General features: G+C 36.7%; 3 protein-coding genes across 5 annotated transcripts; 1 reads left to right on the top strand and 2 right to left on the bottom strand.

The window, feature by feature from the left end:
- Window positions 1-16,145: 16,145 nt before the first annotated feature.
- LOC121878746 (transmembrane protein 68-like) lies at window positions 16,146-30,636 on the bottom strand. 3 transcript variants are annotated; one of them, XM_042385105.1, is made up of 8 exons: window positions 30,520-30,635; window positions 28,365-28,467; window positions 25,007-25,145; window positions 23,709-23,818; window positions 22,246-22,413; window positions 21,735-21,928; window positions 20,517-20,651; window positions 16,146-16,931 (listed from the first exon to the last, which is right to left on the bottom strand). In XM_042385105.1, exons 1-8 carry the CDS (start codon window positions 30,535-30,537, stop codon window positions 16,758-16,760), a joined length of 1,041 nt encoding a protein of 346 aa, XP_042241039.1. In that variant the 5' UTR covers window positions 30,538-30,635; the 3' UTR covers window positions 16,146-16,757. The 3 variants fall into 3 exon arrangements, with proteins under 3 accessions (XP_042241039.1, XP_042241040.1, XP_042241041.1); XM_042385106.1 differs by having other exon boundaries at window positions 30,516-30,558; XM_042385107.1 differs by lacking the exon at window positions 16,146-16,931 and adding an exon at window positions 18,965-20,317 and having other exon boundaries at window positions 30,520-30,636.
- A 369-nt stretch (window positions 30,637-31,005) lies between these two features.
- On the top strand, window positions 31,006-46,434 carry LOC121878747 (dephospho-CoA kinase-like). The gene is made up of 6 exons (XM_042385108.1): window positions 31,006-31,329; window positions 33,891-33,962; window positions 40,393-40,524; window positions 41,863-41,950; window positions 42,362-42,514; window positions 44,230-46,434. The coding sequence occupies exons 1-6, from the start codon at window positions 31,218-31,220 to the stop codon at window positions 44,369-44,371; spliced, it is 699 nt and encodes a 232-aa protein (XP_042241042.1). The 5' UTR covers window positions 31,006-31,217; the 3' UTR covers window positions 44,372-46,434.
- Window positions 46,435-60,860: 14,426 nt separating this feature from the next.
- On the bottom strand, window positions 60,861-69,807 carry LOC121878745 (anamorsin homolog). Its single transcript, XM_042385104.1, has 3 exons — window positions 69,671-69,807; window positions 66,830-66,939; window positions 60,861-61,938 (listed from the first exon to the last, which is right to left on the bottom strand). Exons 2-3 carry the CDS (start codon window positions 66,920-66,922, stop codon window positions 61,195-61,197), a joined length of 837 nt encoding a protein of 278 aa, XP_042241038.1. The 5' UTR covers window positions 66,923-66,939; window positions 69,671-69,807; the 3' UTR covers window positions 60,861-61,194.
- Window positions 69,808-72,089: the final 2,282 nt, after the last annotated feature.

Raw genomic sequence — 72,089 nt, 5'->3', positions numbered from 1 at the left:
TTGGGGGGGGTTAGTCTATTCTTTAATACTTTGTTAAGATCTTTATTGTTAAATATTAGTACAAGAGGAAGCCAAAGTATACAGTTAAAACTTGCAATATTTGGTAGGGTCACACTAACACCCTTCTCACATTTGTTCTGGCCAGGGATTGAACCCAGGATTCAGAACACAGCAGTGAGAGATACTCTATGAATGAGAATTAATTATGTTTTGTGGTCTCATTGGAAAAGTTTAATAGTATAATTATCCTTAGCCTTTAACTCTGAGCACACACTTATGATAACATTGCACCTTATGTGTACTCTTTCTATCAGTGTTCATTAATGTCATTTATTCTTTTCACAATTTGTGTGTAAACAAAAAATAAACAATATGTTCATGAAGTGTTCTCTGTCTCGTAATTGTCAGTTTCATACTTGATATTCATTCTGTGTTTGAGAAACTCCTTGACGGTTGTAGAACTAATAATTGGAATGTCTTTTTGATACAATAAAGGGGCCTTGACAGTAGTCATGAAAATTATCCATACATGAGTATGGTACATGTAATATGAAAGAGTTTGGGTAAAACAGCTACAGTATTAGCTATATGCATGTTGTACACATCAATCCCTAAACTGATGAAAATTTTCCAATTTTTAAATGACAGTTTAAACAACTTTTGTATACAGCCCTTTTGGAAATCAATGTACTAAAAGTTTATTTTTTAGTTTATAGCAGAACTATTTCTAAGTATTTACAGCACTATGATGTTCTTTATATCTGGAGTTTCTTTATAGTCTGAGAATATTGTATCACCAGACTCTTTCTATTTTTGTCTTGCACTTTTGAATGCCAGCCAGCAGGGAAGCTTTTGCACTGTTATAAATAATAGTTGGGTCAAAGCATTTATGGTAATTAAAACAACACATTTCATGTCATCTGAAGTTTGGGAATAATGTGCAGTAGCTACACCACACAAATTAAGTCTGTTGGTATAAATTCTTTCTACAGTAAAATATAAGGATAACAATATGAGTTCATTATTGTAATGTGAAGATCTTTCTCTTCAAAGTCCTAAGTATAGGACAGGTGCTAAACATAGTGATTTTAGATTTTTGAACATGGAGTGCAGTAGTTGAATGTGTCACCGAATAGAGTTGAATACTAGTAGTAACAACATGCATACTGGATAGCTGTCAATTTTATCACAAAACAATAAACTTTGTATCAAATCAGCCATATAATATTACATTAAGATATTTGTTCATTTATCAGTATTTTTGTCAGGAAATGAAATAATTTGTGCATTTCATTCTTCCTAAAGTGCAAGTAAATTCATGTTCCTGGGTTACTAAACCATCAAAGAACCAACTTGATTGGCTAAAAGTGTCCCATTTCAGTACTGTACATTTCCATGTTTTTTTTTGCACTCCTCAAATCTGATCAGAGGAAAGACAACATTCCATTCATTTTGGTACTTGCATTTTAGTGTGTAAAATTTCTGTGCTTGCACTGAAAACATATATAACCCTTCATATTAAAGAATACTACGGTATACAGTTTGACAGAAAGGACTATATATTTTGACTTCCTATACAATAATGATATATCTGGTAGACCAAACTCCAAGAGGCATTGAAATCACAGAAGCATGGTGGCTGATTTCATGGGGTGTAATGTTGAAATATAAAAATGAAAGTGAATCTATAAAAAATAAAAAATTAGACCCAGTGAGGTGCTGTATACATTTTCATAACCAGAGAAGCCGGTGGTGATATGATTATGAAATTGTAAAACTCCTCCATCAATGGCAGAAGATCCAAATGCTGTACTGTATAATGTTTCGACATCAGTGATTATGTCTTTCTGAAATTCAAGAGAGAGAGCCAGATTAGCCTCATTCACACACACTACCCTAGCATTCACACAACCACACATATGCACCCTATTATACTCACACACCTACACACATGCACTCTATCACTCACACAGCAAGATATTTACCATCATGGCATACCTCTAATGTCAAGTGCCACACATCCTCCTCCACTTCTGAGTCACATAAGCTTCCAGGCTGGCTTGGGAAAAATTAGCTAATTTTCCTTCTTATAAAGCCCAGTTGTTGATAACTTGTAAAATTGATGTTGGTGCTTGCCGAGGCTCTTGGTGAGAAAAATATATGCTTAATGAATATATTTATGTATGTGAATAATTCATGTAATGTTTATTAAACATGTATGAGTATAGGAATTATCTTCCAAAACGTAGCAGATCCGCACTTATAGTTTGTTACATGTGATGTAGAGCAAATGGCAATAAATTATCCTGGAATAGAACAATTGTTATTAACCTTATTAGAACTTTTATTTCCTTATAAAGGTAATTGGGAATTACTGTACTGCAAAAGAAAGTATTTTCCACTACTGTAGCACAAATCCTATTTGAGCTCAGTCTTAAATACTACCCAATACTTATCCATTCATCTCTTGTGTGTCAACACATTTGTAAACCTACTCAGGTAAGCTGTTCAATACAGTGAAAAAAAGTTTTGTCCCTTGTTCTTGCGGATCGTATTCCGGGGTAATGGTTAGCCAGTGCAGTTGGCGAGTTGTCCGGTCTTCTCGGATTATTCCTTGACACTGGGTCGTGCAGCTCGTTAACTTAGTGTGTGGTTGTTGTGTTGGCGACAGCTTCTACACCTTAAACAAATTCACACCTAGGTGGCCCTTGGGCCGGCCATCCTCGTTACATGAGGGGCTTCCATTATTTATTATTATCTTACAGTACAACAACTTAAAACTGTGGCCTCTGGTATTGCCATTATGCAGTCTCAGTCTCAGGCAAATTGTGTGATTTATTTCTTGTACTGTATCATCATAATTAACTCATTATATCTTCATATATTATGTGTTACATCATTGATGAATTCCTTTATTTTCTCAGATGGTCTTCATTTATCAAATTTCTCAGCTATAGTACAGTACCATCTTTGTTGTCAATCTATAAAGTATTTTGTAGTCAAATGTGTTAATTTCCCAACTACATTATTCATCATTTACATAAAACTATACATTTAGTTTAATAAACTTCCAAAATCATGTAAAAAAAAAGTTTTTCATGGGTGTTTATTATTGTCTACATTTTTTCCAAAGATTTATGACTTAATCAGTACTCAGTCTCCAAAGGACCCAAATTTTTATTGAATCTGACAATAGATGCAGAAGCTTGGAATGAAAGAAGGTCATGGTATTTTTTGTCTCGTGCAGTATACAGTATAGTCTGCATTTAAGTGGTCAATTGAACCCGTGGAGACCAGCGTAAAACGGGAAACGCGTAAATGAAATAATAGAACATATGGGATTAATTAAATCGAGACTGGGCCGACCCTCAAACTCCACTTTTTCCGACACAATACGTATGTTGTAGTAAAAATAACATCTTAATTTTATGATGGTATGCACACACAATTAATAATTAAGATAAATATCAATATATTAGGTTTTTTCACACTTACGTTAGTAGAAAAGCTGGGTCGGCACACATGGATGGCGGCTGGTGCCGAGGCAGAGGGCAGATTAGTTGCCCTCCGGTGAATCACTTTCGCTTTCACTACTCGCAGAGGTTTGCAGGGCCTCCCAGACAAACCTCTCAAAGTCCATATCCTCACTGTCAATATCACTATCACTGATTTGGGCTGGCTGTGGTTGTGGTGGGTTGCGGGCGAGGAAGTCCTCAACACTACGTTGACGACTAGCATTGATGTTGTCGAGATAGATCTGGATATACGGCTCCATAACTTTCGTCAGATGGTTATTAGACACTTCATACCAATGCTTGTCTGGGTCGTTGTCAAGGATGAGCTTAAGTTTCTTCCCCAACTCGATGATTTCCTTCACATTATCGTGGCTTGGTCCAGGTAATTCAATGTTTTACTCTGGTGGTGGGGGTCCCGCGGAAGCCATTGTGAGTTGTGTGGGGAATAGCGGGCACAAGAGAGAACTGTATACGCGGACTGAGAACAATGAGACAGGCCCTGCTAGGTCAGCGACTTTTACCCTCTGTTGGCAGGGCACGTCATGTTACATTAGAGCAATCACAGCTAGCGGTGGAGGGAGGTAAGGGTGCGTGGCCCAATCACAGTCCGATACATCATATGACGTCAGCGATAACATAAGAGCGGCCTAATGCGCACCACTCATCGCTCTGCTTCCCGTGTATGGTCAAGAATGGACCGCGTGGGTAAAAAGTGGCGCAGCGGTCTGGACCTCTCCAGCCGCTCGCCGCATAAATGACCAAATTTACCGCGTAATTGAAGCATTTTCATTCTGGCGAGGCACCGCGTAAATGACCAAACGCGTAAACAAAACCTGCGTAAATGCAGACTATACTGTACAGTATTTATTTCAGTACATGCCCATTTTAAACATTATTCAAGCAGCTGCTGGACACTGTATTAAAATTAGAACATATTCCTTAAGCAAAAAATTAATGTCTTAGCCTCATAAGCAATTTTTTTTTGCCTGATCTAGGTCTTGATTATTGTACAGTATGGGAATTACACTTATTTCCAGGGATAAACAGTTTCAGGTGGTTATAAGCAGACATAGACCAATTTGTTTCCAAACATAAGTGCCATAAAAATTAAGTACAGCCACTCCTCGACTTACGACGGGGTTAGGGACCCAAATCCAGGTCGTAAGTCGAATTGGTCGTAAGTCAAAAATGCGAAGATAATACATAGAAAATCTAAAATGGGTCTCTTTTTCTTCTCAGCACCACAAAAGTCTCACTTTTAAGCATGCCAGCCATTTTATAGGGATTTACAAACGAAAATTTTGTCCGTACTCAGCGCAATCACTAACGTCGGGACTCGAAAATACGAAATTTGAAAAAAAAATTGGTACGACTGGGACGGTCGTATCTCCGAGTGGTCGTAAGTAGAGGAGTACCGGTAGCTGTAGTACCCTGTACACAAGTACAGAAGGGTATGGTATATGTTATACGAATTTATACTGTATACAGGGTAGTATCTTAAAGGCTTTTATTTCCTGTGTTAAGGATATTTTGATGCTATGATTCAAATACTGTTTTTATATTTAAGGTATTTATCTCCCCCCTCAGTTACCCAGTACTGTACAGTACAGTTTTCAGAATTTATGATGTTCAACTGTGACAGTATAAAATATTATCTGATACATTTAAAACTTTTCTATCTTCTTGGGTTTCTTTTTTCCACCCATTAATCTCCCTCAAGCAATAGTCTCCCTCCTTCTTTGATCTTTACAAGCATTACTAATGTCTGTTTTGCAGAACCAAATAATATTTTGCATCTCACTATACCTTGAAAGTTATATGCTATGTGACTAAAATTTTCCCCCAAAATAATATAAGGTTGTATGACATACTTCAGTACTGAAAATTATCTTTATTATCACATTGTCATTGTACAGAATTTCTTTTTCCAACTCACATCTACACCTGGTCCGGGTGATTACCTGTACATAGCCCAACACAAGGTACCAGTATATACCCAAAACCTTCCTTAATCAGGAATCAGTCATGTTTCACATGAGTTACCTCAGGTATTGTATTGTATGTTTACACTTCATTATTACTGGTACTTGTAAACATTTTCCAACATGCATCAGTACAAATAGAGGTAAACGTAAATATTCCTATCTATCGATTTCTTCGTCGTAAATAGTAAGCTACTTTCAAAGAAATAAAAAAAATATATTAAACATTACTGTACATAAAAATAATTCACAGAATAACAATTTCATTTGATAACGGCAGGTAAGTGGGAAACACTCTTTGTGGATCCCGTTAAAGCTACACTTGACAACAGTTAATAATAACATGATTAGCTTAATATACAAATTCTTACACAAAGCATCAGAGTTGAATAAGTCTTAAGAACATCATATTACTTGAAATATTAGAACATTCACAGCATAGTTTGAGTAAATTCCTCAATATAATGCATACATACAATACTGTACTATACATATTAAATGATTGTTTTATCCCAGACCACAGATAACAGGCTTGTGTCATGGCCTTCACATGTAGAGTGCAGTACAGTAACATAAAGGAACTGATGTCTTAACAGATTCAGAATTATGTCCTTGAAGTAATATTTTCAAATGCATTATTTATCATAACATTAAAAACAAATATTTAAACAATCTTATAAATTTAGAGATGCCATTCCTATACTGTACCTGTATTGTATATGTATGGCCATTGTTTTACCATTTTTCAATAAAAAAGGCAAAACAAATTAAATGTACAGTCTCTTTCAGTTAACGAACGCCTCGGTTAACGATTACCTTCCATAAGATTCTTAACTTCGGTTAACGGGCAATCCCTCGATTAACGAGTTTTTTACGAGCCGACTTCAACATGTTTTCGCTTGCATTTGGCGGTCCACCAGCTGTAGTATTAGTCTGCCAATACAGTAATCGGTTTTAGGGCTTAAATTCCTTACTATTTTAGTAAATATCAAGAAGTTTATACTATTCAATAATTTAAAAAGTTTAATATTAACTTTTTTAGTCATTTTAACAATTATTGAACATAATTGAAGGTAAAGAAACTGGTTTCTGGCGTGCCATCCAGCCTGTTAACACACCAGACAGGCGTTAGTCTCTCTCTCTTTTCAGTGGAGGTAACATCTTGCTTGAGACTCTCTTACACTAAATGCTTTTTTTCTGTGTTTCCAAGCAAATTATTGGTCATTTTGAAATTTATTTTACATATTGACAATATATAATGCAGTGCAGTGTTGATTTAAAGAAAATAATCTTGAATTACACCAAGAGAACTAAAATTTTATGGGTGAAATGGTGCCATGGGGTGACTTCTCTTCCACCCCAATGCCTTCTCTTCTCCCTTCTCCTCCACCCCCATTCTAATTCCCATCATCATCATCATCATCATCCAGGAGCCTTCTACATACACACCTCAAAGTAAGTGTACTTTTCTACCTTTTTTGTTGAATTTAGGCAATTTTCGGTGAGCTGGAACCAATTACCCAAAAACCCATTGAAACAATGGTTTCGGTTAATGAGCAACCTGCTGGAACGGATTATGCTAGGTTAACCGAGGGACCACTGTACAGGAATACCCCGGTTATTGCAAAGTAAGTGTTCCTAAAAGTCATTGCGAATATTGGGCCAATTTTCTCCATACGAAATAATGCAAATAGGAGGGGATGCATTCCCAGCCAGCAACTTTCACCACATATTTTTTATACACACTCCTCATTATCCAAGGCTATTAAGGACCAGGGTTGTGTGTATAATGTAGCATCAGTAAATGTGAAGTATAAATAAAAATTATACTAATGAATGAAATAAAAGAAAAATACCGCATTGCCAGTTGGCAATAGTTTTACTACACGTTGGAGACTGGAGCAGGTGAGATCTCCAACACAACTTCCTCCTCCAACAATCTGGGCAGAAACTACCATGCACATAAGAAATGTTTTTGGGGGGCACTTTCTGTATGAATGAACGTGTGTGCATGTAACAGTAAAAAAAGAAAAAAAAGAAAATTATGTATATCTACCCAAAAATACGAGTTGAAAAATAACAATAACACAACTTGGATTGGTAGGCCAAGAACTAGGGAGATGGGAGATGTAGCTACAGGGATAGTCATTGGCGACATACCAAGTCCACACATACGTTCAAATCACACACATATACACCTATTCTTTCCATATTTCTTATTTTATAGCAACAAAATTTTTTATATGCAGGTACACTCCATATACCTTAAAAACAATATAAAAGAACACTGTGTGTGAATGAGTAAGTGAGTGTGCATGAGTGAGAATGTGTGTATACATTTGTATAAATGAGTGTAACATTTAAACTAGCAATTACCATAGCCATATGAAGGATTCTAGAATGCTCAGTGTGTTTTTTCACGCCGTGATTTGGAAGTACGTACAGGTAAAACGTGGGGTGAGCATCTTCTGCGTGTGAATTTTCCTGCACATGATTCATGTGAATAGTCCCATTAAACTTCATTAATTTCTAAATCGTGCAGGTCCTCATGCGCGTAGAAAAACACGCTTGTGTGAAGTGGGCCTAGCAGCTAGCTGAGGCTAGTCCGCGTGTTTTAAAGTGATGAATATTTTACTAGGCATGGTAAGAAGTATAATAATGATAGTCTTACTGTAAACCCATTGTTTTGCTAAATTGTTCATATTAAAGACACTACAGTACAGTACGTACTTTGAAATATATATCACTGGGAAGGTGAATTTATATTTTAACAAATGTATTCTGTATATACAGTACATTGTAAATTACTATATTTCTGCTCTACTTACAATTAAATGAGTTACTTAAATCGATTCTGTGTGTATCATCCTTTACAAGTGTAGTGGATGGATTCTTTTAATTACCACATCATACCAGAGAAAGGCTTGTTTGTATTTAAGAAATATACAGTTTTACCCCGCTTTACACGGTTTCACTTTCCGCGATTTCTCACATTCTCATTTACGAGGTACCTTGCCAGAACTGGACTTTCACTTTCCGCGGTGCATCTACTCATATACGAGTAGTGAAGTATTTTTTTTTTTTTTTTATTTAGCTCATAAAATTCATACAAATTACCCTGCCAGAATATAATTTACATTGCTGGAATTCTTACAATATGATGATCATTTTGAATATAAACATCATGGATTTTGCATTAGACATACAAATTTTAGATCTAATGTAATAATTTGGTTTACACAAAGCAAATATTTTATCGTTTGTGCAAAATATATGAAGTTTACATTCAAAATATTCCCTGACCTGCAAGGAATCTAGAAATGTCAATTATATTATCCTAACTTTAGTCTGGGTTATTATTTATTACTAAAAATGTAAATATACTATTTTCTCCCAATCGCTTCTCTGGTAGGGAGGGAAGGTGGGGGGTAGGAAGGGAGGGAGGGCGGAGGTGGGGTATTTTGATTGACAGATAGTGTCCTTGAAGAATATTTCTTTGTTTATTTACTGAAGATATTTGTTTTAGCTCATAAAATTCATACAAATTACCCGGCCAGAATATAATTTACATTGCTGGAATTCTTACAATATGATGATCATTTTGAATATAAACATCATGGATTTTGCATTAGACATACAAATTTTAGATCTAATGTAATAATTTGGTTTACACAAAGCAAATATTTTATCTTTTGTGCAAAATATATGAAGTTTACATTCAAAATATTCCTTGACCTGCAAGGAATCCAGAAATGTCAATTATATTATCCTAACTTTAGTCTGAGGTATTATTTATTACTAAACGTTAAAATCTAGTGTTTCACCCAATCATTTCTCAGAGAGGTAGGAGCTAGTGAGCTGGGAAGAGGGGGGGGATTTGAGTCCATTATTTGAATGGACATTAACCTGGCGACTGTATTTCTCTTAAATATTAATTGTGTGAGCATACCATCATAAAATTTAGATGTTATTTTTACTACAACATAGGTATTGTGTCGGAAAAAGTGGAGTTTGGGGGTCGGGCCAGTCTCTTTTGGAATTATTCCCATATGTTCTGTTGTTCACTTTACGCGGTTTTCACTTTCCGCGGTACCCTGTGGGTTCAATTGACCGCGTAAATCGGGGTACTACTGTACATGAGTACAGGCTGTCCCCAATATACAAAGGTTCGCCTTACAAAAATTCAAAGTTACAAAAAAAAAGTTCTACGATTTGATTTATAAGTGAAAAATCCAAAGTGAGGAAATTTTTTCCCAATTTTGTTATTTTTTTCTTGAGTAATATTTAAAATATGTTAAAGTAATGCAGTTTTATACTACCAGTATGCCTACTTATTTCACCGAGTTATTTCATTATTCTCTAACACTTGCTGTGTTGTTGTCTACAAATAAGCTCTCAATATGTCATCATTCTCCTACAACCCCAGTGAGTTTGAGAAGTTAGTTACATAACTTACTTCTCAAACTCACTAGGGACATGTAGACTCATCTCCACCAGCACAGTCTCTCAGCCTGTTGTGTGATTGTAGAATTTCTCCTCATTTATTCTCAAATGAAAGTGAAAGTTGATCCCATACTCATGACTGCCACTCAGGGATAGTGTGGGTATTTATTTTATTTTATTTTTTTCGGGAAATAGCCCACCCGGGTACAGATCATCGACCCACAATTGGGCCTGTGGGGCAAAAAAATAAGAGTAAAAAGAAATTAAAAATAGAAAAGAAAAAGATTATATTAATCTACACCACGAAGATGCCAGAAAACCAGCTTTTTGAAGTGAGACAGATTGTATGAGTATGGAAACACAGAAGAAGGCAGATCATTCCACAGTCTGGCTGTGTGAGGAAAGAAGGATGTATGGTAATGGGTTATTCTGGTGTGACTGACATCCACAGACAAGACGAGTGTTACGAGCCCACGGCCTTCCATGGCCTTGCCGGCAGTACACAGGATGCCAAATCCACCGAACATTGCCCGTTAAAGTACCTGTAAAAGAGAGAGAGTGAAGCAACGTTGTGGGGAAGAGATAGTGAAGAGAGATTATCAACTGAAGGAGGAAAGTTAAAAAGACTAAATGCCTTTGATTCCACCCTATCTAACAGTTGGACAGAAGAAGAGCCACCCCAGAGATGAGAGCAGTACTCCAAGTTAGGACGAATGAATCGCTTATAAACTTGAAGCAACTGCTCAGAAGTGAAGTAGCTGTGGCATTTGTGCAGTATTCCCAGCTTTTGGGAGCCAGCTTTAGCAATGTTGTGGATGTGTGTCTTCCATGACATATCGAAGAAATGGTGAGGCCTAGCATATCTATTTTAGAATTTGGCAGAATGATTGCATTCTAAAATGTGATTGGTGGGAGATCATCTAATTTGGAAAGTGTAATTGGTAAATACTGTGTTTCATTACTGTTGAATTTAACCAAGTTTCTACCTCCCCATTCGGAGATGCTGCACAGATCCGCATTGATAGATGAAATGATATCAGCTCAAGAAACAGATCTAGTTTGAGAATTAAGGGGAAGGGAAAAAGGTGAAGAAGAGTGAAGAGTAGAATCATCAGCATAAGAATGGATAGAATTAGTCGCAGTGTGAAGTAAATCATTGATAAAAAGAAGGAAGAGAGAAGGTGAAAGAACAGAACCCTGTGGGACACCACTATTGGTAGAGAAAGAGCTAGAGATCGATCCCTCAACAACAACTGCCATGGATCGATTCTCAAGGAAGCTAGAAATTAGAGAACAAAGTAGGGGAGAGAAACCATAATAGGGGAGTTTAGAGAGCAAAGACTTGTGCCATACCCTGTCAAATGCTTCGGAGATGTCGAGGGCCACGACGAAAGTTTCCCTATAATCCCTAAGAGAGGATGACCAAAGATGGGTGCAGTATAGCACACTTTACAGTAAGTCTTTGGTACACAAGGAGGCAGCATGGCTGTTTCTGTACTCAACTGCATTCACTTCCCTAAATTGTAAACTTAAGTACCCATTTACAGCTGGGTGAATTGGGAACACCCGGGAATCGAACCACCAACCCTTCGAATAGGAGGTCAGCGCTCTATCCATTTGGCCACTGCGCTCCCACATTCAATATATATTAATACCATATGTGGCAATTTAAAAATTATTCTATATTTTTAAATTTAACACACTTATTATGTACTATAAAGGTGTAGAGTTGAAAAAGAAAGTGTGGAAATTGAAAGTGAACAAAAGTATGGAGGTGTGAATGTTGCCGGAAATGCATGAGAGTGAGTCTATTGATAACATACTGATGGCAGTGTTTTTGCCATGTTAATTTTGAAAAACACAAGATCTCACCAGGGGTCAAAAGTGGATGTTTTTTTTTTTCATGGAGAACATATCTTCAGTTACAGAATGGGGATCAATGCATTATTACTACAATAATATATTTATTTTATATGTTGGCTTAGTGCTTCATACAGTTCACTTTGTTTCAAATCTTGTCCAGTTTTTCATAAGTACAGTAGATATAAAATTATTACTGTATTGTACTGCTTGTATTTTACTTAAAATTATTGTGAACATAATTTTTTTTAAATAAAAGCATATTTTGTGGCATTTTACGATATTTTTTTTTTCACAGGAATGTATCTCAGCTTTTATAATTAGAGTCTGTGGGGAAATATGCTCCATTTAATGAGTACCGTAATTAATTTATGAAAGGTTTTCAAGAACAAAACCATTTTGTAAATCAGGGAATGCCAGTACAGTATGTGTATGCCATACATTTTAGGGAAAATTTAAATATACAGGTGCAGTAAAAAAAATTTATATCAAAAGGGGTCCAGACCAAGTACAGTACTTTTTGGATGTGTTGATTTTTTGGAGAAATAGAAAATGGCAATCATAATAAAATAAAATTCCTTGCAGTCACAAATTTGTACTGTGTCTGTCCTTAAACTCAATTACACCAGCCAACAGAGAATTCGCATGGTTCATAAATTTCCAAATGGCCAGAAAGCTACTTGGCTTTCATCATAAGTTGTTCAGAAAGAGGCTTACCTTCACTACATTTTTATTTGATCCACTCAAAAAATTATATTAGCTTTGGAACCTAGCTTTTCTTATTGACTTTTGCTTCACAATTCCCTTTTTAAAAATTTGTCTTGGAAAAAAAATAGTTCTTTCCGAGACTTGAAATCATAGGTTGTGGTGGTCCCAATGTGATATCATTGACAAAATTGCTCACTGCTTCACCAGAGTAATGTATAGGAGACAATAACTGAGCATTTCAAAACACTGGAGAGGAGGAGGATGACCAGTTCAATGCAAAATTCAAAATATCTTCTTGTACCTGTATTTAAGTCATCTCACTCTGGGATTTTTGAAGAAAGGGCTATTCATTAGACCGAATATTCATTATAACAGGGTTTTACTGTACATTTTTTCTTATAAAAAAATTCAACTGGATTAAATATACGGACGAGTGAGAAGATAATCATATTATAAGCTATAAATGAATAATAATATATCATTACTAGCCCAACTAAGCATAAGTGAACCTACTATATGGACAGTTTCATTTTCTTATGATAGTTCATGACTTAGTAAATGAAACAAAATTTTTTACTACTGTATAGTGTATATCTGAACTTATTTCCTTAAGTTATAACAATAAAAAGAAAAGTAATCCTTACTTAGCACAACTGTCAGACATATACCCATAAAATAAGAGAGACATACATAAACCACTGCCATGCTCAACTCTTGAGTGCTGGTAAAATTTAAAGATTCTTTCCCTAAAATCTACAATGCATATACCATACCATTTAAATATATGATAAAAGAGTGACCAAAATTAAATTCTTGTATCTTAGCCTAAAGTATCAATGAAGCAGAAATTTTACAACACACACACCACCAATTATTATAATAAAATAAACAGTGTTTACAATAAACAAACTGATACTACCAGGAAGAATTTGTTTAACACATCATAAGAAAAATTACCTTCCTGCTAAAAAAATAGTTTGGGACTTTGTCCTTACTCTTTATAACAATAAAATTCTCTATAGCCTTAATATATCTAAATATCTATGATTACTTCACAGAAGTAATAAACATTTGCAGAAAACTCACCGGATCTGAGAAACTATTCATTTGCCAGACTAAAACTGCCACTGTTAATCATATCTTTATATCTAGAAATAGTTATATTAACTTTTTCCGCTCAAAAAGGCTACAAAAGTTTTCAGTTATATAAAAAACAAAAATAATCCCACATTAACCCTCAACAAACACATACTAAAATATAATATGGCTAAATTAGCAACCTAAAAATGTTTCATGGAATGTACAGTAAAACATTAACATAAAAACATAAAATTCAAACAATTTATATACTGTAGAGTTGCTGCAAATTATAACTCTTGATTACCACTTGTTGTAAAGCTTAAGGTACAGTGAATACCTTTTTTTAGTACTGTACAGTAATAAATCCCTAATGTAAGAAAAAATTATGCAGGAATGTTCTATATTATCAAATACTGTACAGGTACAGTATAAACTTTCTGTGTATACCTGTATACTGTACTGTACAGTACAGCACTCACCATATCTGCACCTTAACTAACTTGATTCTCATTGTTATTCTATAGAAAGAAAAAATGCTGGAATTATTATTGATGTAATACTTTCTGTAATAAAAAGTCTCTCCAGATAAATAAGTCTTATCTATCTAATGAAAAACTAGAATTTCAAAGTAAGTTTTGAAAGTGTAGAATTATGCACCATTTTTATTATGTAATAACACTGAAGGTGCTCACTAGAGAAATTACATTGCTTTATTCTGGTGGCACTAATAACTGCACAATTAAGTATTTTTACATAATACTTGCATACCTTTGCATATAATGATGAATCAATAACTTGCATGCACAAAAGTTCAATGTCAGAGCCACAATGAGGCTTATTATTACAAATCTTAGTCATAACTCAAAAATATTTGGTAAGATCCCACAATAAACAAAATTAAAATTTGACCCCACATTTGTTTCTGAGTCTGTAACAAGAAGCCAATATCTTATTAATTAATATTTCAGGTTCATATTTGAAATGCACTGCAACTCATAAATACAGTAAAGCCTCAAATAACGACGGTAATGTGTCCTCCAATATTGCAGTGTAAGGTGAATCATCATATAGCGAATCAATAATTACCATTAAAATAAAACAATAACAATGAGATACATTCCCCAGTGTGACCTTTTTACCCCCTTTTCCCCCAAAATAATACAATTAATGAAAAATGCAAACTATATTCTTTAAATAATGTTTAGGAATGCACTTATACAACATAAATCAATAATAATAAGACCACACAAGAGGAGATGGGACTCTATTGTTGTTGTCAGTGTTTACACCCATAATGTCAGTTATCCATCTGAAACTGAAGAAAATAAGACCCTGGCTGTTGCTGTTATAAAAATAGTGTAAAAAAATTTGTATGTTTTAATTAATGCTATTTATTGTACAGTAAAAGTAGCCACTGATGTTAAAGAAAAAAAGAGAGTGATAGTGGAACAGCACCCTCAAGGAAACCGCATCATTTATCTTATTAAGAATATGTCCAAAATATTCAATATTGTTTATTACTGAATATGTATTTGATTGAATTAATGTTCATATATGCGAAATGAACAATGCAATTCATTAATAATACGTAGATTATTAAAACACACTAATGCATCTGTGACGATGGTTCTACATAAGAAACTGAAGAAAATAAGACCTTGGTTGTTGCTGTAGTAAAATTAATGCAAAAAAATGAATACTGTATGTATGTTTTAAGTAATGTTATTTAATGTTAATAAATGGAACAATAGAAGTAGCTAACCATTATGGTAAAGAAAAAACGAATTTGATTGGGAACGCCAACGCATGTTAGTGCGTACATGTGAAAACATCGTCAATTCTCTACATAAGAATACGAAAGCAACACTTATTACTGTTCACATATGTTTCAAATAATACTTACTAATGTAAAACAAAAATTCTACTCAAAAATGGTGGTAAAGTCTAAAACATAAGGACAGCCAATGAATGTTGTGCGAGTTTTTATTCAGATGACGAAGTCATCAGGTTCAACTCTGGCTGAAGCTTTCCATAAAGATATCATAGCTGTTGATGAAACTGTTAATGAGGCTGCTTATGATGCTGAATTTTATGGTTTAGGCCTTCGAATAATAAAGCTGTCGAAAGAACCTTTCACAGCCACTTTTCTTTTTCTCATTGTACTGTACATCTTTATGTAGAGGTCATATGAGCTTTTCACGTCCCTGTTAATTTTAATGCTTCGTTCTGTTAATGGATCCACTTCAGAAAATATGTTTATTGCTTGCTCCATATAATATCCACAGACCTCTCACCTTTTTCATATAAATTTAACACATCTAGTTTCTCAGCTAAGTTTATACACTTTCTTTTAGCTTTTGAACCAGCACTACTGTCACTTGCTCTCTTGATCATGTTGAATGGGGATGCAAAAAATGCCAGAAGAAAGCTAAGAATGTTTTTCTCCTTTTCCTGTTCAGATGCATGAAAACAAAGGGCCCGGCAGCCTCCGTGCGCAAAGTTTTTTTTTTTTTTTTATAATACATATCAGGATTTAGTTATTATTTATACCTTGTATATGAAAATGTGATTTTACTTTATTTTTTATAATATTTTTGTCGTAAATACAAAGAAAATAATGGTGTAAATTGAATTGGGTCCTAAATTAACCAGGCTCTTAAATATGAATCGTCGTTATCGGAGGCTAACCTGTACAGTATGAAATAAATAAGTCTCTTGAACAGTAAAATATTATTAATGTTTCTCAGACCAGCAGTGACAAGTGTTACATCAGCAGAATAAGTAATAATCCTCTATGGGTCTACAGTATTCTGACTAGTGTATTTGTCTTCAACAATTCTTTACAATAAGCTACGCATACCACCAGATTTTAAGGTACATGCACTGAAACATACATATTAATACTGTGCAGATAATAAATAATGGAAGATATCCTATTTAAGCTGAGAATAATAATATTTTTATTGAAAAATATTCATGCTAAGTTGAAAGTCACTTTTCTTACAGAAATGAGAAAAAATGGTAAATGTAAAGTCAACATAAAAGATTGCTGGAATATTATCCTTTCAGGTATTTAGGAAAATGTCTTTTAGTTATATTTATATGTCTCTTGAACTCACTTTGACCCTTAATGTTTTATGACCTGTCTGAGTAAAAAACTTCTTACCTATCAGTCTTGCTTAGGGCTTTCATATATCCTTGCTACCAAAGCTCTTAATATATTGCCAGGAAGTTTCTGATTCTCTTGTATGAGCTTATCTAGTGCTTCTCGTATCCTCTCTGCTAACTCCTCTGGGGTTTCATCAGGTCTGTGATATATTGGATCTCCAAGATGAGCCCGAAGCTACGGAAAAAGCTAAAATAAATAACTTCTCTGAAACAAACATCAAGGTATTAAGAGTTTCATTACCAACAAGCACTATGAGTCACATAATTAATCAATGTCCCAAATATTTCTTAGCAAATATCACATTTAAAAATTGCCATCACCACGTTGTATATTACCCCCGACTGAATATCCTAATATCCCTTTCTTTCTCATCTGAGGAAAATCAAATGAAAAATGACTTCTTGCAAGGGACTAAAAGCACCATAACCCATTAATAATATTTACATCTCATGTATGAATGATATCTTCCAGAGAATTGATCCTTATACTCAAATCCAATACAGTATAGTCTGGATTTACGCGGATTTTGTTTACGCGTTTGGTCATTTACGCGGTGCCTTGCCAGAATGAAATGTTTTAATTACACGGTAAACTTGGTTTTACGAGGCGAGCGACTGGAGAGGTCCAGACCGCCGCGCCATTTTTTACTCACACGGTCCATTCTTGACCATACACGGGAAGCGGCGCGGTAAGTGGTGCGCATTAGGTCGCTCTTAATTTATCGCTGACGTCATATGACGTATCAGACTGTGATTGGGTCACGCACCCTTACCACCCATGCATTCCCTCCGCCGCTAGCTGTGATTGGTCAAATGTAACATGACGTGCCCTGCCACCAGAGGGTAGAAGTCGCTGACCTAGCCAGGCCTGTCTCATTGTTTTCAGTTCTCCGCATATACAGTTCTCTCTTGTGCCCACTATTCCCCTCACAATGGCCTCCGCTGGACCCCCACCACCCCAGAAAAACCTTGAACCTGGACCAAGCCATGATAATATGAAGGAAATCATCGAGTTGGGGGAGAAAATTAAACTCATCCTTGACAAAGACACAGTCAAGCATCGGTATGAAGTGTCTAATAACCTTCTGTCGAAAGTTATGGAGCCGTATATCCAGATGTATCTCGACAACATCAATGCTAGTTGTCAACGTAGTATTGAGGACTTCCTCGCCCGCAACCCACCACAACCACAGCCAGCCCAAGTCAGTGATAGTGAGGATATGGACTTTGAGGGGTTTGTCTGGGAGGCCCTGCAAACCTCTGCGAGTAGTGAAAGTGATTCACCAGAGGGCAACTAATCTGCCCTCTGCCTCGGAACCAGCCGCCATCCACGGGTGCCGACCCAGCTTTTCTACTAACGTAAGTGTTAAAAAACCTAATATTATTGATATTTCTCTTAATTATTAATTGTGTGTGCATACCATCATAAAATTAAGATGTTATTTTTACTACAACGTACGTATTGTGTCGGGAAAAGTGGAGTTTGGGGGTAGGCCCAGTCTCTATTTCAATTAATCCCATATGTTCTGTTATTTCATTTACGCGTTTTTGGTTTTACGCGGACCTCCACGGGTTCAATTGACCGCGTAAATCCAGACTATACTGTACAGTAATTATTTTTCAGTAATACATAGGGACATGACATACAGTACTTCTCATAAGACAGTATCCTTAATGTCATCTTCCATTATATACCCACTACAGTATAAGAAGTCCAAATGTTTCTGAAGTAATCTTACATACTACTGTACTTTACCTTTTAAATTTATTTGTTTAGCACAAACAACATTGTCTTACTTCCATATGGCATCACGAAAATTGTGACCAAGTCCCAGGTTGCTAATCTGACTTTCTGCCTCATTTACACACAATTGCAGGGTCTCAATTGTTTCTCCTACTATTGGCAACACAACATACATATTGTTTCTCACTTTTGATCTTTTTTTTTAATTTTTGCATTTATAGTTCTTTATTATTATTATTATTATTACTAGAGTTGTTATTATTATTATTATCTTTATTATTTTATTTTGTATTATAAATTTTATTTACTATGAATTATTATTATTAATACTATTATTATTATTATTATTATTTTTGCCCCCCAGGCCCCGATGTGGGTCAGTGACCTGTGCCCGGGTGGGTTAATCCCCGTAAAAAAAAAAAATATATATATATATATATATATTTTATTACCAGTACCTTCACTCTCATTGTGTCACATCAAAAGAGAAATGTCTACAGTGCAAAGCATCTGAATACAGTACAACAATGCAAGTTAATTGAAGAGTATTAAATCCCCCAGTGTGCATGGTAGAAATAATCAAATTTAATAGACTCCAACCCCCTCTAATTCACCCTTTATTTAGTCAAAGTTTACATTAATTCATACATTTTGGACAATGTTGAATTAAAAAAAAAAAAAGACACTGAGACCCAAATGACTGAATTACACTGCAGTTGTAAAATTTATCCACACTTCTGATATGTTGAAATTTGTTGCCCTGCATGGCAGAACACTGCCTCTGGCTGCAAGCACAACCGGCACTGGGTTTACACAAGTTACACATCCCAATACTGTACAGTATTCTGTCCAAGCACATTTTATTAAAAAAATATTAATATATTTCCTCAACTAGCTACTATTTTTTAATACAAGTCCACCAGATGTTAAGATATTTAAATACAGTATAAATCTATACAGTACAGTATATTACATAATAGTAACTGGGGTGTCTTGTTTGTTTTAAAAATGTACTGTACAGCCACAGTGAGCTTATGTTACCATACAACATATAAACTAATAATCCCTGTATTGATGCCAAAGGAAATTAAAACAATTTTTTTTAATTAAATATGAATGGTAATTGTATAGTATATTTGAATATAATTGTCACGAACTATAAAAATATAGTATCATAGTTAAAAAGTGAAATAGGTGGAGTAGGTTTGGTTTTTTATGTTATTAATTACCGGTACCTGATTAAATTGCTGAAAAATTCCTTTATCTCAACAAAATGTCTGAAATCATCAACCAAATTCAAATATTTTGGATAATTTGGGCTCTTTGAGTAATTCAATAATGGTAGAGCCCCGACGATGTCAAATTAGAGAGGTTCAAGTGTAAACCGATTCAAGAGTTCAAAATGTGGCTCAATCTAGTGAGAAACTATCTTGGCTAGTTGGGTTCTCAAGCTTATCCAACGGGTCACTATTGTCCCCACATAAGAGTTTTCAATGTTTGTTATACATAATGTGAAACAATGACAGTACACACAATTTTCCTAAAGAATAACAATTAATGCTGGACTTCAATTCCAAGCAATCTAAATTTTCATAAATTTGTAATGATGTGGGAACTTTTTAGGAAGTGTTGCATAACTAAGGTTAGGGGAAATATTGTCTTTTACTGTGCAAACTTACTGAAGGTCTATCCTACTAACATGCACTGAACACAGTGGCTAAGTCAGTCTTACAAACTGCCGAGATGTCAGAAATTCACTAAGGATATCAACAAAATAAAGCATGGAACTACATCATAAAATTACTCATTGCCAGAGTCTGTAACAAACCAAGAAATACATTTAGCAATGATTATTAGGATAAAAAGAGGGAATTCAGCTGACCAACAGGCCTTTAAAAATATGTTTCTAATGCATATATATACAGTATAATAATATAAAAATATACCATGAGGCAGCTAGAAATGGAGCAAATTTTGGGTATGCAAAAAAGGAGTAGCAACAGCCGTTAACAATACCTTGACTGGGAATCCACCATAGATGGGAGCACAGGGAAATCTGAAAGTCTCGTAAAGTGTTATCCACAGTTTATGTGGCCAGGACACAGTGCGGAAGGCTTCTCTTAGGTTTTCGGTGAACATGGGAACAACGGGCTGGAAAAAACATTTGAACTAAATTTTATATTCTTTTTGTTTACCACATTCATACAAGAGTTGAAATAAGTGATTTTTGCTGTATTCAATATCATTTAAGTGTTCAATTTTTTCCAATACGCCAAGGATCTGAGGATGCATCCAATGCTTTATTATTAGTCGATGTTCTGATGTTTTCAGTCTTTTTTATATGGTCTATAGACCCTAAATATAATATTTAGCTCTTCCTTAGGCATGGAAATTTTGTACCAAGATTACCCTTTACTTTTAAATTCCAAAACTTCAGTTGCACTTTCATTAAATATAAATATTATCATCATGCTTACTATATTGCACCTTCATAAAATAAATCTCATGTCCTTCATCATCTGATTTCCGTAATAAAACATCTGTATTCATCAACAACAACCCATAGTAAAGGTGAGACAGTGGAAAACCTGTAAGTCTAGCAGCCAAACAAAGACATACTCACCATTACATCACCAAACTCCACCTGCAACCCAAAACTATTTGACAAAAGCTAGGGCTGTGTAATAATAATTAGAAAGGGTCAAAGAATATTAAAACAAAAAAAATTACCCTTCTAATATTTGTTCACGAGGTTACCATTGACGGTCTTGACAGTCTGGCTGAAAGCAGTGAACTGAGAATTAAAATTCAGGTTTCTAAGACAAATAGTGGACCAAAAATGAATTAACCACTTAAGATGAATACATTGTACTGTATTAACAAGTCTACACATATTGGATATCCTACTGTCAAATAGTCCAAGTCCTCAGGGCATTGACAGGTTCTGGCCATATGATACTTGGCAGTGGTTGTGATACATCTCTCACTGGTCACTCCTAAGGATCTAAAGGTCATAAATAACTGGGGTTTTAAATTTCTTGAAAGAATGGGTGGAGCTATTGCAGCTAATTTAGTGGGAAATGTAATAAGGCTGATAAGGGAAGTGAGGAAAAATAGAAGAAAGGGAATACTGTACAGTAGATGACACTTGGTATCCTGAAACAGTCATCAGTGGAAGAAAATATCCTTTTGACTATCCTATATTTATTCTACACTAGAACTTCCATAACTTACAGCATTTGCCCCAATGGCTACTTTGGCAAAACCTGCTCGCTTGCCCCACATAAGCTGGTAATTGTGATCTGAGAACTGGGCTTCCCGTACACCTCCAGGAGAAATGGAGAGAATATGACCTTCTGAGAGTGTCTGGATACATGAGCTAATGGTCCCTGCAGTGATGTCAAAAGCTTCAAGAATAACTTTCCAACCTGAAAATGACAGAAATACTTTTACTATATGATTGAGTACTGTACAATACACTTTTTTTTATATCTCCAAATTTTATGAGGCAATATGAAGAGAATATAAAGCTTAAGTAATAATTCCTCAGCATGCAGCCTGTCTTTTTTGGGAGTATTCACAAAATGGCTTTCTCCATTTATAAATTTAGTCAAGGTGTTACTCGGCTGGGCAACTAAAGAAAGTAATATCTCTTAAATGTGAATCCTCAGCCTCCATATGGATATACAGTAGTTTTATTATGCAAATGTTCATCACCCAGATCATGTACATTGAGCCAACTAACCTGGCACTTTCTCTAAGAACCTGTCACCCACGCAGTGCACGAGCCGCCCTTTAACTATGATGGTTCGTGCTACAAGATAATAGATATCCAGAGGAATGGCACCATGATAATATATTATGAGGCAGGGACCACTATCAGGGAGGTTCTCCAAACCTTTCACCTCATACCCTGTTGGAAAGAGTTAATGGTAATGGCTTACAACACCACTAGGAAAAATAATTATCACATATATCATTTGTAAGAATTTTTTTGAATCAATACAGTAGATTGAAAAAATAATTACCTATATAGATTTCATGTTTACAAACCAATGGCACAAAATATGTGTCTTTATGGCCTCAAATTTAATGGCTCCTAAATTTAGGCTTAATCTCGACTTTCCATTAAATCTGGATGTTATTAAGAATTAGACTAAATAGGTTTCAAGTCAAAGATGTATCCAATGGGCTCAAAGTCATAATAGCTCCCACAGGGTCTCAAGTCATTATGGCTCCTAATGGGCCCCTAAGTCATAATGGGCACTAAATTTAATAGCACACTCAAAGGTTACATATAAATTATTTATCAAATTAGATTCTTATGTGAAGGTTCTTGAAGAATTTCTCTTCTGTGGCATGATAGGGTCCAGTTTACCCAAATTTCCAGTTTAACAGTTAACTGTAGATGAAAAAGTTGTTCATGAGAATACTGTACTGTACTTTATTATATGACTATTTGTGTCGGGGGGGGGGGGGCTATTTTTTTTTATGAGTGGATAATTGTTCTGTGAGAATATTTTATTATATGGCACTATATTATCATACGGATAATTTTAGGGATACATATGTATAGGGTAGGTTACCTAATAAAGCAGATGACTTGCCAGAAGTCTAGGTATTGGTGGGAATTTTGAGATACAGCCGGTTCATCAAAGAAAACCTTTGGAGTTGTCACATGGGTAGCCATAAAATAAGGGATATGGTTTGATGTACAGAAGGCAGTGAGAGTTGTAATGATACAGGCAATAGCCAAATCTTACTTGTGCACTTAGTAAGTCACCCATTAGTCAGTTAAACTTCTTGCTATTTGCATCAAGGCATGTCTTCATTAGCCAAAGGCTCATAGCTCCACCCATTTTCCTTACCCATGTATCAACTGTACCTATTAGCTATACTGTATAAACAAACAGCCTAATGAACCATGTATACACATTCTCCATATGTCCCAAAGCTTGCATGCAATCATTTGAACCAAATTTGTATATTTTAACACGAAAAGTGTTGTAACACTTGTAAATGTTTGATCAAAACTGGCCCTGCAATAGCTATGGTATCATGTTAATGAGTCAGACACACATTTAAATATTTTGCTAAACAGCCCTCAACTATCACTGGGCAGCCCACAAATCTGTTCTCTAAAAACAAAAATATAGGTACTACTTCTGTTTATTTTTCTTAAGAAATTACATATGAAATACTATTTACCATGCCATATGTAGCCATGAGCATCCCACACCAGAGAAATAAGGTAGCGACCCCCAACCCATGGGTCACGCTGCTCCAATGTCTCATGCAGGACATTATACACATTTTTTCTGTAAAATAAGTACAGGGGTATTAGGTGAAAATATATCTCTTATGGCATTATTTTATTTATATATCTTCAAAGCAGTAAGCATCAATGAAGAATAATTTAATGTGAATGTTACTATTATTACACACACAGTGCTATAGCTAGTATATATACCAAATAAGCCTTTAGCACACTGACCTTCATGCTCCTCCTTTACTCCATAAATTCATTCAACTAAAATTTAGTCTACTACAGTGCTACTGCTGAGGTACAGTACTAAAAAATTATTCTCTTCTACTTCTTCCTTCTCCTCCTCCAAACATCTTTTCATTTGGTGTTGTTTAGCCATCTTTTCTACATTATTACACTAGCCTTTCCCTGCCTATCAGAGGTCCACCTTACATTATTGCAGTCAAAATATAATACTGTACAAGTCTTGCCTATTAACATAAACATTGGAAATAATACCAGTCAGTACCCTGTTACTTACCGGGTATATACTGGGTATAATTTTTTAATTTTTCTTCAGTTTATGAGTCCCACCTTGGTGACAGATTACTTTGTGGCTACCTATTTCTTCTTCTCTTACTTTTCATCTTAGTTGTACCTGTATGTTGAAGTACTGTACCAAATGCAAGCTTAGATTTGAGCACTTTTTATCTGTATTAGACCAAATAAAAAACCCTGGCCAGTCATCCATAATCTTGCACAAAGCTGGTCAACGTCACAGCTGTTCCAGCATTCAAATGTGATTATAAAATTTTTCATTGGAAAAGTTGGTCCATTTTGGGGGAAATGATCTGCATCTAAGGATAAGGTTCTTCAGCCCTCATTTAAACCACTCTACTGTACATTAAATTAGGTGAAACAGAGGACTGAAGTTTGGTGAGACTCTAGGTCATGAGGATAAGCCCTGGCTGGCATATTCTGCTCCTGTAAATCTGTGTTACTTTAACAAAATACTCATCAATCTCTGAGCATCAGTCAACAAATTCAAAATCATTTGGCCCATTGGTGTGGTTTTTTTTTAACATTGTGGCAAACATATAAAATTCTTTCCACCACTGGAAAGTTAGACTCACAAATGGCAAGTGCTAGTTTAAACAAAGCATAAAATGCTCTGCAACCTTAAAGGTACAAATTGCTTTCATGACATGAATAAATAACAATAACTATTGTTTATACTGTATTTCAATAAGTTAACACCTACCTTCTCTGATATATGTAGAGCAAAAATGCAGAGAAGTAAAGTAAAATTAATATCATGGCAGGCAAGATAAGCATGACTAAGATGGCTGGGTAGAAGAGAGACCAGACCCATCCTAGGTACAGCAGGTCCAGCTGGTGGCCTGTAAAAATAATGCTTCATAACTGTATGTGTTAACACATTATTGCACCAAATTATAATCCTGAAAAAACTTTTCACCAGCACTGTATAAGAAAAAAAATACATTTATTATATTATAGTGGTAGTTCTATGTTTTCCTTTCTGTTCTTTGAAGATATTATGTTCATGTAATATGGCATATCCCAACTCCTTAAGTGAGATCTGGGCTAATAAGAAGTTACGAAAAGAAATAAAAACCAACAACATCGATCAATTTCACATACCTGTATTAGAAAAATGTTCTAGCATTACAAACCTTAAACTCATGTTCTAATACATACAATACTGTACTACTAATATCATATAAATTACATCATTGGATTTTACTTAACCTGAAATCATGCATACAGCCATTACTCACTATAAATTACTTTTTCTCTCTAACACACAAGAAAAAACATGAAGGACTTCTGAGCTCTTGAATAGAAAACAAAAGTATCAAGCATCTACAAATACCACAGCAAAAGTTTTCACTACCCATTAACCATCTTAATATACCGTATATACAGTATCCATTTAAAGCGAGTTCAAGGTGAGAAACCACTGCAAATATAATTCAGCTAACATAGGTAGGTGCAGGGCAAAATATGGAGTAGCTAAAATATTTGTACTATACACTATACAAAATTTTGTGCAGCATCATAGGATAACCTCTAAAAAGAGGAGCAATTTATTTTTTAAATGAGGATGTAAAGGTGAGGGAGAAAATTATGGGATTTGGGGTACAGTAAGAGAGAGGGAAGAAATAATACCTAGGTAATGTACAGACACCACACTGTTTTATGTCTCAATATGACTATGGCATGTTCACTGTTTGACGCACTAGAAAATTATAAAAGGGGGATAGGGGGCATCAAATCCCATTTTACGGCCAGGGAATAAAACAAGTGATGCATGAGATACACCACCAAGTGACCACAGGTAGGCCCTACTGTACTATCCATATAGACAATGGTTTGCAGCAAGGCTTCCATGCATCTAGCCTTCAATAAAGAAGTGTCTATATGTTCAGTGAGTTCCAGCCACTAGACTCTGCACAATCCAGAGGCAATAGTAGGTTCTGTCTAGGTGCTTAGCAGTGGTGTTTCTCACAGGTGACTGGCAAGGCCTCCATAGGGCTTAAATGATGAATTGATCATGAAGCCCATTTGTTGCAGTAGAACCCAACACCAGGCAGCCCTTGTAGTACAGTAAGATCTCATATTTCGCACAATTTCATTTCGCACTTTTGAATTTCGCGAGCACTACCTAATGTAAGCAAGTCTTATATTTGGCGTAAAATATTGTGAGTTTCGCGAGATCTAGCAAGCCGAATGCAAGATCTAGCAAGCTGAATACTGGCCACCGTCTCGAATGACGTCACAGTCCTCATACCAGTTACAGTCATTTCTGCTACAAAGCGTGTTTTGCCAATGCAAATTGGTTGTAACGCGATTGATGAATAGGGGAACGCTTTTTGTAAAATGCTAACTTTTGCATACGAATGTTTGCTAGAGCGTGATTCCATCCTCAATGTTTTAAGCGTGGCACGGGGTTATGCAATGTTTACAGTTCACGTTCGACATCACATGTACAATTGATTCGTGTCTTTTGTTTGTGAAGTGTTTTTTGAGTGGTATTCTGTAAATTTCGTTCTTTTTTTGCAAACTTAGCTGTTACCCATAAATACTGTATAAAGAGAATAAGTAAAAAGAATGTTTCGCAGTGCAGACTAATAACGGTTTACACCAGCGCTCTCTGTTTACATCAGTTGAATCGCACGGTTTCTGTTGATTGCTCCGTGATTTATTGCTGTTTTCTCCAATTTTGTTGTGTTAATGATGAATATGAAAAGACAGGGTAAGAAAAATATTTCCAAGAAGCGTTCTGGTGATCAAATTGCCGGTGGTGAACGTAAAAGAGGTTTACAAGAAGGCAACTATCCCGTTGTATCCGACGCCATCCTAGCTACCGCCCGGGCTATATTATGTGCTTTTTTGGGTGGTGCTACCACCTGTCGAGTCAAGATATTGGCCTCTACCTCTACTGGGAGTCCCACTGGTGCTGGTGGGGGTGGGACAGACCCACCTAAGCGGCCAAATAAGGAAAAGGAGAAGCGGGACTATTATAAGGGAGTTAAGTTTGCCAAGTACTCGATGCAGGATAAGCAGCGTGTGATTAAGTTACTTGAGGAAGGACTTAAAACTAGTGTCTGGAAAGCACAATCAGGCCAGTAAAGGCAGAATTTGTATCATTTGGAGGTAGTAAATGGGAAAATCAGAGGTTGATGTAGAGTGGCCAGTCTATATTGTTATTTTCCCCATTAGTTCATGTATTTGCATTTGGCGTATTTGAATTTGGCGCAATTTTTCCAGTCTATATTACTCGCGAAATACAAGATCTTACTGCCTACTGTACTGTACTAGAAAATTATCAGAAAATCATTGAGCTCATCAGGTATGACCTCCTAAAAACCAGCCTGAGTTAATCTATTAATCCCTTTAATAAACTGAATACTGTACTGTACCCTTTCCTTGTCCTTATGCTGTCAGCTTCAAGGAAAACCAATTTATCCAAAGAATTAACAGATTATCCAGGCTAATATTAGAAGGGCCTGTTTGCCGAGTTCAAGGACCCCTTGGTAAGTCACCTACTACAGTATTATTTGAGCTGCCTGGCTAAGAATGAATATCTTACTGAGGGGAGCATTGGTGTCAAAATTCATCAAAACTGCATATACGTACAGTACAGTATATATAACATAGGGGTTGCCTCTTTAAGGGGGGTGAAGGACCAAACCATAAAAAGACATCAAACTAACTTAGATCTGCTTGAAATCCATACTAAGCATTTCATTATTTTCTTTATATATCTGATTTGGACACTCAAGTTGTACAGTGTAGCTAATTAATCAGTTGGGAGTTCTGTCTGAATCAGGACAGTTGACAGAATGAAATGAAAGAATAACTTAGAAAATGACATATGAAGAAAAATTAAATTTCCTAGAATGAGATGAAGTGGGTGAGCCCAGGAGAATGAAACTAAAAAAGGTGTTATCATGAAGGAATGTGCAGAGATGTTTAAAAAGTGACATGTGGATAACCCACCCCTCTCTGGTATGTGGTATTGTACTGCTTAAAAACAGATAAGACAAAAGCATATGCATTAAGAATGAATGTCATCATGTACAAGTCCAACTGACCAATGAATGTGCTTGTCGCTGATGTTATATTTATCACCAGGGAGCAGAAACTTGTCATGTCATCACAGTTCATTGCTGTTGGCCCAGTGATATACACTTTCTCCTGAAAATGTTAACATGTCAATTATAGTAAAATTAATGGATAAATCTAGAGATGCATCTTATATCACCTGAAAAGGTTAACATGTCAATTAGCTTAAGAAAAATTAATGTTTCTTTTTTAATAAGTCCTGGAAAAAGTTACATCGTTAATGATAAAGTCAGCAGACAATATCATCATACAGTCTGAAAAATTTATCACAAACATCAATTTAACACATAATTATACAAAATGCTCTCTCTATATAGCTACTGCTTTGTATATTCATAAATAAATAAGCCTATCAAATAGGACATACAGTATATTGTATAGATTCATTATAAAGAATGGGTTATTACTGTAGTCTGTTGGACAATACAGTAGTATGAAAGAATATTTGTGAAAAAGCCAGCTCATGTGAGGGCTTGTTACCATCAAATATAACTGTAGATAAATGAAACACATATGCAGTACTGTGCCCTACCCACCGGTTAGAAATTCTATAAACTAAGGATGAAATGACATATAATGATAAATTAATAGGGTATCAATTAAGCTACATTAGTAGACTATGGTAAATAGGACTAGGTCAGTTTATTACGTATCACCCAGGTCCTGACTTTAGTCAATTCAGTGTTCATAGTTTTCATCAAGGAATGGAGGTCTGAGTTGCTGGCATAGAGATTACTATCGTCTGCAAATAAGATGTATTTTATGAGTGTGATGTGTCACTATCCAGCAATCACTACGGAAGAATATGCTAAGTGTAAAGAAGGTTGTATGAATATCAATATCACGGATGTACAACTGATTGATGTACCCTAATTGAAAAATAAGGTATTGATTTTTAGATGTAACAGGTACGTATATGTGTATTTATATTTTTTGTGTCATTAAACAACATTAATTCAAACATTGTGTTTTCCCTTTGCTTTTTATTGGACGTGTTCATAGTGCTCAAAATATCTAAGACAGTCGGATGAGCGGCAGCCCTGGTCCGAGTTGGTTATCTGAGATGGGCAGAGTTGGTATGTGATGGTCCGAGTTGGCGATGAGCCAAGTTGACGATGGACCGAATTGGAGTGCAACCGCTTGAAATACCATAGTGGGTCAGTTTTGGTCTGTTTTCCATAAATAAGTAATCAGCTACTCAGCACTGTTGATCAGTGGCAAAGAGGGAAAAAAGTAAAGTCCATGTGGGACGTGGCACTATTATATTGAAACTTGACAACAGTTCTATACTGTATAAGACATTATTTTTCTCTAATACTTTTTGCCTCTTTCTTGAAATTGTACATGAATTTATTAATTCCATGGTAAATTTACAGAAACTAGTAGCAGTAGCTTTGCACAGCAATTTAAAACACCCAATCTTTTTTTGTATGTTATTAGTATTTCATATATTGACTTCTTACTTTGAAACATGACGCAGTTATTTTCTGTGGCTGGTATGGGGAGATTGGGGCTTCATGAGCTTAGACGTTACGTTGTAGTGGATTCCTCCCCTACAAGCACCGAACCTTCTCGAATTCCCCAGCCTACGCCTCCAGCGCCGCCCACGGAGCGGGGGTCAACTATCTACCCACGCCTACCCCCGCCTTATAAGGCCTGACACCGCTGTGACCACCCTCTTTTCTACCCAGTGCCACCAGCAAACAACACCTCTTCCTCCGCGCCTGCCGCTCCCGCCAGCGACCTCGGCGTCCCTCAAGCCGCGTGCCCTCACTCTGGGCACCCTCACCACCCGGCTCTCTCTACTCAACGCTTATTACCATGCTACCTACCCAGCAACACAAGCTGCATTGTACATCCAATACAATATGTATACAGTGAGCACATTGTGAGTTTCCTTTCTCCATCCCATCCTGAGTGTGACCCCAAACATCTCATACATGACTACTGTTGTGTCATCATAGGTCACTGATTAGGGTGTTATCTTCCCTGTCACATATTTACCACAAATATTTGGGCCTAAAGTGAATGACAGCTGGGAGCATCCTTACAGCTATACATAAATGCGTCCGATATTCTTGACAAATATTAGGTATATAAAGAGTGGTACCGGGTAATACCTACTGTTGAGTTGACAAACATTACACATAAGGGAGAGATAAGGGAGACGTTCTTCTTTCTCTTCAATGACTTCTTTTAGGTATTTACGGTCAGTTTACACGAGTTTTATCATCGAAACTGAAATCATTTTATTACTGTAGTACATATGTGTATATATAAAACGAAATAGATATATTCATAAAATGTATTTAACACCCAAACTCTTAGCTTAGAGGTGTTGATGATAATGGAGACAATGTTATACCACAGGGCCTTGAGTTTCTTATCTAGTTTTATCATACAACAGAGGACCAATTGAAATTTTATCAATGTATGACAAAATTAGAGAGGTCCAAAAGAGCTTTATTAAAAAAAAATAAAACCAAAATATTAGAACGATAAAAAAAATTCATTCACACGTTTTTAAGTCATGAATTTTCTAATCATTCTTTTTTACATTACATTTAACGTACAAGATATTAGCTCTTACTTGAAATAATTTAGATTAACATTTCATTATTTTATTAACAAATACATGGACTAGATTTTATTACTTTATGTTTTAACAAGAATTACTAAAGTCTTCAGTGGTAGGAGGCACGGCACCATCAGTAGAGACCTTTAATAGTTAATAGATATATATATAGAAAACCAGCTGAAGTTAAGTTACATTTAGTGGGTCAATATATTAGTAAGGCTTCAGCTGCTTTAGTAAAATAGACATGTTTCTGGTAGGGTTGACTGGTGGTATAGGGACGGGCAAGAGTACTGTCAGTGCCATGATCCAGGAGATGGGAGTCCCGGTCATTGATGCTGATCTCATTGCAAGACAAAGTTAGTTATTATTGTACATGTTTTGTCTGAGGTTAAAATGTTGGTTATTATTTCAATTGTTGCCGCTAAATGAATCTCTGGAATTTTATAGTTGCTATCATTCGTTTTTTATATTTCTAAGAATTCTTCACTGGTATTTCTGGCACAAAATACGTTTAAGTGAGATATTTAACATATTATTATGTGTTCAAATTGGTAAATTTATAGTAGTGCACCGTTCTTTCTTTGGATATTAGTAATATGTGTAAAAAAAAAATCACCAAAAGCCAACCAAACCTAACCTAATCAGCGGAGCCCCCTGCTTAGGTTAGGCTAGGTTAAATAGAACGGTGCACAAATATAAAAATATCTGAAAATTTCCCCTTCACTTGTTGCCACTAAACAAATCTCGTGAATTTTATAGTTAAAATCGGTAATTTTGACAAATGTAAGACACTGCTTCAATGGTATTTCTAGCGTAAAGTACGTTTAAGTGGGATATTTAACGATTTTATTATACTTTCGGATATAGCGTGCCCTTAAGTTATAAACTACTGAAACATTTAGGTCTCCCTATTCTGAGAATTTTATACCCCAAATTTACCATTTGGAAATGGAAAATATCAACACAATCGAATTTAATTGATTTTATATACTTTTCAGTCTTCGTCTGTGAAGAGATGTTATCTGTGTGAAACCGAGTTAATTATGAGTGTGTTTACATCACACATGCGCAATGTTGACTGACGTCTTCCAGTCATGACCAATGATGTATCAATCTCATCACGCGATTTTTTTTAACCAATCACTTTTGAATTTTTTCAAAGGAAGCATTCTGGGTACAGATTTGAATTTCAATCACCAGTCTGACAATGGCCGTGGTGGAGGTTGGGTGTGATTCATACTCCTACAATTATTTTTAGTTTATTGCCGAGTTTTACGAGAAAGACGATCATGCGATCCAATTCCTACGTAATCACGGTGTTCTCCCTACGTCTGTTGAGTGTTAGGTTAGTATAAGCTAGGTCTACCAGGGGTCCGGAGGCGGAGTCCCCAGCTAGGGGTTAGGTAAGGTTATGTTACGTTAAGTTGTTAGGTTAGGTTAGATGACTCGTTTTTGTGTTCTCACCCACCCAAAAATCCCGATTTCCCAGGCTCTCCCCCATTATTGTTGGGGGGGGGGGGGGGCTAAAAATGATGGTCGGATTCGCTTAAAACACACCAAAATACACTGGAAAAACATATTGGTCAATCCCTAGGAACTCATGTCCAAAAGTAAAAATTTACCTTTTTAACATTTTATTATGTATGTTCGAACTGAAGATACACACCCAGCATATTAAATGATGTGGCGGTACACACCCAGAACATCGAACGGCTGTGGAGCTCCCCTGGTTAGGTTAGGTTGGCTAGATTGGATTCAAAACTGTTTTTCCGGTGGTTTTTGATGTATTTGGAACACTTTTAACCTTGATTTTTATAGCAAATCTCTAGATACTGAGATGAAAGGGGGCTTATCTCAGAAGCTATTGATTTGCACCAGAAATTAAGGTCAAATTCGTTCATAACACATCAAAAAACATCAGAAAATCATAGTTTCTACTTTTATTTCTTATATGATTTCGTATAGTGGCAACAAGTGAAAATTTACCAATTGTTGTTCCTCATTCCACATAATTTGCCTCAAGTTATATAAGATACAGTAATCTGTGAATTCCTTTTGCTTTCACACTTTCATAATTATCAATATAATTGACACCTTTTGATTTTCAGAATGGTAATAGTTTGCAATATCTACCTGTTAGAAGGAGACACTTTAGGAAGAAATTATTTTGAAAAATTTGGTAATGATGGAAGAGACAGCAGTAAAAGGAACAATTGCACCAAGTTTCTGGAGATGCTATGCTATTTACATGAAACTAAACACGAAAACACAAACAACAATGGACCTAACCTAACTTAACTTTTCTAACTGGAAACCCCAGACCCCTGACATATTAAGCAGAAATTAGTTACAGTAAACCCTTGCTGTTCACAAGGGTTAGGTTCCAAGGAATGGCGCAAATTGGCAAAACAGCGAATAGCAACTTATACTACCTTCGTGCACTAATGTTTACCTATGCTGTGTATAAGAAACTTAAATCACCAATGCTAGTTACATTTGTTTGTGGAAGTTTGGAGCTTGATGAAGTGGTGGTTGGTGGAGAGGCGGGTGGTGAAGAGACGCACAGCCGGGAGGTGGAGCGTGGCCGGGAGGCGAGTGGTGAGGTGGGGGGTGGCTGGGAGGAGGAGGGTGGAGCGGTGGCAGTAGCAGCTGACTGAGTGAGGGAAGGAGATGAATCAGCTGAGTGAGCGGCTGGTTCTTTCTTGAAAAACACCTTGATTGGTATTTGTTTCCTCTTGGCTTTGAGGTCTTTAAACATTTCCTGGTAGGGAAACAATACCTGGTTGATTTCTCGGACCATCTTGACGTTCCGTTCGATGAAAGGGTCAGTTACCACTTTCACATGTATTTCTTTCAAACTGTAATTATTATAAGTTTATTTTCATTAGCTTACTCACAGGATATCTTCTGTTGACAGTTGTGGAGCCCGGCAAGAAGGCATGGAAGAAGATCAGAGAAACATTTGGAGATGAAATGTTCTTAGAGTCTGGTAAGTACGACTATGACTAGCTGAATATAATTATAATACAGTATTGACATCTCATACAGTATCATATGTGTATTTGAAAGAATCTCACAAGATCAGTAGATTAACTTGCGCTGTACAAGTACCGTTTGTTATTAAGTATTAATTTGAAAGTTGTAATTGCTTATCCATATTCAGTCCTGGATACCTTTAACTCCAATCCTTCATAAGGTGGTGTATATATTTTTTTTGCATTTGTTACACATACAGTAAGCTCCCTGTTATTCGGAATAATTGGTGCAGAGCGGTTCCAGATTTGAGAGATTTCTGGGCAGAGACAAATTATCTTATCCCTAGAAAAAGTCACACATTCCTGGAATTTTTCTAGGCAGTGATAAATGTTTCTACGTCTAAACTATGCATCTTGCATGGAGCACTGCTGTTATAGAGGCATAACTGTAGTCGGATAGACACAGAGCTATATTTATTTATGCAAACACTACTGTACATGTACAATGCTCTATATTTTAAATAAAAAAAATATACTACTGTTTACACTACTGTATGTTGTACTCGCCAGCAGATGCTGTTGTCTTGAGCTTGTGATGCAGGCAGGCCAAATGGTGATATGATGATACAGGATGGTCTGCTTTTTCCTGTACCATCTACTTTGGCAGCTGGTGCTGTCACTTTCCTTTCCCTAAATGAAGGAGGGAATGTACACACTAGTGATGTCACGGTTGTCAGATTTCAAAGCTCCTCAGTTGCGGTTGTCAGGAAGTCACAACTGTGCGGTTGTAGTTGTTTGGTTTAACTTTAAACTTTGATTAATGCTGTAACCTTTGTGAACTTTTCAACTTATCTCCTGAGGATTTTTCCCTGTGAAAAAGCCATAATTTTGGGCAACATATTACTCTACTTTAGTGTACTGTACAACATGTATTCAAATATACTAAGCTAAAGGACTAAAAATTTTATCTCAGTGCAATCTATGAAATATTTATACTCATATTAATCATTATCTTGCAAGGGTTCCAGCAATGCAAGTTATATTCTGCCAAGTCAAGTCTGTCACATTTTAGAAGAGAAAAACTTCAATCCTAAATCAAATTCATCCTGTAAAATTCATCCTGTAAAATTATGATCATTGCCATCTTGCCTCCCTGCTGGCTGGGAGGAGGGGGGAGGAGGTGGTGGGGTGTTCACAGCCAGTGAGGGGAGATTAGTTGTCAGTGGAGGGGGAGGCATGGTGCAGGTCAGGGACTATTAAGTTTTTCTCTTATAAAATGTCACTGACTTAGCAGAATATAACTTGCATTGCTGGAATTCTTGCAAGATAGCAATTAATTTGAGTATAAACATTCCATAGTTTACACTAGATATAAAAATGTTAGTTATTAATTTAGCACATTTGAGTACAAGCTGTACATTAAAGTACAGTCATGTTTTGCCCCAAATTATGGCTTTTTAATGGGGAAAAACAAGAGGTTTATGCTCATCAGATTGTCCAATGCTACCATTGTTTACTTTCCATGTGTGAAAAAGGTTACAAATGGTCACCTGTAATTAAACAAGTTACTGTAAAGATCTAAAAACATTGTTCACTGTATCTATTATTTTAGCATATTGTACATAAAGGCAACACAGTACTTGGAGGGCCCCACTGCCTAATGAATTTCTCAGCTCAACCCTCGTTTGTGATTGTTTCCCAACCAAAACAACCGCGTGGGTTCGTGCGTTTGTTTCAGTTGTGGTGGTTGTGATAATTTATGCGGTTGCTCTGCAGTTGTGGTTACAGTTGCGAAGTTTCGTGACTTCACTAGTACACACACTGTATACAGTGATCCCTCGGTTAACGAGCGCCTCGGTTAACGAGATTTCGGTTAACGAGTTACCTCCCATAAGATTCTTAACTTCAGTTAACGAGTTTCTTACGAGCCGACCTCAACAAGTTTTCACTTGCATTTGGCAGTCCACCAGCTGTAGTATTAGTCCTCCAATACAGTAATCGGTTGTAGGGCTTAAATTCCTTACCATTTTAGCAAATATCAAGAAGTTTATACTATTCAATAATTTTAAAAGTTTAATATTAAATTTTTTAGTCATTTTAACAATTATTGAACATAATTGAAGATAATGAAACTAGTTTTATGCGCGCCATCCAGCCTCTCAACACACCATACAGGCGTCAGTCTTTGTGTCTTTTCAGTGGAGGTAACATCTTGCTTGAGACTCTCTTCAACTAAACGCTTTTTTTCTGTGTTTGCAAGCAAATTATTGGTCATTTTGAAATTTATTTTACATATTGACAATATATAATGCAGTGCAGTGTTGATTTAAAGAAAATAATCTTGAATTACACCAAGAGAACTAAAATTTTATGGGTGAAATGGCACCATGGGGTGACTTCTCTTCCACCCCAATGCCTTCTCTTCTCCCTTCTCCTCCACCCCCATTCTAATTCCCATCATCTTCATCATCATCCAGGAGCCTTCTACATACACACCTCAAAGTAAGTGTACTTTTCTACATTTTTTGTTGAATTTAGGCAATTTTCGGTGAGCTGGAACCAATTACCCAAAAACCCATTGAAACAATGGTTTCGGTTAACAAGTTTTTCGGTTAACAAGCAACCTTCTAGAACGGATTGTGCTCGTTAACCGAGGGACCACTGTACTGTACATGCACCCTATACACAATAGCCTACAGTCGGCATACATTATAGTACAGGGGGCCCCCCAAATTCGCGGAGGTTATGTTCTCAAAATGGCCGCGAATCGCCAAATCCGCAAATAAAATTTTTGGCTTGGGGGGGGCATTTTTACTTGTGTACAAAGAAATGTGTATTCCCTTTATGTGTTTGCCCTTAGGACAACTATTTCTTTTACCTGTAATATTGTATATGTGTGTGTGTGTGTGTGTGTGTGTGTTTGTAGACACACACAACACATGCAAATAAATAATAATTGGCAAATCCTCTCGTAAATAATCAGAAACAAATTTATTAAAAAATTTGAAAGTCTACCCTCCAGTCTGTGCTCTATTAATAAAGTACAGTACTGTACTAGAGAATGGACTTGAGGGTAGACTCACATTTTTAATAAATTTGTTTCTGATTATTTGTGAGAGGATTTTCCAATTAATATTTATTTGTAGTGTTTTGTCTGTGTGTGTCTACACACACATATTTACATTGCAGGCAAAGGAAATTACTGTTTCTAGAATGAATGGCTCCCTGTTCCAGTCGCAAAAATGATGGCAACTTTAAAACTACCCACAGACATTCTTGGGTACATCCAGGGTGTCATCCATGAATAACCGAGAACCGCGAAGTAAAAATCCGCAAACTTGGCAGGCCTCCTGTACTGTACGTATGGTACTTTCACACTTAATGTCACTATTCACTTTTACGTCTTAACATTGCTTTAACGGTATTCTTGGCTGATTGTATCCTGATACAGTACTGCATGATACAACCGGTATGCAAAAACAGCAGTGAGTGAGTGAACAAGCTTGTACAATGGCAGCAGACATTGAACTAAAAGTGTCACAATACTAGAGTTTAAGGAAATAGGCTGCAGAAGTGCAGATACATCAGCCATTCATAAGAATCCCATGCAAATCACATGACAGTAGTAGCCAATCATAACTCAGGAGCACTCGGAGCCTACCTACCCATGTGCTGGCAGGTGATGCAATCTCTCGGAAGTTCATTCGAATGCCTGGAGCAGAGAGATTTTTCTCAGAATTTGTTGGAATTGTAAAGAAAAATGCCTGGTAATGGAAATTTCTGGGGATGGAAGATTCCAGCTTACAGTACAGTATATTAATTTATTTTTTATTTATTTTGTTAACAGCACAGTATACTGTATATGGGTAGTTTCTATTTTAATTCATTCCTTTTTTTTTTTAATATTGTTGTACAGCAGTGGTCCCTAACCTGTGGTTCTGGCACTCGCGAAACCATTTTATGGAGCCCGCAAGGATTTATTAGAAAATTGTGAATTATATGGGATTCTTTGAAAGAGTGAAATTATTGCAAATATGTAATAACTTGGTACAACTGTTGTGTACAGGACGTGTGTATTTACCCCAGAGAGAGAGCCAGCCTTCTCACTGGGGTAAATACATACATCCTGTCCAAGAGTAAATGTAAAAAATATGTAACTGGTAACAGCTAGACGTGTAAAACTGCAAATAACTGAACAGTATATATGAGATTTTTGTTTCTTGAACGTAGATCCAAAGTTTTGGCTCTCTCACTATATTTACGTTGATAAATGTGGCCTAGAGCCTCCAAAAGGTTGGGACCACTATTGTACAGCATATAGCTACTGTCTACTGTATTGAGTCACATTTTTGTTTTTTTTATGAGCACAAGTGGCTTGAGTTAAATACAATAAATTTTACATTGACCTTGGGGTTTTGCTTCTACAGACCCAGCGGATTGTAAATCAAATACAAGTTGTACCTCTCTAGTCCGGCAACCTCGGGACCTGACCGGTGCCGGACCATGGAAATTCACCCGTTTCCTAGATAGATAGTGACTTGTGCTTACTCTTGGAAGCACTAGCACCACTTTCTCTGCTTCATAGTCTCTTTGAAGACATATTGAAGGGTTAAATGTCGTACAGTAGCTTCTCAAATTTCGCGAGTTTTTAATTCAACATTTTTTATTGGAACACACAAAAAATAAATAAAAAATTTTGACGGCGGAAACTCGAATTTCGACGGGTTTGAACGGCTCACCAACGTTCAGACGTGCACAATCGTGTAAACAGCGTCATTTCTCTTATGTACAAAGGATTCATTATTGTTTATTACTGAATGTCTTTTTGATTGAATTAATGTTTATGTGTGCAAAATGAGCAATGCAACTCATTAATAATACGTAGAATATTAAAACACACGAGGAGACGAGACGGCTTTGTTTTCGTTGTTTACAAAACCAGTGACTGACTGGTTCTACATATAAAACTGAAGAAAATAAGACCCTGGTTGTAGCTGTAGTAAAATTAATATGGTTGTTTTAAGTAATGTTATTTAATGTTAATAAATGGAACAATAGAAGTAGCTAACGATAATGGTAAAGAAAAAAAGAGAGATCGCGTATGTAAGTGCACACATGTGAAAACATATCGTTATTACTCTACATAAGAATATGAAAGCAACACTTATTTACCGTTCATATATATTTTAATTAATGTTTCTGATTTTTTTTATTGAATTAATGTTTGTGTGTGCAAAATGAACAATACAATTCATTAATAATACGTGAAATATTAAAACACACGAGGAGACGAGACGGCTGCCGGCATTGTTTTCGTTAATGCTTACAAAACCAGTGACTGATTGGTTCTACATATAAAACTGAAGAAAATAAGACCCTGATTGTAGCTGTAGTAAAATTAATGTAAAAAAATTAATATGGTTGTTTGAAGTAATGTTATTTAATGTTAATAGATGGAACAATATAAGTAGCTAACCATTAATGGTAAAGAAAAAAAGTGAGACTGCGCATATGTAAGTGTGCACATGTGAAAACATATCATCATTACTCTACAGAATGCCGGACTAGAGAGGTACAACCTGTACTGTACAGTAGTTTATCAGCAACGCTAAATTTTGATTAGCAAGTCCCAAAATAAGGATGCAAATTTCAAGTAAAATTAGTTGTTATTATATACGTATATTCATATTGTAGAAATTGGATAAAGAAAAAATGCCTGTATAAACAGTTTATTGACATGTCTCACAGCTGATAATGTCACTGCCAACTCCTCAGCCGGAAGGAAGTGGTGGTTGCAGCTGTATGAAATGAGTGCTATGCAATTCAGTAATTTCTTTTAAGGTAATTTTAGAGACAAACAGAGCATGTTATTCCTTACATTTCAGTAAAATAAAACATTTATTTATGTCTTCACTATTCTAAATCAGTGTGTGTCGATGCATGTGACATCAGAAGTTTTACCTTTGGTAATGTTTTAAACACTGCTTTATATTGCTAAGCTTTCACTATCTATTGACTTTGTAACATCATTACTGTATGAAATGTGTTTTCTGTATTATACATGTACATTTTTTACTTGAAGCTTGAATATCTTTCTATATAATATCCTCATAAAAATGTTTAAAAATTCTTGGGCAGAATATTTTGCACTTTTTCTTGCATGTTTCATAGTTTCATACAATGGAAAGAGTGTGTTTTGCATGGATTATGTATACACATTTGGTATTACAATTCAGTGGACTACAGATTGGAGAAGCGTGGATTAGGTGGGATTTAATATACGTATGTCATAATATATTCAGGCACTACTATGTATTCTGTAATATGTTGACATTAAACCTAATATACGTATGTCATAGTATATTCAGGCATTACTATGTATTCTGTAATATGTTGACATTAAACCTATGTACTGTATTACCAGTTTGTATTCCATTTGATCAGGAGAACTTGATAGACCAAAGTTGAGCAGCCTGGTGTTTACTGATGCAGAGAAGAGAAAGACCATCAACAAAATAACTCATCCAGAGATATATGGTGAAATAAGGCGTCAGGTCTTCCGCTACTTTCTGAAAGGTTACCTTAATGTTATTTGAATAACTTTATGTGAATTTGTGAACTGTACAATAAAGCTAAGACTCTTTGATTAGGGATGTATTATCAGCCATTGTCAATTTTTTATTTTGCTTCTCCTTCTCTAATTTCTGGGGTGAAATTTTTGCCAGGGTCTGTGGTAGACCTTTTAAGTTTACATTTGTAGAGTCCAGTTAAATTTATGTGAATACAGTATCGTGGAATGCCTCTGCATTTAGCTCATTGAGAAGGAGTATAATGTATGAGATGAAAGTCTTAGGTATGTCAGTGTATTGTTGTATACAGTGGCAGCTCGTGATAATATGCATAAGGGGACTGCAATTCTGTATAAATTTGCCACAGAAAAAATTTATTATTTACCTTAGGATCCAGTTTGTCAGTTGAAGTTCATGGCACAAATACTCTGGGGCCCAGCTGGGCATTACTTGAAAATACACTCCATGCGGTGGATCTTTGATGAAGCAAAGTGATTAGTTAATTTTTCATTAAAGTCCTTTATTTTTGTGATCATTTTATTTTCAATGGATATAGTATATGATTGCTAAGCAGATAATCTGTCATTCACCATGGTATTCCGCAAGAAAGTCTACTGTGAAGTCAAAGCGTTGCTATTGTACCCCTCCACCGCACGTATCAGATAGGTCACTGGACTGCAGAGATTGAAGATGCAGCCTAAATTTCGGTGTAGCACTGGCAATAAACGCGTAAAAAGAACGTACAATTGCTTACTTGCAATGATTGTCAACTAAGTTTAGGTGTATTATTCTTATGAAAATAGTGTCAATATATTATGAAGATAACATTCTAACTGAATCTTTTATAAAAATTTGATGAAATTTTTTAATTCTGGTATAGAAGTAGATGTATCTTATGTCTGGCAGTTTTGTAAGGGGGGCTGCAGTCCTTATGGACGAGCTACCACCGGTTGTATATATATGTTACTGTACAATATGAATGCAAAAAGAACTTAAAAGTATTAGTGTAGCTTAGAAGGAAAAAGTAAACCACCAGTATAACAGTCAGCAAAAATGTTGATATACAGTAGCAGTACAGTACAGTGGCAAGAATAATGGTAATGCATATCCAGGCTTTCACTCATTAACCTTTTCACTATGGGGGGGGGGGGCACCGCTTTTATTATTTTATTTGGCTAATGCCAGACAATTTTATTCAAATCAGAAGGGATGCTGTACACAAGAGGTTATAGGTACAGGGATGATGGGGTTATATTCATTTTAGTCTCTGCCTCAAGGACCAACTCAGTAATATTGAATTGCTTATTTTAATGAAAGGCTTTAATATTTTCTTTAAAAATTTCAGGAGAGCAATTTGTGGTGTTGGATCTTCCACTTCTCTTTGAGAGTAATAAAGTTACATCTTACTTATACAAGACAATTGTTGTTTCTTGGTAAGTTACCAGACCTTATTTCCTTGAAATAATATCAAATTTTGCATCTGTGACATGTCCTTGACTTGTCTTATGGTTGGTTACACTATTTAAGTGGGCAATGCTTTTTTCTGCAAGTATAGCTTCTTCACTAGTTTAATTGGGGTCTAATATTCAGTCTCATTTGATTTGATAGTTGCTTCAGTTTAGGGGCTAAAACCACTTAAAGCCTTAAAAGAAAGTTCATACTCCTGCCCTCTTGGCTCCTACTTTGACACAAAGTATGTAATAGCTCCTGGTCTTAGGCTTCACATAGATCAAGCAAGGAGAATAAGTTAATGAAACACTTGTGAATCTGTTTAAATATTTATTTAATTGCCTAACTTTATGTTCTGCTTGTAGCATTATGGTTCATTTATTTTTCTAAAACAGTGATGATGAGACGCAGCTTGAACGACTAATGGATAGAAACCAGTATACTGAGAAAGAGGCCATAAGTCGAATTGAAGCCCAAATGCCCCTTGAGAAGAAGTGCAATATGGCAGACATTATCATTGAAAATTCGGGAAGCTTAAGCAATACCAGGTTAGCTGAGCCATGCAGTGCTTTTATTGTTTGTGTAGAGGGATTTAAGTTTGTTTATGTGTTTAAAAATATGCAGTTACAGTATATATTTGTATGTTTGTGTCATATCCTACATGCTTAAAGGCATAAATCAAGTATGAGTTCATCTTAATGCATGGAAATAATATTCTACTTTACTCTTACAGTTGAAAGTTTTATAAATTCATTTACAAACAGTTTGAGAGGGAAAGAGAGACTGGTACATTCAAAACTTGGAAATAGAGTAGGAATAGAGAAGGCTGGGAAATTGGTGTTTCTTCTTAAAATTTTAAACAAAGATTATAATTTAGAAGAGTTAGGTGACTAGAGAATTTTGTCCTCCAGTAAAGTGCAAAGATTTTAAGTTAGTTTGAATTATGATTTGTTGAAATCAACAGTTTGCTTAATATTTTGTATGTTTCCTTTCAAGATTAATGCAGTATTTTAAAGTAAAGCTAGATTAAATTTGGAGTGAATTCTGGTCCAAGTAACTGGTACCAGTATAATTTTCATTGATAAAAAATTACAAGAATAATGTGCAGTACATTTATTTTGTATTTGTCCAATAAATTATTATTTATTTAAAGGACTTATAATTTGGTAATTTACATTTTAAAGTAAACTTTGTCAGGCAACATAGAAAATTAATTGCATAGTTGACAATTGTTATCAATGATAATAAAGATTGGTATCTTTTTATATTAACAATAACTCAGCAGACCTTTATTTTTAGGTATAATGACATCTTTCCTCAAATTAAAGCACATTCTTCTCCCTGTTTTTCTGACTTACAGGTTATCACTAAGTAATCTGTGTTATCTCTACTGCTAAGTCACCCTCTGACAGAACATGCCTTTGTCAGAGTACCCTGTCATGCCTAACAGCAGACTTCATTACCTATTGTAGATGGACAATATTTTCCTGCAAGTAGCCTTCTCACCCATCTTAACCAGGATTGAAGATTTGCTCCCATGGTTGTCTCAATATCCAATGAAATGTCAGGTCAGGGGCCAAAACCCACAAAAGACTCAGTTTTTTTAATCCTTTCTGTTCATAAAATAAAATTTCTGCTCCTGATCTTTAGTTTCTACTGGGTCATCAAACCAACAACATCCCCTCCTGGAATTAGCCTGTGTAGTATAGTCTTATTAGTGACCTCACATGGAGCAACCAAGGAGTTAAGCTTGCATATTGTAATTGATTTTATTATCCTTCAGTCTTTGTATTTAGAATCTGGAGGTATGGGATTTTTTAGGGAGTTGTGCAAGCGCAATTTATTTTGCATGGCCCTAAATGACACTGTGTGAGGCTGACCCAGGGGCCATGGACATTAGTAACATTTACAGCACTAACTGTGCCTTTCAGTTTTGAAATGAAAGCAAATTTTGAACTTAACAAGAACTGAGGACCAGAACAATAAGCTTCCATCTTATGACCAAAAGTGGTTCAAATTCAAAGTCTCTTGGGAATTTCAACCCCTAATTTGATGCCTCTCTGGACAGTAAGTAAACCACTGGATCCAAAAGACTCAGATCTGTCTAGAGAGTGTATCATGCTCTTAATTGTGCCACGGTCCTCCGGCAGAAACAGGCTCTGCCAGGGGGTGATTTGGTGGCATGGATCATGTAGGTCACTTGCTTCTTCCTATTAGACATAAATGGTATTAGATGCTTCATTCCTTATTATTTTTTCCACAGAAAGCAAGTAGAGGGCATCATCAAACTTGTGAGGACCTCAAATCACCACATTTATAATCGTGTTGTCTATGGAGGAGGCTTCATGGCTGTTTTGGTGGCTATATTGTACCTTCTTATTTTTCATGTGATAGGATTATTATAGAATGAGGCCAAATACGGTGAACAGTAGTGAAAACTGAAGATTGTAGAGAATACTAACACTATAACACAAACAGTGCTGGAGTAAAGTCGGTCTGGAGAGCACTGTTGTTCTGTAGAAAGCATGCATTTTAACTTCCTTAACTACATGGAGAAAAAATATTTTTTTGTATTCACCACACAGGTAATAGTCACAGTGTCAGCTACGAAAAGTATTTACAGTAATTTATGGTTACTTAAAAGTAATTATTAAATGACTACCCTTTTAATACCTTTTTTTTATGGGGATAATATATTACTTTCTCATGTTTTATTGCCATTTTTATATAAAACTACGTATTTTAGTTATTTCTTTAGTTCAATGTTTTCTCAAATGATAATTTTATTTGCTTACCCTGTGATATTATTTGAGGATGTTTTAGTTATTAATCTACACATTGGATTGTATTTTAATTAAAATTTTACTAATTTATGTTTTATATGAAAATATTGTTTTACAGTTTATTTAACCTACCTAATTTAATGATGTAATATGAACACATTCAAAAGGTGGATATTTTAATAGTTCACCAGAGAAACATAGAGGCATATCTTACCTTTGTTCCGAATTCTTTTCAATCTTACATGTATTCAGTTTTTCCGTGCACTAAAGTATGAGGTTTTGTGCAAAATTATCTTCGGTATTTTTTGTCAACATGTAAATACTCGTACAGTGTTGTCATGTTCTCTCACCAATAATCCAACATTTCTTTTTAATCATTTCATTCAATTGATTTTACATGATGTAAAGTTCTCACTGAATAACCTGTATGTTTCATACTGCTTAATAACTTTGTTTGAGGGCCTCTGAAATCTTGAAGAGCAAGATATACTCCTCAGAAGGATGATTTTGGATAAAGCTTTTGGTAACAGCAGGTTTCTCACCTTGTGAACCATGGTAAAATATTTGGTGTCATTTGATCTGGCAGTTGTTTCCAGCACCAGTTGGACATCAGGTCAGGAATTGAAACCCTCTTATAGGCTAATATGGTTAAGATACCTTCGACAATATAAGGAAACTCCTGCTCCTGATCCCACATTTCCTGTAACAGTAGTTCCTCCTGGTCATTGTTAGGCATTATTGCTGCAAATATATTCATGTAGATGAGCCAAGGAGACTAAGTGTTATGCTTGTATTATTTTATTTTTGTTTTTTGGTCCATTGTAAGCTATACAGTTGGTTAGTGTGTTCAGTGTTTAGAATATCATTTAATTCATTATTTTAATATACTGTACATGTGATGCTATGTGAGTGATGTAATACAGTATGTAGAGTGAAAATTGCCATAATGGACAGTCTTGGCTGTCCTCATAACTTGACCACATTTTGCATTGTTTTTATGTGCAGTATTTGCATATGTCATGTTGTGTTAATATATATTCTTGTTGGGCATTTCAGTCCAAAATGTTCTTTGCTCGTACATTAGCATTATTTAAATGCATAGCTACAGTACAGCAGTTTCCAAAATGTGTTTAGGAAGCACTTAACCTTGCTTCCAATATATCTTAAGAGATCATTCTTAAATTCATTATTTATATTAGGTCTCTTCCAGATCTACAGTCATCAGTGAATGGGTATTACAGAACACCTTAAAGAGAATCCATTGATCTTCAGGCATCATCCAAAGCTCATTCTTAAGATACTATTTTAGTTATGACTCAAGAAAACAATGCAATCTTGTTTTATGGCCTGAGCACAAGATTTAAGAGGTTTTGCCTCCTCTTTTACCTTTAACATTACCAGTATGTATAAAATCTATTCTAGAAACTTGTGTTAATTTTAAGGTACCTCTTAGAAGAGCTGTGACTGTGTGGCTCAATCAAGTACTCATAACATGAGTCTTTTCTTAATGTAGATGTAAATTCTTCAGAGTCGGGTGCTGTCAAGATACAATTGACTAAAACCCCATCTATTGTATTCTATTTGTGGATGGCTTAAAATCCCAAGTCACTCACAAATGACCAGAAGGTAATAAATGAAAGATTGAAATATGAAATCTCATTCTTTGTCATAGGGAAAAACACAAATGGCCTAGTTTCATTTCCTCCTTCCTGTTTGGGATTAGAAATCAGCAGGAGTATGAACTTTCTTCATAGGGCAAAGGAACTTGAATCATATAAATTAAAGTGAAGGTTTCTACTCCTTAACCCTGAAGCTTCACTGCTCCTTAAATTAAACACCGAGTCAATGGTTCACCTGGAAGTGAAGGCTGCTTGTATCAAAAACTTTATCTTACATTACCCTCATAAACCAGGGGTTCCCAAGCATTTTCCAGTGCTGTCGCCAATAAAGTGCAACCCCAAATCATTAAAGTATATATATATATATATATATATATATATATATATATATATATATATATATATATATATATATATATATATATATATATATATATATATATATATATATATATATATATATATATATATATATATATATATATATATATATATATATATTAATTAGAAATTAATCACCTGCACACAATAGGTCAATACTCACCTCCTGACACACATTAAGCAGTAATGTTTGTAGCAGCTCATGAGAATTTCCAGAGAGCAGGGAAAATACCTAATCCCAAATTGCATGAGGTAAACTACAAATGGGATTACCTGTACAGCTGTGGCTGAGTTTGGTGTCCTGCTTATTGCAGAGGTGTGTTAGGGAGGTAAAGGAAAATACTGTACTGACATTATGTCAAGAAAAGAGGGATATTACAGTGCCTAATAACAGTGATGTATGTTGACATGACATATACCTGTATCCTTTCAGTTTAATGTATAAAACAATGTTTATTTCTTAACAGAGATTTTGTGTACTGTACAGTATAGACAGTCGTCCAGCTGATGGCAAAAGGGGGAGGATTAGACATTGTAAATTAGGATCATGTTCATAACAAAATTGATAAATCAAACATTAGGTCAATAGATCATGCTAGAGGATGACAAGAGACTTTTCTCAATAGAAATTTCTGGTAATTAAACATGAATCAACTTGAATAACTTTGAAACATTCAGGTATTATGGAAGTCATGATTTATACTGTTGATGATACAAGTACATTTACACCTGTTGTGGGACTTGTAGCACCAGTACTCTCCCATTAATGGGAAATGAATTAAACCTAAATAAAATTAAATGTAATATTGCAAGTATTATGTGACATTTGGTGCCTTTTAAAGTTTTGCAGTTTAAATATTTTTTGTAAAAGTCAGAAATGTTCAGAATTTTAGTGCAGTACAGTACGCACTCTAAAATATCAAACAATACTCTTATGTCAGTCACATGCATTAATGAAGTATTTTGGATTGAGTAAAAACTCTGTCTGCTGTATAAGAGTATCTAAGATACATTTAAGTTGGAGTATAGATACTGTAATTGGAGGACGGTATTCCCCCAGTGAAGGCCCAGCTTACCCCTTTGATCTCTTCAATTGTAAATTTTACATATATTGACGCTCAAAAACCACTAATAATAAGTGGTAAAAGGTTTACTGCTCAAATACTTCTTGCCATTACCATACTGTATCATGAAAATTGGCTGTGAATTGTGGGGTTAATGTTAAGGTGTAAATATTGCAGAGAAATTTTAAATGTTGATATGTTGATAGTACTTAGTGTTACTATTATATATTGAATATGATTAAAGAAAGATGTTACTTCTCCATTAATAAACACACAATACAATTAATTAATCCTTTCGATGAGATTGTCGCACTATATGTGGTGAACAATGCCAATACGATCACCACCCCATATTCAATCATAATTTTCCCACTCATACTGTAGGACTGCAAGTGTTATCTCAGACATGGTGAAGAGCACTTGTGCATTTTGAAATTCAGGTTGCCTAAGTACCACTAATCCCCTACCATGTTTCAGGTAATCCCACCTGACTATGACAATTTTTTATAATCCCTCCTGACTATGACAGTGTCAGGTAATCTGACCTGACAATGTCAGGTAATACCACCTGACTGACAATGTTAGATAATCCCACCCGACAATGATGATCTCAGGTAATTCCACCTGACTATGATGGTGTCAGGTGGATAATCTCCTCTGTCCATTATTGAAGATTCACTTACCAACTCTGAAGATGAAAAAGATGCATGTACTATTGTATACCCTTCCACCTGCTACAGTCAGCGTTGTCACTCCTAATCTCCGAGAGATGTGAACTACGAGATTATGAACCCGCATCCGAAGCAATCACCTCTCCAGTTTATAGGGTGTATTACCCAGATATGGACTTTCACATATGTATAATATAGTTCATTTACATTATTGTTAAGTATATGTCCTGAATGTGGTAGATTCACTAACCAAATGTCAATGGTTCCTGTTGTCAATCCTCATCTCTCAGAGTTGAGAACCACGGCATATGAACCTGCGTCTGAAGCATTCACTTGTGACTTGAAGAGGGGGCCGGTGTGTGAGGAGGGTAACGGGCTAGTGGGGAGTTGAGGAGGGTAGTGATTGGAAGGTGACAATAGGGATGTGAGAGGGGTAAGGTAAAATGTCTCCAGCTACAACCCAGTACAGTACTGTATTTATTAAGCAAACTATTAATATGTAGTAAAGATAATGATGTATCAGAAATTAGGAAGTGTGTGCCTATGTTACTAGTGTGGTTAATTATATATTCATATATTACTGACCAAATGTTGTGAGACAATAAATAAGCCAAAATGATACTACAGTCCCTCTCCCGCCCTTCCTCTCCATTCACTCACAGCCATCAGCAGTGTTCTGTTCCTCTAGGTCTTTCCCTCCCTGCAGAAACGTGAAGAACTGTCACCATCCCGAGAGGCATACACACACACACGTGTGTGTGTAATATATATAATATGTACCCTGTACAGTATATCCTTAAAACTTCACTTGACTCCAATCCAGTAAGAAGTTAATTACATACAGTACTCAGCCTTGCCCAAATTTGGACCAGGAACCGTAAGTCACCATCCAGCGTCAAAAACTGTTCTCATTTATTAATAAAACAATTTCCTTCTTACTGTTTTCGAAATGAAAAGGACTCCAAAGTCCGCAGAATATTTGTAAGCTCACTTTTTCTCATTACCAAAGATCTAATAAACTTCAATTTCATATTACAGTGGTTAAATTTCTTTACACCTCTCTGAAAATTCCAAAGATATTCATTAAATTCTACATAGTGAGAGCAGATTCCTTTTGTACAGAGGGTATGTTGTTCTAGTGAACCTGGATGACCCTAAGATCATCCAGAGAGGATGTCCAATTCAAGTGGCTTTTGCTGATTATCATAGGGATAGTCAGTGCACTAAATAATAAAGTAACAAAAAGACAGGAAAGCCCTATCACTCTCTATCCATTGCAGAGCTTTGATGAAGAACCAACTAATTTACTGTAGCTTTAATGAAATAATGTCTGTATACCAATATATTTTTCTTCTGTTTGCATATACTTTAAGTTTATTATACAGTGTCCACAAAAAATATTGTTTTAATCCCAGTTATGTAATCAGAGGCATTTTTTGGCTGACTGTAGAGCCCAATTCCTGTATGCCAAATCGAATTAGGCCTGAAATTTTTTATCTGTCAACTCGGTAGTGGAATTCTCTGAGGCCGAGGGGGTTTGTGAAGGAAATAGGATGATCTAAGCATTTGATAAGTTTTGGGGGGTTCAAAGTACTAATGTTAAAACTCGACACCAGAGGGCCAACCAATGATGATTTATAAGATGCAATTGTAGAACACTGAAGGCCTTTAACTCTGAACAGGAAATCCAAAAATTCCAACACCACTGTCTCCGACAATGTATCTGGAGCAGTTAACTTAATAAATTGTTGAAAAAGACTCCAAGCTTTCTCATATTGCATATAAGTTTGGGGCCTATGACCTGCTATCACTTGGTTAACTATGTATTGGAATTACCCAGCAATCTATTTAAACATATTTTGAGAAATTCCAAGCGTAAAGTGCCAAGGATGTCTTGAACTGAGGGTGCAGCACCTGGTCTAGACATCCTTGTTGCAATTGTGGTGGATGCGGGCACCAGTCCAACAGATCCAGACACCACGGTTGTAGGAACCAATGTGGTACAATTAAGAGGACCTTTCCTTGGAAGGATCTGAGTTTGTGAACCACTTTGCATAACATTTTCACAGATGGGAACAGATAGATTGAATTCCAACGGTTCCAATCTAGGAGTGAGCATTTCCTAGAAGATTCGAATTGTTCCAGGGAAGCATAAATTGGCAGCTTGTGATTTTTTTGTTAGGCAAAGAGATCTATTTGTGGAGTCCCAAACTTCCTCACTAGACTCTTGAACTGCGATGGCTTTAGGGACCATTCTGTTTCCGTTGACACTGGCCGAAGACGGGACAACGCATCTGCCCAATTGTTTTGTACTCCCGGTATGTGAGTTGCCTTGAGGTATACTTGTCGTGTTACACAAACCTTGAAAAAAATTTCTGATAGTGTGAGAAGAGTCCAAGATCTGGTTGAGTCTTGATGATTGAGACAAAACACTGCCACTGTGTTGTCCATGGCAAACAGAATTGTCACGTTTTCGAAGTTTGGGTTCGCCAACAAAAAGAATAGAACTACAGCTAATTCTTTGATGTTTACGTGTTGGTCCCGAAGGGAGTTGGTCCACTTCCCTTGGCGGAACTCTCCTTTTGACGAATGGTATCCCTATCCTATCTCAGACGAGTCCGTACAAACAACCAAGTCTGATTGAGGGGGAATCCAGGGTGATGGTCTGATTAGATTGTCCAACCTTGTCCACCATGACAGATGATTCTTGAACTGAATTGGGAGAGAAGAAGCAATATTTCTGTTTCTGCAAAGCAACTTCGACCCCGGATGAGTTAGTTGCCTTTTTCTTAACGTGCCTAAGAACACTACTATGGTGTCAAAATTTAACAGACCCAATAGCTTTTCTCAGTCATGCCAAGAAACCTCTTGCTTTACACGGAAGGCCTCTACTTTGGTTATCACATCTGTTATCTTTGCTTCTGGTAAACTGACTGACAGCTGACTTGCGTCCCAATGGAGACCTAACCAATCCAGTTTCTGACATGGTAGAAGATTTGATTTGACCCAGTTTATATTTAATCCTAGGTTCCAAAACACTACTAGCATATGTTGGGTCGCCCTTTGACAGTCTTCAAAAGAGTTTCCCACTATCAGCCAATTGTCTAGATAAGCAAAAGTTCTTATGCCCTCCGCAGCAAGGATCTCTCAGGGAACGTTCACCAGTTTTGTAAACACTTTTGATGCAATTGTCAGACCAAATGGCATCACTGTGAATTGGTAACTTACATCCCCCACTGCAAACACAAGAAACTTTCTGTATCTGGGAGCAATATGCACATGATAATAGGCATCCTCCAGATCCACCTTTGAGATCCAAGCATTGGGCGGAAGTAGATGCCTCAGATGGTTGTAAGTGAACATCTTGAAACTTCTTTAAGTAATGGACTTGTTCAGGATGGACAGATCTAAGATCCACCTCAACTTGTCGCTGTTTTTCTTGGGGACTGGGAACTGGCGGGACATGAAACACTTCTCTGACTGCAACAGTTCTATCACACCTCTGTTTAACAGTTGAGATACATATTCTGTGAGTAAGGGGGGTTGGTTTCTGACCCATTTTTGGTAACGCTAGAGGAGGGCGCATCAACCAAGTCCATGTGAGGCCCCCTTTGATTGTCTTGTATGCCCATATGGAAGAAGCCCACCTGTTTTCCCAGCACCCCAAACACTACCCAACTGTCTGGCTTCATTGGGAGAGAGTGGTCGCTGATGTGGGTGGTGGAATAGAATCTCCTTCCACCTCTGAACAAACGGCCACCCCTACTATGTCTCGAATTGGTTCTTCCTCTAAAGTTTCCTCTAGATTGATGACTGAACCGTGCAGCTCCTCCTAAAGCAGCTCCAGTGCCCCTGTTAGACCTTCCTCTCTGACCTCCCTGAAATTTTAAGGTCTGAGAACTCCTGGAAACCATAATATGAATACAGAGGGGGTAGTTTGCTCAACAGCTGATTTATAATTAACTAATGCTTGTTCCTCAAACAATGCAGGGGAAAGAGGGGAAGAACGTAGCAATAAATAAGCACTACCACTCAAAGCATTATTAGTGGCTTGCTTCCTTAGTTGGGTTTCAGTTTTAGGGCTTTCAGCAACATCTCCATGAATGAATTGTACAGAAAATATGGAATCCCTTGGATAGCAGCAACAAAACGTCTGTCTACTTCTGAACTGTCCTCATAGTCCAGCACAAACTTAGTCAATGACTGACACATCATGATTGCAGACCAAATATCCACTGCCAACTTCCTAAATTTGAAATCTTCCTGCAACAGTGCAGAATTAACTGGTTCAAATTTATTTCATAACTTATGTCAGTGTATTTTGGAGCCAACATATACTGGGAAAGTTCATTTAGGGAACTATTTTTGTCATTGCATTGGAACTTAAAAAAAAAAAGAACTTGTGAGCATTCCTATCTGAGGGAGAGAATGTTAAATCCTTCAATATATTAGCCCAGACTTCATCTATTTCAGAGATCATTTTGGGGCAAATTTCAGGCCAAGAGATTGTTGTATCACCTTCTAAAAACAAGGAATGAGGACCCACAAATGCCTTGCCTTCCTATTTCTTTGTAAGTGATGGGAAATCAGGAAGTTTAGAAACATTTTCATAAAATACCTTGAATGAGGAATCCACAGACTCAGATGTGGTTGAAAATAAAGAAGACTTAGATCTTACCAATGTTCACCAAGGCCTGTTTGGATCATCCTTACACACAATGTTCTCAATCAGCTGTGTGGGAGTTGACAGCAGCCTGGTTCCACCTGTATTGATTTTTTTATTTTGCCGCTTACAGCAGCTACTTTATTGTGCACCGCACACTCATCCTGTGAGCGGTAGCGCAAAAGGATTACAGAGTAGAGTTTACAAAGGGTCATAATAATTAACCCCCGTGTCAGGATATTATGGCACTGAATGTTACACAGTATTTCATTTACATTATTTGTTTAGTTCTATACATAAAGGGTAACTTATTCACAAATGCGTGAGTACAGGCGTGTGAGGCAGTATGTCTGGCCCCACACTTTGTTATTCACATTTACGTGAGAGGTATTCAAGCACATTGCGTATTTGGTTCTGTACATGAGAATTGATATCGTTACTAAGTGCAAAAAAGTGGATACAATCTTAATATGTCGGCTATCTTGCCATTAGAGATGAAGTGTTGTGCCATTTCACACACAGTGTGCTTGGACCTGTCCCTAAAAGGTTCTATCTTCACGCAGTCGAGGACGTAGTGTTCAAGTGTGTGGCCATATGTATGGCCACACAATTTACATTTAGTTTTGTTCACATCTGCTTGAGGAACATACTGGCAAAGGTACTTACAGTGGGGTATGCTATAACGAACGTAATTGGTTCCAGAACCTCGTTCGTTATAGCATTCGTTCGTTATAGGATTAATCCGTTCCAGGCCCCCAAATACAACCGCTTAACACTGAAAAAATTCTGTGGAAAATGTAAAAAATTCGGTACTTTATCTTACCTTAGTGTTATTCAGCATGCAGGTACCCCTAAACACTGGCACAGCACTATCACTTCCACTGGGAGTCTTGGATTTAAGGTCCTCAAACAATTGTTTAGCCTTCTCACAAATTATAGCTTCACTAATGTTACCACCTGCCATTTCTTTCTCCTTTATCCACACTAAGAGTAAATTTTCCATCTCTTCAATCACATTACACCTTGCTTTGCTAAGTCTAAAGATTCCCTTAGCCACTTGCACAGTTTTTAACTCCTCTTTATTCTTCAAAATCGTACATATAGTCGATTTAGCCATCCCATATTCATCACTAAGTTTCGCAATGCTTCTTCCATTCTCACGTTTCTTTATAATTTCTTTCTTAGTTTCAAGGGTTATTAGCTTTCTCACTTGCTTTGGACGACTCATTGTTACAATTGTATACTTGTATAACAAAATAGTTATACAAATAACGCGAATTTCCACATCAAAAGACGAAATTTCAACAATAACAGTAGTGCACTGGCTACACAATGAGACAAAGATGGCGCCTGACGCTCTTGTTGTGGGTCGCGGTACAACAATATTCATGCGCCAGGCGAAATAGTCCGGTATTCATCCGCGTTCGTTGTAGGAGTTGCGTTCGTTATAGCATTCTCAATTTTATAGGTAAAACCGTTCGTTATAGGAATATTCGTAGTAGGATCCGTTCGTTATAGCATACCCCACTGTATATCCTAACCTTAATCTAGCGGTTACATCATCTTGTAATCTAGTGATCTTGTTACTTGCTCCATATACATGTTTCACTTGATACATCTCATCATGGTAACCTATGGATCGACTAGTGCCTGTTTGCACTTGTCTACTTGCGTCAAACTCATCAATAAGTTCTTTCCTAATTACAGTTTTAAGGGTTCTTTTTGACAGACCCAAATTGTATTCAACGGTGTCTTTCTTAGACGCGAGTTTGGCGAGGGCATCAACTCTGTCATGTTTTATGAGGCCTATGTGAGAGGGGATCCACAACAGTTTGACCTTGACACCCCAGTCAACAAGACACGCATATTTGTGTCTGGCTTCAGAGACAAGAGCGTGACAACCTGAGTCGAGGGTGCCAAGGGCAAGTAGTGAGGATAGAGAGTCAGTGATGATGAGACTGTCAGTAACAGCGGTTTCAATGAATTTAATAGCTGTGAGTATGGCAACTAATTCAGTTTGTAGAGTGGAGCGCCCAGTTGTTAATTCTAACTCCTTTCTCAATTATATTACCGTCAGGTTGAGTCACAACAATAGCACTTCCAGCCCTCCCACAGGTGGTGTTAAGAGATCCATCAGTGTAGATGGTCTGTGTGAGATTATCATCAGACTGTAGAGTGTGTATGTGTTCAAGAGCTCTCAATTTGGCAGTGTGTTGGAGATAAATGCTTTGTATAATTAATTTTTTAGGTGGATACGTCGGTATTGTGATATCAAAGGGAACTGTCCGCCAGGGTGGCAGGAAGGGCTGTTGTGTCTCAACTTTGTACAGGTGGTCTAGTCCAAACATCTTCATATGTGTAGCTGTAGTTTGGATCCATTTAGACTCAGTAGTCCCATGGTTCATACATTCTAGCAATTTTAAGGAAACAATGTTATCAGGATCACCACGCAGAAGCCTCAGGGCTATCATGAGGTTGACTTCAATTATTCTATCTTTAACACTGGGTATACCTAGTTCTTTCCTCATATTAAGTACTTTAGTGCTCATGGGACATCCTAGGATAATTCTGAGGGCTTTATTTTGCATTTTCTCAAGCTTGTCAACGCCTTTCCCGTCACGAATGACCAGGGCTGGTGCGTGGTAATCTATCAGAGATCTTATATAGCCTAGGTACATTGTTTTAACAATTCTAATATTAGCACCATAGTGAGGGCTGTACCCCGCTACACTTCTAAGAGGTCTCAGTCAGTCAGTACATTGGTGGGTTAGCTGTTGTATGGCAGGTTGGGTACAAGAGAAGGAAACACCAAGATATTTAAAAGAAAAAACATAGTCAATAGTGTTGTTACCTATCTTGAACTTGGCGGGGCCGCATTTGCGGTTACCAGCTTGTTTGTTGAACACCTTAGTTTTCTCAGTGGAGATAATAAGACCGAGGTTCTCACAGGCTGCGTATACATGGTTCAGGGTGGTTTGCATTTCAAGATGAGTTTTAGTATGTATAAGAATATCATCAGCATAGCTGATTGAGATATTGCTGGGGTTGTCTGGTATTAAATTTAATAATGCATTCATAAGAACATTGAACAAAGTGGGGCTAAGTACTCCACCTTGAGGGGTACCAAGTGGCATATCTGTAGTAACCAACACTTTTGCCCCAGGTGGAAGAGGTTGCCAAGATGGGGACAGGGTGAAGTCAGTCTCAACAGGCTCTCCCTGCTCCAGTAACTGAAAACTATGTTTAGTGACAACTTCCTCATCCTGATCCTGGAATCCACTAAAATCGAACTGACTAGGTAGAAGTTCTTGCAACATTCCTACTACCTCATTATCCCGGATGTCCAATAATCTACTTTTCTTAGAAGAAGCAGGTTGGTCTAACTAGGGATTACCGTAAGTCTCTTACCTATCACCTATAAGCCTAAACTTTCTGCCAACTTGGGATATTTCCAGTGTTTAACATTTACAAATTTACTCTTTAAGGCCTTATTCCTTTTTTTTTTTAATTTGGCTCTTCAAAAAATCCTTCTTTTCTCCTGAAGCTTGATTAATTCTAGAAATTAAGTCATAACAAACTGCACAATCAAATGGTGAGAACAGGTTGTCTGAAACACAGCTGCTATGATTTATGCAAGCCAAATGAGGATCTGAATTAGTAATAACCCAAGTGGCCCTACATCCTTGATAATTACATGTAGTATGGTCCCCTTGGGTCATAGGTGAACCTACTACTAACGAATTCACATCCTCTGATGACGGAGGCTTCCCTGTACGCAGTGTACGAGTTGAGCCATCCAATCCTTGTAGCTCCTCGCTCAACACTAACTCCCCAGTGACTGTCCCGGGGTCTCCTCTGTCGTCTAGCATCCCAGACAACTGTCCTTCATCTTCCTGTTGCACATCACTCATCTGAACTAGGAGGAACACTATGAGTCACTCAAGATACTAACATATAGTCACATTGTCTCATCATTATCATAATAATACAAGGAAGATTACATTTTCTTCCAAGGATAATCAATATGACTCATTACTATATTTCAGTATCTCAATTTAACATCCATTCATATTAATACCTGCAAATGTTCTTTTGAGTCACCAGTGAGACAAACTTAAACGACTAACTCACTATATCATACACCTCTCCCTTCTCTTATCTCAATTGCCCCTCAGCTTATTGAACTTTGCTCCTTGATCAAGCTAAGATTCAGTTCAGAGCGATCATAATCATCATCAAGGTCAGGGCATTCGTTCTGCCATGATAGGAATCAGTGTGATCATTCTCTATTGGCGACCCTAACAAAGTTCAGTGCACTCATAGCCTTAGGATATTTTTATGAACCACTCAGTTCTCTATTTATTGCCAACCAGGTAGCACAGACATGCCGCTTAAACTAATCATTCTTGAGCGATGATGCCTGAGTAAGCATCAAGTCACCCAGCAGGGTTGACAGTGCTGAGCCGCTACCTTAACGCTCCATTGGCCAACATTGCTTACCATTTCTCGAGCAAGATGTATTAGGCTGAGAAATCCCACCATCTGAGTGGCTCTTATGTAACCCATGGCTGATGTTACACAGTTCATCCCAACATAATTCTAGATTGCTACTAAGACCGGAAGGTCAGCATCCGGAAGGATCGCTTAGACTAGCAGCTTCGCTAAGGTCCGCCGCGAAGGGCTGAACCCGTTACTGAGGACATGAATAAAATAGAGTTATGAAGAGAAAAACGTAACTCCGGCCTGAATGCTAAGAGTAATCATAAAACCCAGGGAGGAGGGAAAATCACATCCCATGGGGTGGGAGCCCAAAACGTTTCATGAACGAACATGAGAAGAAGGGGGAAGAGGATGGAATGGCCACATTCACCATGGTAACTCATCACAACACGTGCACGGTAATAGTTGGGGGCTAAAAAAAAAAAATACAGTGAAGACGAGCTGCGGTCGCCATGTTTGACCAAACCGTATAAACTACCCCAAACACAAAATCTGAGTGGCATCACCAAAACTAAAACCACTCAATTTTGCTCACCGTGATAAGATGTATAATTACCGAAGTGAAATTCCTCATGGCACTTAATATTCAAGCAATCACAACACAGAATAGTGGAGCCTTCTATGTGCGGGTTTACTGCCGAGTCGCCAGGCAAGAAAGATGACAGCAGTGACGCGTGTGCCAGCAGGTGAGGGGTTTTGAGAATTGCAATTAATGTAAATGCCAGGTAGCAACGTGTCCTCCTAATATTACATATTTTAGTAATTATTAGATGTTTTAATTGCCTGTATGTTGGCTTGGCAAGTTAATGCAGCTCATATACATATTTAGGTACAAAGCTAGACGTTGCATTTTTGATTGAACAAAAATTTACTTTTTTCCACACGTTAAAGCCCTAAGCGGTTAAAAAACTTTAATTTGACATATAAAAACCCTCAGGGTGTTAATTCTAGGCCAAAAATTACAGTGGGTTCAGTGTTCTTAAGTAGCTTGAATCAGAAGTCCCTCACCCTCTCAAATTTTCCACCTTGCACTGTAGACAATACAGACCCTCTCCCAACCCAGAATTTTGACCAGACCAGACAGGCCCCATTTATTCAAGATTGGAGTAAGTCTACTGTAATAAAAAAAATTCTGTTGTGTGATTGTTACAACTGCACATTAAAATTCATATGTTTACTCAATGTAAAACTTGTGTTTCATGCCATTGTGTGATCAAATTAAATACTGTTTATTTTTACAAATGTGGCCCAAGAAAAATTAACTGATTTTCCTTTATTTTTTTTTTCGATGTTGCTGGTATGCCACTGTAATATAAGGTATTGCTAAGACAATTACAGTACTACCTTATTACTCCACAAATCTTATGAGGCCATCTGGTTTCAAGAACTAAGTGAATTCTTTCTCAACAGGTGTAAAAACTAATTACTGTATTCAACGTCACCTTTCAAGTAGGACGACCTGTTCACAACTCCCTAGAGATGACAGGGGTATAAGGGTGACAGATCTTGTGCACTTCCCTCCTAAGCCATACACTCCAACATTTAATAGGCTTATTACCTTAATGCATATAGTACAGATAGAAAGCTTACAGTACTTGTTAGCTGACTATAAATCAATAACCACATCTCGCATGGAAGCACTATGAAAGATATTAAGAAGTTTGTCCTCTATAACTGTTTATTTCTTCTGGCCACTTCACAATGTAACAACACTACAGTAATGGTGACACATGGTTAAATTGTTCACAAGCCTTTAAACTTTGAGATTACTACCGGTAACTTTCTCATTTCACATTTGCTTATTTCAACTTCTTCCTATATATTATACTTCCTAAGAAAATCCTCAGTTGCATTTTTGTACAAACTGTCATGCCCAAATTCAATTAGGAAATAGCTAACATATGTAATTTTAGAAGTTTTTAGCATCAATGAGCATAACAGGGCCTCAGTAATTATTTCAATGATAGCAACAGACATCTGGGGAAACATTCTACAATTGTGAGACTATGTGATTAACAGGCTACAATTAATTCTTTATGTAGATACTACTTATGCGCTTTGTTAACCAATAATAAAAAATGTATCTTGTTCAAATAAAATGGGGATTTATCATTACAGTATACTATGGACTTTGCAGTCTTCTGTAACATCACAAAGCCAAAATGCTGATGCTCTATGCATCTCATAAGTGTTTTATTAATAATACCTGTGCTTTTATTAACTTATTATAATAAACTTAAAATAACCAAAATTTTCAAAAACAATAATTTTTGAAAAATAAAATTTTCTTTTATATACAGCATACCCTGTACAGTGGTCCCTCGGTTAACAAACACAATTCGTTCCACAGAGTCGTTCGTTAACCGAAAATTTTGTTAACTGAATCTCTTATTTCAATGGGATATTGGGTAATTGGTTCCAACTCACAGAAAAAGTATACCTGTACATACAAAATACTATATACCAGTAATAGAATTAACAAATTATTAAATATAAACTAAATACTGTCCAGTACTGTACTGTACAGTATACTGTACAATAATAAATAAAAAAACAATAGAATACTGTATTTCAACTTACTTTGAGGTGTGTATGTCGTGTTCCCGGCAGCTTTGTTTACATATCAAACAGCTGATTGTAGAGGCAGTCGATGATATCATGCCATATTCTTTACAGTGTGCATTGGTTCTAATGCCTTCTTCATGTTTCATAATAATTTCTGCACTGTATATTTTCAATATCTTAACTAAATTTCAGAATGACCAATAATTTTAATGTAAAAATGAAAAAATATTCAAGAGATCAACAAACTGGATGTTCACTCCACTGTCAACAAAGTTAAACTGAGAAGTGTTGTTGGGTAATTCAATCAGCTTATTGGCACACAAAAACTGTTCCCTGTACTGTATACTGTATATTATCAAAATGTTAACTAAATTTCAGAATGACCAATAATTTTAATAAGAAAAATTGCAGAAATATTCAAGAGACCAACTTTCTTGATATTTACTCCACTGGAAATGACTGTAAACATAGAACTGATTACTGTATTGGCAGACTGGCCAATCAGCTGATCAGCTGATGCACAACAAAACGTGTTTGTCGTAAGAATTTCGTTAATCGAAGTTTTGTTCGTTAACCGAAATTTCGTTAATCAAATTGTTCGTTAACCAAGGGACCACTGTACTGTACTAGATTTATTAATTCAAACACTGCATCTTTATACTGTATTTAGCTTATTTATAGGTACAGTACACTCAAATTCTGCAAGATCTTTACAGAATACAAAAAATAATATTGAACACATTATGTTGAACATAAATTCATTATCATTAGTAAATATTCAAGTAGTTCAGTAAAAATATATAATATATATTGTATATATGGCTCTGCTTACTTATAACATACTATTAAATACCTGATTCACACACCATAATGACTCTATGTATAAACCAAAATTAATTTATCCTTTTGGACAACCATGAATATGATAACACTGAATCTAAAGAAACATGAGGTATTACCAAAATTCTATAAAAAAAAAATCTCAATTTGTATCCTGGAGTGTGCTGTCTGTAAGCTTCACCTTTTCTCCTGGCTTAAATGCAGGCATCCCAAGATATGGACAAGAGGCACACCTGAATGCATCCCCAAGGTAACAGCTACCACATGATGATTTAAAGTTTTTCTTGTTTTCTTCAACAGTCTTCATGTTCTCTGCATCAAGTTCTTCTTTTAAACCGCAAACACAGTTTTTACAGGCCTTGCGTTGCCCTGTAGTTCCACACACCTTCAGACTTGCAGGGTCAGGTCGGCTCAAGTCCTCTTCTGTTAGTAAATCATCTGGGTCAGCTAGATCTACATCATTATCATCCAAATCAATGTTCCAAGTACCAACCGATGGCTTTGATACAGGGGGTTTTGCAAATGAAAGTTTCATGGCTGAGCCCACTTCAAAATTGGGCTTTTTACATGTCACCTCTACAACTGATGTTGTAAGGTCCCTTTTCTGTTCATCTGTAAGATTTGCATTCTTTGGTTCTGATATGGAAGTGAAACCTGCTAGTTTCAAATTTGACTGTGTGGCACTTGTGTCTGTCGTTCTTACAGTTAAGCATCCGCTTGGTTTAAGAATACGAAGAGCTTCACCCAAGATGTTGACTGGACAAAGGAATGTAAAAGGGGGAAGAACACCTGCTAGTACATGGTCAAAGGTACTTCCTTGATGGTTGGAAGTCATTAGCATATCTGAGTTCTCAACTGCCACCTTCCCTTCATTTCCAACTGCTGACTGAAAAGAAAAAAATGGCAAACAAGCTCAACTTCCAGAACAACACTACAGCAAATGATATTAAAAGAAAAAATTACTAAATCTAAATAAAAAGATTTCTTAACGTAGAAACATGGTTTGTAACTTTGTCTAAAATTAGTGATACAATACATTACCTAAGGCAAGGACAGTACGGTATACAAATTTACAGTAGTTTGCCTTAAGAAAAAGTAACACATACGGTATACAGTGTAATTTTAATCAGTGGGCACATTAGGAGGAGTGGCATGTGACCCCTTTTGTTCACCTAACTTCTTGATTTATACAGGTTCAAGATTTTCTTAAATTCGAAAGGATTTTGGAAGTTAAAAGGTAAAAGACAGAAAAAGCTGTGCTCCCCTTTATCATATTCATGTACAGTAATTAGAAAATCTGTTATACTGTACACCGACAAAGCACCGAGAGGTTTGTTGTAAATGGGGAGATATAACTTAAAATTATTACACCGCGTAAGTAAAATTCTCTAAGTGACCAAGTTCTCTGCAAGTGCCAAGATTTACCATACTGTGCTGTTTATGGATCCAGAGTTTTGTAAAAAGGTGCCCTACAATATTCTCCCTATTAAATGAAATAGGAAGATGATGTAACTGTTGGTAACCATTTTCAGTGCATAAACTACAAGTGAATGGATCTTAAACTTATAAGTAAAATGTAAAAAACAACCAAATTTATTTTAATCATACCATGTTATTTAATCCTTTAACTAATAGTTCTCATTATTGTGTGTTTCCTTATAGAACAGTGGTCAACATCATCCAATGTTTGTTTTATTCTGCATAAAGGAGGGCAGTATGTGCAATAACCCATTGAATAAGTTAATGTTCAGACTTAAAGAAAATTAAATATAGTACAAGGGGTCCCCGATTTACGAACGCCCGCTGATACAAACAAGGTCCCATAAGGTCAATCATTTAAAAAATCTGACATAAGTACAATGGTTCGTAGCAGTTATGTACTAGAACTAGTTTGAGCAGTGTAGAGGGGAGATGGAGCAGCGCGTGGGGAGTGATGCGTCGCACCCAGTAACACGTCGAGGGAGAGGGAGTGTCAGTACACCTCACTGCCTTAATGTGCGTGATCCAGTGCAAACTGTTGTTTTTTGCTTATTAACTCTCTTTTTCTGCCCTCATCATGGCTCCCAAATGCAAACCTGATGCAATTCATAGTAGTGGATCCAGGAAACGGAAAATAATTACGATGGAAGTGAAAATAAATGTAATTAAACTTTCTGAATAAGGAGAACACCCTCAGTAATCAGTAAGGCGTTGGGCTTCAGCCAGTGAACGGTTGGAACAATTTTGAAAGGCAGAAAATTCTTGAATATACAGTATTAAAGGATCTACACCAATGCACTCAACTATGATAACAAAACAAAGAGCTGGATTGTTCATTGAAATGGAAAGATTGTTAGTGATGTGGGTGGAAGACCAAAATCAACGGCATCTGCCTTAGTCATTTTGTGCCTGAAGTGGAGCGCTACAGTATTGTATTTCAAAGTCAATGCCTTTTAAAATTATCTTGGTTCTTGACAGTGCACCTGGTCATCCAGCATTTTTAGATGATGTTCATCCAAGCATTATGGTTGTGTACCTACCTACAAACACAACATCTGTTTTACAACCGATGGACCTGGGAGTTATTGCCTAACTAACTCCAGCTTGATATTCATGAGGATCATGTCTCAGAGTTGCTTGAGTCTCATACTGAAGAATTAAGCAGTGAGGACCTGACTGAACAGGAGAATCAAATTTTGTCAGAGGATGTAGAGGAAGATGAAACTCCAGAATCAAAGTAATTCATTACAAAAGAATTGGTGGAAGGTTTGTTTAAAATATGAACAGCAAGATCTCAACATAGCAAGATTCATCAAAGTTCATAGAGGTATTACTCAATGTCTATGATGCTACAAAGAGATTTGAGGAAAAAAAGAAAGGTTCAGTTCAACCATCCCTTGAAAAGTTTCTTTAATAAAGTCAAAAGTCAGCCCAAACCAGTCCCATTAACCTCCGCAGCATCTACAGAACCAGTCCCATTAACCTCTGCAGCATCTACAGAACCAGTCCCATTAACCTCTGCAGCATCTACAGAACCAGTCCCATTAACCTCCACAGCATCTACAGAACCAGTCCCATTAACCTCTGCAGCATCTACAGAACCAGTCCCATCAACCTCCACAGTATCTACAGAACCAGTCCCATTAACCTCTACAGCATCTACAGAACCAGTCCCATTAACCTCCACAGTATCTACAGAACCAGTACCATTAACCTCTACAGCATCTACAGAACCAGTCCCATTAACCTCTGCAGCATCTACTGAACCAGTCCCATCAACCTCTGCAGCATCTAGAGCGCCAGTCCCATCAACCTCTGTAGCATCTACAGAGCCAGTCCCATTAATCTCTGCAGCATCTACAAAACCAGTCCCATCAACCTCTGTGGCATCTACAGAACCAGTCCCATTAACCTCTGCAGCATCTACTGAACCAGTCCCATCAACCTCTGCAGCATCTAGAGCGCCAGTCCCATCAACCTCTGTAGCATCTACAGAGCCAGTCCCATTAATCTCTGCAGCATCTACAAAACCAGTCCCATCAACCTCTGTGGCATCTACAGAGCAACTCCCATTAATCTCTGCAGCATCTACAGAGCAACTCCCAGCAGCTCCAGAATCAGTTAACTTTACCTCACTAGATTCTCCACAACCAGTCCTGTTAACATCTACATCACCATCTTCAGTTTCGTCCCAATAAAGCCTCTGTCACGCCTATAAATGCCCATCTCTACCTGCAAGTCAGCCCCATGCTTCATTGTTTGTGTTATATTTTACTTCTTACTTTTCTTTTCTGTATTTAGTCATACCATGTCTTCTTTTCTCTTAAATTAAGTGATTCAAGATGTATAAAAGGACTTAAGCTATGATATAGTGCACACAGGGTATGTGTTCCGACTTAAGGACGGCCTCAGGAATGGAACCCATTTGTAACCCGGGGACCCCCTGCATACTGTTGTAAACATTGAAAATTATTACAAGATGTATCATTTTGTTCAGTATCATGGGCATTAAATCCTAGGATTTATCAGGGTTGTATGGAGAGTACAGCCTCTGTCAGCTATAATTCTAGTTCAGTACAGGTACTGTACTGTACAGTACACTTTACAGGTATTTGCAAGCAGTCCAGGTACAGGGTATATGCCTTTACTCTTTAAATTTGTTCTTACATACTATAGTTTTAAAAAGTTCCTAAAACAAATTTTATACCCAAATCCCATGTATCATAAAATGCACAGGGGGTCCCAGGGATATGAATGGGTTCCATTCCTGAGGCCATTCTTAAGTTGAAAATGTACTTAAGTCAAAACACATGCTATGTGCATACTGAACTTACAGAACAATGTTTAAAATCCCACTTTATCATAGCCTAAGTCTTTATATACATCTAAAATCATTTAATTTAAGATAAAAGAAGAAAAAGAATGACAAAATAAAGTAAATGACAGTAAAAAAAAGTAAGTCAGCAGGCAAATAAAATAGTAATGTAAATTTAAAGTTTAACCTCATTTGTATCAGCAGGCGTTCATAAGTAGGGGACCCCCTGTACTAAGGTTCCACTGTACTCATTATGTGATGAAAAATTATGAATACTCCAGATAAATTAAACAAACTCATAAATCACCAAAATTGTGCAAGTGAAGTACTGTAGATGCCTATTACTGTTTCATTACAGTTGACCCTCGTTAATTCGGACTAATAGGGGGGAGAGGGTGTCTGTTTTAGCCGATTGTACGAATTAACCGATTTAGGGGTTAATTTTGCATTATATTTCAAAGTCATTGTTTTTGTCAAGATTTTATCCCACTTTCCACTGTAATACGTACGTAATTTCAGCAAAAATATTACATTTCCGTGAATGCATTATATCAAGCACAGTATGAATAGAATACCATTTTAATATAACAGTATTTCAACCGAAAACTATTAAAAAACGAGTAACTTCTCTTGAACATCAGAAGGTTAAGTAAAGTCTCTTGTTTTCGTCATGTATTTTAACCTATTTTACATTAAAATACATCACGTTTCAGCAAAACTACTATTTATTTCTGAGAATATATTCATTCAGGCGCAGTTTAGGTAAAATATACATGTGATGTAACAGTTTTTTAACTGAAAACGATTCGAAAAACACGTGTACCGTCTAGCTGATACCCAACAGCTGGTGGTGCGTCATACGTCGTTGTAAACAATAGGAGGTTGAAGTAGATTACCGGGTATTATATTAAGTGTGAAGTATCGAAAAGGTTTTTATTACCGGTATTTTTTGTAGATTAATGAGAACTGTGATACCATATATATGATATGATAAGTTAGCCTGAGCTAAGAACTTCAACATAGACTACTGAAAACACGTTGTAAGGTAATTTAGCCTATTGTAAGTTGGTGAGCTTCATTTGCTGAAGGAACTGCACAACTTTTCATTACTAATTGGTACATATTTTACGTTTCCATTGTTTACTGGCAGTAATGGTAAATATTTTTCATGTCTGAAGCTAAAAGTTGCATCCACCCCCCACACTAGTGGTGGAGATGTTACATGTTTTATCCCATCAGTGGGTGGACCAGCATTTTAGCTTAAGGTCCGCGTAGGTAATATTCCTACAAATCTTAAAAAAAAAAAAAAAAAAAATCAGATTTTGTCCGAATTATCCGAAATCCGGATTAAAGGGGTCCGAATTAACGAGGGTCGACTGTACTTTCATTACTTAACAGCACTGTGCACAATAGAATACATATACGAGTAATCGGGGGGCAGCTGTTCCATGCATTCAGAGAAATTGTTAACATCAGTCCTCACCTTAAGTTCTCCAACAAGCGTTTGTAGTTCCTCCGCATTAACTGGAGTACTCCAGAGGACTATTATCTGTTGACGTGGTTGAATTCCAAACATCTTTCCAGATCTGGACTCTGTAACATTTAAAATTCATTCATATCAAGATCATTAGAATTAAAATGGGATTATCAGCAAGCCAAGGGACCACAATTAGATGTAGTAGCCACAAGAAAATCAGTTAAGTAATCAAGTAACCAACATTTGATGCCATGTTGCTCTACTACGTTCAGAGTGGCCTATTGAGCTTACTGGGATGCATGGCCTTATAGTGCTGTGAGCTGATATGTTAGACAGTTGAAGAGGAAGTGCTGTTCTAAGACAGAGTCACATAGGGAAGTTTTGTGAGGCTCCACTACCAACAGACCTTTATGCATACCAGGAGATGCATGGTGATGATGGTCATATATCTCATGTAAATTGTAGCAACAAGATTTTATCAAAGTACAAATCATTCTCCTATAACAGGCATGGGCAACCCGTGGCCCATGGGCCGCATGCGGCTCAAACCATGTCTTTGTGTGGCTCATGGAGTGATTGAGAAATTCTATTTAATGTGGCCCGTGGTTCAGGTAGATGCAGCCAACTTATGGCGAATAAAGCAATACAGTATTTATTAACAGAATAATCTTCACACACAATTCGTTACTGTTTCATCACCTAAAAGTAAGTACAATAACTACGAAAATGTAAGTGAAATAAGTAAAAAGAAAATAGTCAACAATATAAACATTTTAACTTGTGTGAGTTTACGGGCCAATTTCAGCACAGTCTGTTTGATGGCTTAGCTAATATGTGGCAGTGGGTCACTTGGAAATTAACTAAGGTTGGGAAAGTCTAAGTGGGCAGTGGTCACACGGGTCAAAGGTAAAGGTCTCTTCCTTGCTGACAGGCTATTTCTCTCCACAGTACAGTACGTCATCCTTTATGCCTGGTTGTCTGTTCTATCTATTTATTCTTGTCTGATTATATATATATATATATATATATATATATATATATATATATATATATATATATATATATATATATATATATATATATATATATATATATATATATATATATATATATATATATATATATTGTAAAACATATAGATGTGCCAATAGGTTGTTTCATTGTAGTTCCTCATGTGTCAAGATCAACATTGACATTATTCTGGTGGGTGTATCTTCATAAGTAAGAAAAATGCTGGAACTAACTGTAGGAAAAATCATCGTATTCACAGACTGCTTCAACCATCTTCTGTTAAATTTTGGTGGGTTGGCCTGGAGACAAATACAGTACCCAAATCGTAATAAGGCCCATGACTGTCCTACAACATTAGCCATTTGTTTACTCTATACTGTATTGTAATGTCTCTTCTCTCAGCAAGATTACTTACAGTTACAACAGAAATAAATATAAATAACATGTAAGCTATGACCTAGGATATAAATATACGGTATGCTTTAAGAACTATTAATAAAACTATCATTACACTATTTCTGACCTTATGAACAGTGGACCACTTATTGATTGTATAGTATGCACTGTATTGTATCAGCACTCTAAATTTCTGTTAAAATCTACTCCCGGGACAGAGCTTAGGGTTATAACAACTCCTTCTGGTGGTAGTGATATTTTCATACAATCCCAACCTTTCTTCTTACCTTTTTTTTTCATTTAATATTGTATGTGATAGTTTACGCAGAAGTCGTGATATGGATAATAAAAATATTGATACAGCAAACCCTTGTTATTCATAGGGGTTAGGTTCCAAAATGGTGTGAATAGGCAAAACTACGAACAGCAAATTAAACTACCTAAGCTCACTACTGCATATATATACCAAACAACCGACCAGCCGCAGCAGCACTCATCCCCTCTTTTTTAACTTATCTAATAATTCAACTTTCTTTGTCAGGGTCATCATTGACTTCTGCCTTTTACATTTCACTCCACTAGCATCACTAGCACTGACACTAGGCAGTCTTTTGGGGGGTCATTTCACACAGAAACACTAAAGTTTTGAGAGTACAACACGAGATGCTGCGTGGGATGACTCATTGTGCTGCGGGAAAAGGCTTGCAAGCTAGTCACCATAGCTGCCATCTGCTTTCCGCAAATCGTCGAAATCCTGAATCGCAAACACGCGAATGGCTAGGGTCGACTGTATTATTACAGTTTCAGCCACAACTTGGTTAGAGCCATTTTGTGTGTACCATTAGTTATATCTTGTCAATAACAACAACTTTTTCTAATACCACTTCCGTCGCAAATGGAAATTAATTGAAAAAGTAAATTAAAGTAGATCTCCGGTCACCACATGTCGTCTACAGAGGGATTTATTTACAGCCTACCGGTTCAGTCTGAGCTTTACTCTCACGTCCACAAAATAACGTAAATTACACCATAATGCTTCAACAAAGTTGCTTTCATTGGTACCAAATATCAAAATAAGTACTTTCTGTTTAATATAGCGGGGATGGCTAGAAAGTTTAGTAAGGTTAGGTAGGTTTCTTTGGTTGGTTCGTCAGGTTGTATGGGGGGTGATAAGTCCAAAACGACACATTTCCAACGGAAATGAAGGTCAAATTCGAATGAATTATGCCAAATACCATGGGAAAAGCACAAAATTGTGGTCGAGCAGTAGTTGTGGCTGAAACTGTAAAGTTACCGGATAATTTTCCTGTTGAATGATCATCACCCTTGTTAATAATAACTGAAGTGCACTCAAAGGCTTTCCATATTTTACCTGCACACTATTTTTAACATACTAAATAATCATGCGCTGAAACATATTTCAAGGGCAACTGTAATTACATTTTTCTTTGCAATAATGATAGTACGTGGATGGAGTCCTGTGTTTTGCTGCTGGAAAATCCAGATGTGTTCTTGAGGCGGCGGCAGCGAGTGCGCAGGTCGTTCCTTTACCACATTGATGCACAGTCCCATTATCCCCTGTTTACCAATAGAGGTGATACTTTGTTTCTTTTGTTTTTATCCTCTTCACCACTGATCGGCTCGTTAGCCGCTTGGGAGATCGGTCACGTCTCTGTTACACACTGTTCGCAAGTACTGGGCATGCACCGGCTCCTGAATGTACCTGAACCCGCTCCAGTGTTGGTCAAGTCTTGTCTTGAAAGAGCTCACACTCGGTGCCGTCACAATACTTTCTGGTACATTGTTCCAAGAGTTCACAACTCTCACTCCGAAAAAGTTTGCTCTCACAGTTTTCTGGACTTGCGGCTTCTTCCATCTTGAGCTGTGACCCCTTGTGGGTAGCTGAGGTGCCGAAGTGCAGGCACCAGTCTGATGGCCCTCCTTTGAACATTTTCAACCAACTGACAGTCCCTAGCATATCTCGGGGACCAGATGGGGTGACAGTACTCCAGATGGGGAAGCACTTCACTCCTGAAGATCGTTACGAGGGACGGACCGTCTAGATATCTGAACGACCTTCTTATAAGACCCAATAATTTATTTGCCTGATTTACATTCTTCTCGCAATGGCCCGAGAACTTCAGCTCATTGTCAACATACACACCTAGGTCCTTCTCACATTCAGTCTCAAATAGTGCAGTTTCTTCATCCCGTTGGGACATATGATACGCATCCTTATCGTTGGTACGCCCCAGGTGCATCCTCTTACACTTCGTGACATTGAATCTCAGCAGCCATTTCTTCAACCATTCTTGGAGTTCACAGAGATCCTTCTGCAGCTCTTCACAGTCCGCATGGTTCTTGATTTCCCGAAATAACTTGGCGTCATCGGCAAACATTTGTATGGAGGAGTGTACAACGTCAGGAATGTTATTTATGAAACAAACAAACAACATTGGGCCCAATACACTGCCCTGTGGTACCCCGCTTGTGACAGGTACGGATGATGATTTCGTGCCATTAATAACCACACACTGCTTGCTGTCTTGTAGAAAGTCTTCTATCCACGCTAGGGCATTTCCCCGAATTCCGTACCCTTCCAGTTTAATTTTCAGCCTTTCTTGGGGTACACTGTCGAAAGCCTTGGCAAAATCTCGGTATATATTGTCGATATTACCACCCGTTCCAGAATATGGCTCCAAATATCCAATACCTTGAGCAATTTTGTTAAGCAGGTGCGCCCCGTCATAAAACCGTGTTAGCAATCCTTTACAAGGTTGTTTCGTAGTAGATGTTCCATCGCGGCATCTCTGGTAATAATCTCAAGTACTTTACATATTATGCTGGTCAGGCTCACCGGTCTATAGTTGTTCGTGGAGTGACGATTGCCCTTCTTGAAGATAGGACTCGCATAAGACACTTTCCATTCACTGGGAACGTTTTGTTCATACTGCAGTAAAAATTAATAAAGATATTTATGCAGCAGAATCTCCATGCAAGTTCACATTGATTTAGCATTATCCATATTCATATACAGTATAGTGCAGGTATACAAACAATGTACTATGGCGCAATATATAATGCAGGTATACAATCAATGTACATTAAAAATTCACAAATTTGATTTTGTGGGTTATTATTTCGATTGTATTTCCTTTGATTTACCTGAGAGTCACCGACTCAGGAAAATTAATGTACAGCGACCAGTTATGGCCCCTGGATAACAAAATTGTACGTTTTGGATTCTTTGTTTTATTTATGAGGATCATGCCCCCGAATGAATTTTGTCTAAAAAACAGAGAGAAGAACAGAAGCAACAACTACAGCAGCTGCAGGGAGAGATCGACAAGAAAATTCATGAACGGGATGAGGCTCTGCAAGTAATGTGTAATAGATGGGATGATGCGTTTCATGAGGTGCAAGTTGAAGTGAGTGAAAAATTGAAACAGCACAAAGAAAAAGTGAGTGGTGAGATCACAGTGGTACGAGAGGCGCTAACAATGGTGAACAGTGAGCTACAGAAAGTCAGTATCAGGATGGAAGCTCTGGAGAATTGTCTAACAGCAGGGGCTCAGCCAAGACCTAATGACCCCTATGATCGTGACGGTGTACGTGAAATATCGTTTGTGCACGCTCCGAGTGGAATGCAGTGTTGAAAATTCTGGAAAATACGATGAGCGTGTGGAAAATGGAAGTGCTGAGCTAAATTACTGAGCACCTGAGCTCAGACCCCCATACTACGTCAACTGAAGTGGTGTACTATCCAAGAGTGCCTGTGAAGAAGAAACAAAAGGGTGGGGCGACAAGCAGTGCACAGTGTACTTAGCCACCAGTCTTAAGGGCGCGGCTATGGAGGTTC

This window comes from Homarus americanus, unplaced genomic scaffold (genome assembly GCF_018991925.1).
Source record: "Homarus americanus isolate GMGI-L3 unplaced genomic scaffold, GMGI_Hamer_2.0 scaffold2558, whole genome shotgun sequence".
In the NCBI taxonomy this organism is placed as follows: domain Eukaryota; kingdom Metazoa; phylum Arthropoda; class Malacostraca; order Decapoda; family Nephropidae; genus Homarus; species Homarus americanus.
This window is presented reverse-complemented; position numbering and strand designations above follow the sequence as displayed.

Coding starts and splice junctions, on each gene's coding strand:
- LOC121878746 (XM_042385105.1), bottom strand. Junction 23,819..25,006: donor CTCTACATATATCAGAGAAG/GTAGGTGTTAAC, acceptor CTTATTTTACAG/AAAAAATGTGTATAATGTCC. Junction 20,652..21,734: donor TAGCCATTGGGGCAAATGCT/GTAAGTTATGGA, acceptor TGTTTTTTCCAG/CCCGTTGTTCCCATGTTCAC.
- LOC121878747 (XM_042385108.1), top strand. CDS start 31,218: ATGTTTCTGGTAGGGTTGACTGGTGGTATAGGGACGGGCAAGAGTACT. Junction 41,951..42,361: donor AAGACAATTGTTGTTTCTTG/GTAAGTTACCAG, acceptor TTTCTAAAACAG/TGATGATGAGACGCAGCTTG. Junction 42,515..44,229: donor GGAAGCTTAAGCAATACCAG/GTTAGCTGAGCC, acceptor TTTTTTCCACAG/AAAGCAAGTAGAGGGCATCA.
- LOC121878745 (XM_042385104.1), bottom strand. CDS start 66,922: ATGTTTGGAATTCAACCACGTCAACAGATAATAGTCCTCTGGAGTACT. Junction 61,939..66,829: donor CGCTTGTTGGAGAACTTAAG/GTGAGGACTGAT, acceptor TTTTCTTTTCAG/TCAGCAGTTGGAAATGAAGG.